The sequence below is a fragment of the Lactuca sativa genome, chromosome 2 (genome assembly GCF_002870075.4).
Source record: "Lactuca sativa cultivar Salinas chromosome 2, Lsat_Salinas_v11, whole genome shotgun sequence".
NCBI classification, from domain to species: domain Eukaryota; kingdom Viridiplantae; phylum Streptophyta; class Magnoliopsida; order Asterales; family Asteraceae; genus Lactuca; species Lactuca sativa.
This window is the reverse complement of record NC_056624.2, coordinates 123,335,606-123,407,694: the sequence shown is the minus strand read 5'-3', so window position 1 is coordinate 123,407,694 and position 72,089 is coordinate 123,335,606. Positions and strand designations below refer to the sequence as shown.

Below are 72,089 nucleotides of genomic sequence, written 5' to 3'. Positions count from 1 at the left end.
TTTTACTTTAAACAAAAATCTAACCATGGTATCAATGAAACCGTTGTAAGCATAAGAGGCAACAAAAGTTCAATCTTTAGCATTGATTCATTCGAATATGTTTGAATAATACCTATACATGACATTGTTTCCTTGAACATATAAAGATGAAATATATGGCGAAAATCCAGTCTTGTGGAATTTTGGATTCATTTGACAAAAAATCTAATGATGAATGTGAATAGGAACATATGAAAAGAGGCAAAGATATTTTAGAACTAATACACAATGATGTATATGAATCGTTGTGATTAGCCACTAGATATATTAATATACACGTTTTAGGTCAAACCTAATAATCTAATGAGTGTCAAACTATTTTCATGTTTTTCTACACCTTATTGTATCATCACGTTGTGAAGGTCTTCAATGCTAGTGTGAAGTGTTTTCCTGTGTTCAAGGAAACATATCCACATTCTCAGTGAATTAGGATCTAATCTTGTATATTTTGTATCAATCCCTTATTTGTAGGGATTTCCATATGATAGTTATTTTCTTAGTATATAAGTTATACTAAGGTTTTATGTATTGTGTCACGATAATTATACTCTCTTTATGAGAAGTATTAATCGAAAACCCTTAATCATAATAATTTTATGATTAAGATTAATGATTTCTAGTTTGTGTTCTAGCTTGTTAATCAATATACAATCCAGCAACTAGTATTCAAGTAGGTTTTCTGGAGTCCATACATCCCTAAGAGTTCAAATCTTGGAAATGACCTTGGAAATGGCCCAAAAGTGACTACAAGCTGATCAAAAAGAGATCTAAGTGATTATAAGCCAAGGTATAAGCTTTATACCTCTATCAAAACAGAAATGAGTCCTTAACTCTAGATCTTTAGCTTTACCCTCGTAATCTCCAAGTCCTTTCTTCCTTCTTCTAGCTTTAAATCACAAAAATGGCAAGAAATAGCTCTAGATCACTCAAGGGTGAATAGGGTTTCGAGATTAGGGTTTGGAGGTGATAGAGGCAGAGGTGGAGGCCAGATATGTTACTTAAAAAGGTTGTAAGCCCTAAAGATTAGGGTTTTCATCCAGGCCGTCCTACTCGTCGAGTAGTTCACTTAAAATCCGTGCATATTCTGCCTTCTACTCGACGAGTTAGGGCCACCAACTCATCGAGTCGCCCTTCTAAAATGAATAAATAATTAAGTTAAATGCATGCCAAGAACCAGGCGTTACAAAATATGAACACTATAGTTTTCCATACGATTAGAGATTAAGAATTACAACTTTCTTATGATTTATCTATGATTTTGTTAAATACATATTTGATTTTATCTTCGATGGCTTAGTTTTAGTTTATAAAAATGACATTTTTTACTTTAAACAAAAATCTAACCATGGTATCAATGAAACCGTTGTAAGCATAAGAGGCAACAAAAGTTCAATCTTTAGCATTGATTCATTCGAATATGTTTGAATAATACCTATACATGACATTGTTGCCTTGAACATATAAAGATGAAATATATGGCGAAAATCCAGTCTTGTGGAATTTTGGATTCATTTGACAAAAAATCTAATGATGAATGTGAATAGGAACATATGAAAAGAGGCAAAGATATGTTAGAACTAATACACAATGATGTATATGAATCGTTGTGATTAGCCACTAGATATATTAATATACACGTTTTAGGTCAAACCTAATAATCTGATGAGTGTCAAACTATTTTCATGTTTTTCTACACCTTATTGTATCATCACGTTGTGAAGGTCTTCAATGCTAGTGCGAAGTGTTTTCCTATGTTCAAGGAAACATATCCACATTCTCAGTGAATTAGGATCTTATCTTGTATATTTTGTATCAATCCCTTATTTGTAGGGATTTCCATATGATAGTTATTTTCTTAGTATATAAGTTATACTAAGGTTTTATGTATTGTGTCATGATAATTATACTCTCTTTATGAGAAGTATTAATCGAAAACCCTTAATCATAATAATTTTATGATTAAGATTAATGATTTCTAGTTTGTGTTCTAGCTTGTTAATCAATATACAATCCAGCAACTAGTATTCAAGTAGGTTTTCTGGAGTCCTTACATCCCTAAGAGTTCAAATCTTGGAAAGGACCTTGGAAATGGCCCAAAAGTGACAATATACAAGCTGATCAAAAAGAGATCTAAGTGATTAGAAGCCAATGTATAAGCTTTATACCTCTATCAAAACAGAAATGAGTCCTTAGCTCTAGATCTTTAGCTTTCCCCTCTAATCTCCAAGTCCTTTCTTCCTTCTTCTAGCTTTAAATCACAAAAATGGCAAGAAATAGCTCTAGATCACTCAAGGGTGAATAGGGTTTCGAGATTAGGGTTTGGAGGTGATAGAGGCAGGGGTGGAGGCCAGATATGTTACTTAAATAGGTTGTAAGCCCTAAAGATTAGGGTTTTCATCCAGGCCGTCCTACTCGTCGAGTAGTTCACTTAAAATCCGTGCATATTCTGCCTTCTACTCGACGAGTTAGGGCCACCAACTCATCGAGTCGCCCTTCCAAAATGAATAAATAATTAAGTTAAATGCATGCCAAGAACCAGGCGTTACAAAATATTAACACTATAGTTGTCCATAGGATTAGAGATTAAGAATTACAACTTTCTTATGATTTATCTATGATTTTGTTAAATACATATTTGATTTTATCTTCGATGGCTCAGTTTTAGTTTATAAAAATGACATTTTTTACTTTAAACAAAAATCTAACCATGGTATCAATGAAACCGTTGTAAGCATAAGAGGCAACAAAAGTTCAATCTTTAGCAGTGATTCATTCGAATATGTTTGAATAATACCTATACATGACATTGTTGCCTTGAACATATAAAGATGAAATATATGGCGAAAATCCAGTCTTGTGGAATTTTGGATTCATTTGACAAAAAATCTAATGATGAATGTGAATAGGAACATATGAAAAGAGGCAAAGATATGTTAGAACTAATACACAACGATGTATATGAATCGTTGTGATTAGCCACTAGATATATTAATATACACTTTTTAGGTCAAACCTAATAATCTGATGAGTGTCAAACTATTTTCATGTTTTTCTACACCTTATTGTATCATCACGTTGTGAAGGTCTTCAATGCTAGTGTGAAGTGTTTTCTTGTGTTCAAGGAAACATATCCACATTCTCAGTGAATTAGGATCTTATCTTGTATATTTTGTATCAATCCCTTATTTGTAGGGATTTCTATATGATAGTTATTTTCTTAGTATATAAGTTATACTAAGGTTTTATGTATCGTGTCACGATAATTATACTCTCTTTATGAGAAGTATTAATCGAAAACCCTTAATCATAATAATTTTATGATAAAGATTAATCATTTCTAGTTTGCGTTCTAGCTTGTTAATCAATATACAATCCAGCAACTAGTATTCAAGTAGGTTTTCTGGAGTCCTTACATCCCTAAGACTTCAAATCTCGGAAATGACCTTGGAAATGGCCCAAAAGTGACAATATACAAGCTGATCAAAAAGAGATCTAAGTGATTAGAAGCCAAGGTATAAGCTTTATACCTCTATCAAAACAGAAATGAGTCCTTAGCTCTAGATCTTTAACTTTCCCCTCGTAATCTCCAAGTCCTTTCTTCCTTCTTCTAGCTTTAAATCACAAAAATGGCAAGAAATAGCTCTAGATCACTCAAGGGTGAATAGGGTTTCGAGATTAGGGTTTGGAGGTGATAGAGGTAGGGGTGGAGGCCAGATATGTTACTTAAATAGGTTGTAAGCCCTAAAGATTAGGGTTTTCATCCAGGTCGTCCTACTCGTCGAGTAGTTCACTTAAAATCCGTGCATATTCTGCCTTCTACTCGACGAGTTAGGGCCACCAACTCATCGAGTCGCCCTTCCAAAATGAATAAATAATTAAGTTAAATGCATGCCAAGAACCAGGCGTTACAAAATATGAACACTATAGTTGTCCATAGGATTAGAGATTAAAAATTACAACTTTCTTATGATTTTATCTATGATTTTTTTAAATACATATTTGATTTTATCTTCGATGGCTCAGTTTTAGTTTATAAAAGTGACATTTTTTACTTTAAACAAAAATCTAACCATGGTATTAATGAAACCGTTGTAAGCATAAGAGGCAACAAAAGTTCAATCTTTAGCATTGATTCATTCGAATATGTTTGAATAATACCTATACATGACATTGTTGCCTTGAACATATAAAGATGAAATATATGGCGAAAATCCAATCTTGTGGAATTTTGGATTCATTTGACAAAAAATCTAATGATGAATGTGAATAGGAACATATGAAAAGAGGCAAAGATATGTTAGAACTAATACACAATGATGTATATGAATCGTTGTGATTAGCCACTAGATATATTAATATACACGTTTTAGGTCAAACCTAATAATCTGATGAGTGTCAAACTATTTTCATGTTTTTCTACACCTTATTGTATCATCACGTTGTGAAGGTCTTCAATGCTAGTGTGAAGTGTTTTCCTGTGTTCAAGGAAACATATCCACATTCTCAGTGAATTAGGATCTTATCTTGTATATTTTGTATCAATCCCTTATTTGTAGGGATTTCCATATGATAGTTATTTTCTTAGTATATAAGTTATACTAAGGTTTTATGTATTGTGTCACGATAATTATACTCTCTTTATGAGAAGTATTAATCGAAAACCCTTAATCATAATAGTTTTATGATTAAGATTAATGATTTCTAGTTTGTGTTCTAGCTTGTTAATCAATATACAATCCAGCAACTAGTATTCAAGTAGGTTTTCTGTTTTTGAAAAGCAATGGGTCATCATCTAATTCAATGTCTTCATTCACTTCCTCCTCCATTAACAAAATGACTCCTTTTGATGATAGAAATTTCACTATTTAGAAAAAGCAAAGTGCTAATGGTTGTAGAAACCATAGACTACAATATGTTGGGAATTCTTGAAAAAGGTCATCGAATGTATCAAAAAAAATATGGTGTTCTTAGCGATCTAAAAAGAAATACAGAGCTAACATGGTCCGAGGATGAAAGAAATAATATTAATCTTGATGTTTGGATTAGGGATGCTATATGTAATTCCCTTCCCTATGAGACATATCACTCGGTGAAAAACTATTCCTCAGAACAGGAGATGCTAATATGTCGACTATAAAGAATTGACGAAGTAAGAGCAACTCAAGAGAACAGTCTGAACCGAAAGTATGAAAACTTCTTCACGTACATGAATAAATCTTTCACTCAAAATTTTAATCATTTTAAATGTCATATTAATAACATGAGGATATTTAATATTATTAAACATGAAACGGTTCTTATTCTTAAGTTTCCTTACTTGATGAAAACTAGGAACATCATGTTGATGTTCTAAAAAAATGGCGAGAAAACCAAAACTATGGATTTGCAAAGCATGTTTAGAAATATTAGGAACTAAGAAGAAACCAAGGCTTAGGAAAAAGCAAATTTTAAGGAAAATCACATGGATAGATCTTATGCTCTTTTCTCTAAGAAACCAATTGTACCTGACAGTAATAGGGAACTTTGACGACATTGATGTTGATGATGAAGATTTTTGAACTTGCTTCCCATGCTACCATGATTGTCAAATAGTTCAATTAGTTTGAAGAAGCATAAAGTCTAATGATCTACGGTAGTGTCAAACTGGAGGGTCAAGATCTAACATCACATGGAAAAGAAACTTTATTGATGGTGATTCTAAAATGCTCAACACCAATAAAGGAATGATGTAAAATTCTTCAATTATGGAGGCAATGATCACTTTGGTAATGATTGTAAAGTTAAAAGGAATGATCAAAGGGAAGAATCCTATGAAATGAAGTATAAGAGACTAGTTTCTTCTTTAAAGAATAAAAAGATGGGCTCCAAAGTTATTCTCGCTGAAGAAGAAAATTGGGTGAAAGAAGTTGAATCATCTGATGACAAAGTTGAAACCAAAGATGTGTGTCTTATGGCTACCATTGATGGAATGTCCATTGTTGAAGAATCTAGCATCAATATAAGCACATTTAATGTTGAGCTTTCTCAAGCGGTAGAGAATTGTGTTGCTCAGAATTGGGACTCAATTATGGAGGCACTGATCACTTCGCTAATGATTGTAAAAGCTAAAAGGAATGATCCCAGGGAAGAATCCTATGAAATGAAGTATAAGAGATTGGTTTCATCTCTAAAGAAGCAAAATATGGACTCCAAAGTTCTTCTTGCCGAAGAAGAAAATTGGGTGAAACAAGTTGAATCATTTGATGATAAAGGTGTTTGTCTTATGGCTACCATTGTCAGAATGTCCATTGTTCAAGGATCTAGCAGCAATATAAGCACATATAGTCTTGAGCTTGCTCAAAGAGTAGAGAATTGTTTTGCTTAGAACTAGGACTCGGTGTCTCAGGTTAAAAAAAATGTCAATTGTTATGATAAAGAAAAGACTATGATTTGTGATTATTTGTGTCTTGACCTGAAAAGTTCCCACCGAGAAAAACTTGATCTTCAAAATAAAATAAAATCTTTATTTGTTGACTTAGTTAGCAGTGACAACTTCCTTTCACAAATGAGTATTGATTTAAGAAATTTAAGTCTTTCAAATCAATTACCCACTTGTGAAAGAGACAGGGTTAAAAAGGATTATCACAATATCAAAAGCATTATAGAGAATTAGGTTTTTTCACACACTCATGTAACTAAAATCATAAACGGATCAAATACCTCATCAATATGAAAAGATTATTGGTGGTCAATTACAAGAAGTCGTTTATATTTTTGAACGAATTAACACTAAGCCAAGTATTCCATCAATAGAATAATAAATTTATGAATATACATCAAATTTTGTTAAAACTGGCCAATCAAAATGTCAAGATTTGATATACAGTATTTGTTTGATTTTTGGAATATTTGTATGATTGTTTTATGTGACACAATAGATCCATATATGGACACTTAAAGTAATTGTTTCTGTCTAAATCATAGAGCTTAATTAGTCATATGAATCTGATGTGGCTAAAAGTTAATACCTATAGCCACATAAATTACTTTATGTGACCAAGGGTAGTGTTTATCGGTTGCTTAGTAAAAGAAATAAAACAACTAACTACAAGTATTTTATGGTCACACTTTAAGTTTTTATGTCTGTCTAAAAGTAAACAATGACCATGTTTAAACAAAAATCATGTCTATTAAGTTTATGGTCAGAGTTTAATTGATTATATGTGTCAAAAGTTAAGAATATAATGATAAAAAGAAAAACATTTGACAATAAGTAATTTATTATCACGGTTTACGATAAAATAAGCATACGAATCTAAGTATTTTATGGTATTATCTTTACTATATTATTAAGGATATTACTCATTTCTTGAAATTTAAGAGGTACTACACCTCCTGCATAATATATAATCAATTTATTCATACCTTTTAAAACTCCTATCACATTTTCGTTTTTCAAATTAATTGCATTAAATATTCACATTTTCGTTTGACAAATTAATGGCATTAACATTGAAATAAAAAAAAAATAAACATATTATTTTCTCCTTTGTCCTATACACTCGCATTGGCCTCAAACAAATAGCAAAAACTCTATTTTGAAAAGCGGACATCGCACATCATCCGCCTAACTCATTGTCATCATCACCATCGGCAGTGAATCACCACCCACTCTCCAACCTCGCACCACTCACTGTATTTGTATCTGATCGCCGTCGCCGCCACCTACTGTGCTCTCGCAACACTTTTTCAGTGACAGGAAGCCACCACGCTCTCTCTTTCCTGAATCATTTTCGTCTTCGATAGATGTTGGTTAACCTCCTATTTCATCTTCCTCTTCGTATGCGATCAATTTAAATATAAAATGTATTCTTACCAGTTATGTGAATGAAGTATTGGTGATTTTTATTATTAGCTTTATATTTCAACTTTTTTGTTAAATAACATATTTTATGTCAAATGATATAAGGGAGGCCTTGGTGGTGAATATGAAATCTCTCACTGTGAAAATAATGCTAGCTTTAACAAGGTTGTAACATGCTTCATATCTAACGCAACGGTAAGAATTCTTTGGTATCATATACTCCTGTTTTTTTTATAATATATATACTCAAGTAGTTATGTTTTGTAGTGTAGGTACATTGGTATTCCAACTACAAGCATGTTAGAATCATATCTCTGTTTTTTTTTTTTTTTTTTTTTGTTAAGAAGCCATATACACAGCATGTATTTTTTGAAATTATATGTCAAATTCAGAAATTTGTTTGGTTCTTTAATTTTAGCTCAAGTTTTATGTTTATACTTATGATATGATTCATAATATGTTTCATAATGTAATTTGTTTGCCTCTTTAAGTTTAACACTTATGCTCAATGACATCTCTATATTGCAGTGAAATAACACCTGAAGGTCCCTAGATTGCAAATCTTGATCATATTTTCTTTAATAGAAAGAACATAACTATTGTAAGTATCATGCTTCTTGGTTAAATCTTTTCTACATGATTAGGATTATATATTTTGTCTGACAATTCTTATTAATCAACTCTTATTTTGGTTGAATTGAAGAAGCCTGAACAAGAAACTCGCATCCTGGAGGTTTAATCTTTAATGTTTTTATGTATTCTTACACAAAATTTCTATTTTTATTGGTTATTTTACTGATTTTGTATATCTATGGTGGAATTGAAGAAGCTTGAACACTAGGTGTAGATTATTTGGTGTGCAAAAACGAGTCAACATAATAGAAGAGGGAAGCGAGGTAGCCGAAACAAAGAAAAGAATTTACAAAAAGAAGTGTCTATAAGTAGTTTTGAGGATCTGGTATAGAGGAACAAGATTATGCATATCACCAAAATCAGCTATTATTTATTTATTTTTATTAATCTTCTTTTACTTCAGGTCATTTGCTTCACTAGAAAAAAAGTAAATAATTTTCAATGTTAATGTATTTTTTGGTGTTTTCTATTTATGTGGGTCTCAAATTACTGGAATAGGAGGTTGTTAAATCCATTTTGTTCTTCATTGAGAAAGATGATTACATCATCCACTTTGTTTTTATAAACTGAGAGCTTAATTCATGCTTTTAAAAGATGTTATTTAAATGGCAGGCTTCTGACCCATTGATGAGCTTTATCACAAGACATGGCAGCTACACAGCTGCTACACAGGTAAGGGTAAAATGACCGAAATACCCTTTATAAAATGTGTGTATAGAAGCTTCGTGAAGAATATACTAAGTAAAATATAATTCTAATACAAAAAATAATTAATACATGGTGAAGATCTGGTTATTATAATCACATCAGGTCACTATAGATGGGTCTAGGAATAAGCAAGTTAGAGGTAAAAAAAGAGGGATTCATGTTAATCACACCGGGTCGGTCATCTGTTAAGTCCCATATTTCTTCTCCTTTTGAATTTCTCTTATAAACAATTTCCTTGCAATGTATTTTTTTTTTTAATTTCAATTCATCTGGTACGATAGTGTTGTAAATAGCAACTAACTTTCATTAATTTGAGCATCATAATTTTGTTGGGTGCTGATTTTGAACAGTTTAACATGATGATTGTAGAAAAAAAAAATAGGTCTAATGATGTGACACAACTTGATATAAATGTACAAAAAGGCATGTATATGTGCAACATGATTATTATTTTATCATAAAGTATACTTCATTTAACTAAATTGTTTTATCAAATGTGGTGTATTAAAAATGTTGCACAATTAATAATGTACAATCAATCATGTCTGCATGTATATTTATAAAGAATTCTAACTTTTTATTTTTATTTTTTATAAATTTAATTTTCGCTACGATGAATCTTACTGATAATTGTTTATATGTAGTAAACTATTTGTGCAAAAGAATTAATCGTCTCTACAATTTAATTTTTGAATAAAATATCTGCACCCGACGCTTGGCACGAGTAAACGGCTAGTATATATATATATATATATATATATATATATATATATATATATATATATATATATATATATATATATTAGGTTAAAAACCGTGGACACCACGGATCGAAAGAATAAAAATTATCAATAAATCATAAGATTATAATTGAACAATGATAAGATAAAATTTATTAATCTATAAAGATAGATGTTTCAAATATTATGAAAAAGTTATTATTAAAGACGTCGAGCTTTAAATTATGTTCCCAATCAAAATAATAAAGGTAAATTAGGTTGGAGATTGAAACGATTGTAATAGTTATGATTATTATTATTATTATTAAAGTAAATTTAATAAAAAAATATGGTCAAACAACCTGCTCGTCCATAACAATCATTTCTAATGATACAAACGGAGGTTTTGGTGAAGAGGGTAAAATTCAAAATAACACTTAATAATAATCCATTGATATAACTGGAAACAAAAATAACATTGTATTTATTTATCTCTATAATTTTAGCAACATTTTAAAATACAATGTTATAAGAAAACATCACAAAAATGATGTACACCAATATAAAATCAATAAACCAAATTTATGAAGAGGGGTAAATTCGGACTAACACTTAATAATAATTTAGTCATATAACTTGAAACGGAAATAGCATTTTACTTATTTATCTTTGACAATTTTTGCAACATATTAAAGTATAATGATAGACAATAAGAAAATCTTAATAAAATTTATGGGGTTCCAAACTTAATAAACTTTTTATGGGGTTTTGTTTTTATCATTGCAATAAAAAAGATAAGATTTTATTCAACAAAATAATGAATATTTATTCCAAATTCAATTGATTTTATTGGGTTCTTCCAATTTATTTTGCAGCCCATTAATTATTTCCTATATAAATTTGAAAATTTCCGATTATATGTATTACTAACTTGGTAATCAGCATTGCTAATTTGGTAATTATCTTAAAATAAGGAAAATATATTTTTTGTTCTCCTAGAAGAACGAAGTTAATATAAATTATTGTGTTATCTTATTATCTTATCATTTATTACTTTCCAAATTAGTTTTACATTTCAAATAATTTACGGAAATTGTTTCAAATAATATATGCCATTGATTATTGACTATTTTGAATTTGATTTTTGGAGTTATACATGGCGTAATATTGATTTAACTAGGTTAAAACCCGTGGAACCTACGGATGTTAATTTTAAATAGAATTTAAAATTTAATTATGTAATAAAATAATATTTCATTAATTTAGAAAACTTATGAATTATAATATTGTATTTTTTAATAACTTTGTGATTTGTAGGTATTTAATTACACAGTAAATAGTAAGTATTTTAATTACAAATGGAGATTTTTATAATCCTTACTTTGGTGCAGGATTTTCCAGTGTTTTAAAAACCGGTTTGAACCGGACGGTTGAACCGGTTGGACCGGGAACCGGAGAAGAGAACGGTTCAGTTATCACCGGTTTTACATCAATTTCTGAACCGGATTGAACCGGCCGGTTTTTAGAGAAAACCGGTTGAACCGGTCAAAATAAACCGGTTAAACTAAATAAAAATACATGGAAAAAAACCATTTTCAATAATAAACTTTGGTGGACTTTTTCAAATCTATTTAGAATAAACACATATGGTAAATGTTATGATGTTTTTTGATGCACTTGTATTCATTTAAAACTATATTTTGTTTTGGTATTATATTTTATTTTCTTTTTAATGTATGTGAATTGATGTAAAAACTTATAATTATGTTTTATTTTAATGTATTTATATTGGTCTACAACTTATTTTAATATGTATTTTTAATATTTAAACTTGTAGACATCAAATTCATGAATTATGTACGTATGTATGTGCAGAAAAATAAGAAAAAAAAAATGAAAAATCATAGAAACGATTGACCCGGCGGTTGAACTGGTTAAACCGATTGAACCAGAAACCGGTCGTCATACCGGTTCAACTAAAAAACCAGTTTTTAAAACATTGGTGTAATCCTTATAATTGTGTTAGAGTAAGTTTGGAAATTGACAAATTAACAAATATATTTATATTAGATGCCGATTTTAAAGAAATTTGAGTTTATATGATATATAATAACACAAAAGTAGTGAAGAAAGGTTTTATGGAATTGAATCTCAAACAAACAAATAAATAGCAAATATCGATAAGTTGATCGAAGACAAATCTCTTTAGGTATTTTGGTTTAGACAAATTACATCTTAAAATCATAGACAATTGCACAAAAAGATTTATTTATTCATGTTCACCGGTTTCTAAAATGATTAGGTTCATGTTCACTATTACTAATCCTTTAGCAAACAAGTCAATTCAAACAGTAATAGTTGATTAAACTAACAGATTTTCTAGTGTTCAGTTCGTATCAAGCAAGATTGGTAATAATAGTTAATCAAATTTGTTAATTTAATTAACTCATGTATGATTGGTCATCACACATGCTCACACATTAACTTACTTATTTTCTAGTTAACCTTAGGTTCATGTTCACTAATACTAGGCATACAATCTTGTTTTCACAAAACTATATGATTCAAGCAATTAAGAAGATGTTCATACAACTCAATAAACTTGATATTAAAATAAAATAATTATCATTAACACATAAGGATCTTTTAAGAAGCTCAACAAGATAAATTAAACACAAATAAAACAATCCAAATAGCAATTAATCCATAAATCAAGGTTTCATCTAACCATAAACACAAAGCAAAGGGTTTTAGCACACAAATTCGAAAGTAATTAGATATAGAATCATAATGGAAAGCTAAACATATTCACGTTAACAAAATACATGATTACAACATGAATCTGCTCTCCAATCCTTCAGATCTTCGCTCCTATCAACTCAATGACCTTTCATCCGCCTTCTAGACCCTAAAACGGCTTCTTGGTGGTTTATAATCGCAGGAATCAATCTAGGGTGTAAGATATATCATTAGGGCTAAATTTCAGCTCTATTTATAGTTTTCAACGTCAAATCGACGAGTTTGGACACCAACTCGGTGAGTTTTTCATTAAAATCCCGTATTCCCCAAGTCAGCGTCAAGAATCGCCAAGCTTTTGATCAAGTCGTCGAGTTGGAGGACCCAACTCACCGAGTTCGTTTGGAGTCAACATTTTCTCAAAACATGAAAGTCATCTGAAATTGTGTCTAGTTCTCAAAACATATTGAATCTCATCAATCGGAATTACGAGTCATGAGATATGGTCAAAACACTGACTAGGGGTCAACCTGTCCAACAACACCATTTTTGCGTCTTTTTAACTCCTTTTTCCTCCTTTTGCATTCCAGCTTCCATTCTAACTGTAATTTAACATTCCAAAGCATATTAAGTATCTTTTAGTTCTAAATAGCATAAAAACATAGTATAAAATAATAAGAAAACCTCATAAGTATATGCATAAAATAGATGTTATCATATATATATATATATATATATATATATATATATATATATATATATATGTATATCTTTCTCTTTTGTTGAACATTTAACCACCAACACTAGCATCGGAAATGTGAACCAACACCACCGGAAATGTGAACAAGCTGATGGGTTTTGGTCATAAGACATCCTATGTGCTCATACAAACCCTAATGCTTGGATCTAGGTTTCTCTATTGTACATGCTTTGAATCCAAGACTACAAACCCTAATTCTAGCATACAAGTAATCATATTAGATATTAGAATAAGTTTATAATGTTACCTTGATTGTTATGTAGCAATAACAATCCCAATTCCTCCTTGAATTGACTTTGGAAGGCTTAGAGTCACAAGTGTCACTCCTCTAATGGTTCACAAACACCATAAGCAAGAGGATGAAGAGGAGAGAGGTTAGAGGCTGCCCAAAAATGTGTGAAACCCTAGAAGGTTGCTTGTCCACGTTTTTGAGCCTTAAGGGTTCTTTATATAGTGAGGCTATTAGGGTTATCTAACAAGGAAACCCTAATTTGGTTGCTTAAGCCCTAAGCAACCCATGGAGCCCTATTCTTAAAGCCTTGGACGATTTCATATGGGCTTCCCCCATAGAATTCGTCCACCTTATAATAAAAGGCAATCCATGGCCCTAATTGCAATTATCTTATAATTACAATTCCAGTCCCTTATGTTTAATTAATCTATTTTAGTCACAAAACTAATTACTAATTAATTCTTGACTAATATTAATTAAACAATATGATTTCTCCTTTAATATATTATTCTCATAATATATTAATAAATCATATTTAATCCTTTCTCTCCATAATTCATCCTATCAAGTTGCTTTGGTGAAGGCAACCCAAAAGGACCATGCACCATCGGGTCAAGTACATACCAACATAGTTATGGACTTAGACACTAATCCAACAGTCTCCCACTTGGATAAGTCTAACAACTATTCTGCGTATGACTTCGGATCCTGATCTGCAATCGTAGCTTTCCAAAGCCGTTGTCAACTCTGATCATATCAGATACGCGTGTCCTTAGATAAGGGATCATATATTCCTCCATTCTAGATATCATATGAGATATGATTTCAAATCATTCTCTTTGTACTATATCTCGATTTCCGATTTATGACGACTGACTAATTGAACAAATCAAATTAGCCCTAGCCCGGCCGAGCATTTACGTTTGTCATCACTAAACCATCGAGGGGCCCAAAGATATCGCTTTTATTCTACTTTGAATAAAAAGAACGGATAAACTTTGATACAATGCTCGCTTGCACTCACGCACCGAATCACACACAACAATATGTTTTATAACACCAAGTTACTAGTGCGTTTACATATTATCAATGTGCAACCGATTCGCAAGATACAACTCACACATCTCGGTTTCAAGAATATAAGATGTTATCGCCTCACCAATCACTCGTGATACAATTCATGGAGTGATCCAAGTGAGCGTGGGTTTGATCCAATGCTCAAATCATATTCATAAGCACTCATGAACGTTGCAGCAAACATTTGCTTATGTCTAATACCTTATAGACAATCCACACACCAATTCATGACAGTCTTCATTCATATCTACTTCCAACATATGAACGACTGTGGCCCGTTTGAATAATTCGATTATTCTTAATAAACTCAATTATTCTGGAAGTCAAAACATGAAAAGTGAAACACAAGAATAATACTAATCCCATATGGCCTCAAACCTTTGAGTATAAATAAAACGCCTTTTATTTATCACCATATTGATTACTCATTATTTGTCATTTCGGGTAATCAACTTCTTACTTGAATTCCAACACTTGTCCCATGCTCCTAGCATGAACACAATGTTTACCTATGGTTCTTACTTTGTGAAATAGATCACATTGAATACATTTCCAATCCTTCTCATTTCACAACTCCAAATCCGTTTTTCATAAGTCAAAGAATATCAAATTCTTGCTACTTATAGAATATGCTAGATTCTAACATTCTATGCAACTTATCCTTTCGTAATGTCACTGCACCAAAGTCACAAAGACTATTGCCAATGATATTACAAAGTCCTCTATCGGAGATTGTTACAAGAAAATTCCATAGATGTGATGTCTCTCACTCAAAGTACATTATTTGAACATCCTTTTTCATAGAAGTTTCTAATCTAATCATAGATTTCTCAATATTCAATTCCCAATATGGACACACTTCCATATGTTCCATATGAAAACTCATTCTTAATAGAATCTTATCTATTCGTAATGATGTTGATATGGTCCATCCAATATGGAAAAATTTCCATATTTTCCAATACTATACTTCCAACTACTCACAAGCGACCAATCCTCGTCGAACTTGGATTTTCCTTTGATAGTTGTTTAATTATTTTAGTCAAAACCAATTCTAGTCCCTTTTCCCTCTAAATGCGCTCGACATTTGGAAAATTTTAGAATGGTCAAACATTAAAGCATTTGCAATCGATCCTATACCCGAAGCGTATGGGAAACGACGCATAATGTTTTATTTGCTATGTTCTCAAAATTCGAATTGTGAAGAGGGATGCCGTAATCATAATCGAAATTTTAAGAACACACTTTGTACCTTTGACTAAATCTTATTAACATTTCTCAACCTAAACCTTTATATTTGAAATGAAGCATAATATTCTCTCCCTTAATTATAGCAAAACAACCTTTCAACTCTTACAACTTTGTAAAGTATGACTCTTGTTTTCTATAATTAATATTGCTAACCTTGCAATACTTTCCTTAATAATCATACAATCATAACATTTATGCTCCCACTATCATGATGATTATTATAAAACATAACACTTATGCTCCCACTAGCTTCGACATGTATTCATAAACATCTTAACTTTCAGAAAACAATACTTATTGAATTTCTTAAGTTCATGTTTCTAATACTTAGTGCTTTGATTAATCCTTTATCAATGCTTCTTGAACTTATACACCTTTGCCTTCGATAGTTCATATGTGTGTCTAAACAATTAAGACTAATTGCCAAACCTCACAATTCAAATTATGGAAAGGGATGCCGTAACCATGATTGAATTTGAGAATGCAATTTTACAATCACTATCTTCTTAAAATCTCTCTTAGTGAAAGCATTTCTTCACAATCATTTTCATGAAGGAGGAAATCTTATGACACTTAGATTTGAGCGGTGTATGTGTTCCTATCCATGTGAATTTGTCAAAACTAAAGTTTACGACAAATTCAAACTCTTATGGATCGAACTTTCTTGATCTCGATTTCTTGCCTTTATGGTAGCACAGCTGCCCACCATGTCTTCCAAGTAGTTAAGCAGTTCACCCTTTCCTATCAATGTACCTTTCATTGATTAAGGTGCTTTGCCTTTTATGCGTTCAAAATGAGAACTCATAGAACTCTCATGCATAATTAACTCGATTGGATTGGCACAGAATCAAAATAATGTCATCACGATAGGTTGTAAACCTTAACTCGTGTGCTAGTGATGATTGATAAGGTTTATTTGATTTGTTCTTGAGACCTTTCAAGACCATTAAGACTCCCACTGACTCCTTGACATATAAGTTTCTCTTGTCAATAACCATTTCTTGACAAATGTTCAAGAGTTAGTGTAGTTTTTATCAAAACTCCTCATAAATTGGTCCTAGTTGATCTTTGTCTTATCTAAGACATCACAACTTACCACATTTAATGAATGTTTTAAACCTTCTTAATACTTTTCACTCATTGTCACAATCTTAACTCTAATACTTGTTTTGGAACGAAGTATGATTGACTTCTTGATTTGACCATTTCTGCAATCTTCGATTCCTCTTCTTGGACATACAATTGTACCAAGACTCACTTAGAGGATCAATTGAGATATGGTTCTTAATCATTAAGACCTATCATAAAGCATAAAAGGTACTCTCCCTTCTTCTTAGAATGGAGAAGCTTTTATCTTTCTGCCTACTTGATTCTTGTTATTCGTTCTACTATTGATTTAAACATTTTTCAATCAATTCAGAATTACACTTAATCTTATAAGTATAATCATATTTACTAAACCTCTAGTAAATCATGACGAATATCTCGTTACTCTTATGGTGGACTTTGATCACACAACTTTGTGTACTCGATCTCCTAGTCCTTCACTTGACACTTTGTCAATGAATTAGTCTAATTTCCAAATACGAAATTTCTCATTCATCGTGCAACCAAGTTGCATGATTCCAAGTTTCTGTCCAATTGAAACTTGGGCGATGAGAAACTTCCCTTATTTGGTAAATTCTCGACTTTCCATAAATAACATAATAAGAACCAAATCCATTATTGCTAATAATAGAACCATTTTAACATCAATTTTTCATACACGTCATTGTAAGGATAAATAAATAAAATTTAAAATCAAAATTTATTTTATTGCGGAAAAATTTTGTCCTTACAATGCAACTCATTTGAAAACTTATGCTAATACATCTTTCTTAGCAATCTAATTCTAACTCTAAGTAGTAGCTCAAGAATCTAATCTTCGAGAAATGCGATCGAAATCCATTCCTTTACGGTTAGATTTTGCTCACTTCTTCCCTTAAGCTCCCTTTCTTTTCTTCAATCCTACAAAACATCAATTGTAATCTTATTACATTATGTATTAAGAATCTAGAATAGCAGCTTAAAAGAGTTAGTAAATGGATTTTACCTATATTAGAGCCATACGTTTCGACTCTCCCATCTCTTAGATCTCTTAGGTAAATGGGGCAGCTTCGTCTCCAATGCCCCTTCTCTTGGCAATAAAAGCAAATCGACTCTTTTGGAACAGGACATGCAACTACTTCAGACATCGCCTTTCTCTTATGATCAAACTTTTCGATCATAGCATGTCTTTCGTTGCCATTGTCTATATCCACAGAGGTCTCGAAGGCAGATTCACCAATCAACTTTGCTTTTCTATTGCGCCAAATCATTGCAGATTCAGCAGCAATAAGCATATAGGTGAGATCTATAAGGGTCACGTCGTAGTTCATCATATAGTACTCTCTTACGAACTCACTATATGAGTTGGGAAGTGACTGAAGAACCCAATCAACAACCATTTCCTCACAGACAACGGATCCCAACATTCTTAACTTATCAATGTGTGACTTCATCCCTAGGACGTGTGCACACACGGACTTTCCTTCTTTATGTTTACTTGCCAAAAGGGCTTGAGTGATCTTGAACTTTTCAAGCCTTCGAACTTGTGGGTTAGGGAGAATAATTGGAGGAGGAGGAGGAAGTGAAGCATGATCTCTTGTTCCTCGATCGAATCGTGGAATATCATCTTCATGTGGAATGCTTGTTCCACGGGATTTGAGAAGACCATAGTTGTCGAACTTTGACATCTACAAAACGGGAGAAAAACGAATTCAAGTTAGTTGATAGATTGAGTCCTTGGTAGATCACCCAAATGAAATTCCAAGGCTAGGACCCAACACAATACGCTACAACCTAGAAAAGGGATGTCGTAATCTAGTTGCAGAATATTTAAAGGTAAGTGAATGACGATTCACTAATTTCCACCACGAAAAAGAAATTTAAGTTTTAAATCTATGAAAACTCCTAGATCCTTTGAGATACATTGAACTTTCAATGGCATGTTTATATCTCGATATGCCCCTCTTGTTTGTGACTGGGATGCCGAGGATCACAAAGCGGGTGTGAATAACCATGCAAACTACATGGTGCCCTCACATGTTACAGTCACCTATTCGATGTGCCGGTAAACCACACACGCTCCACCGAACTATGACAAACATTGAGTCACCCTTTGCTACCTTTTCTTAGACCCATTTAGTGTGTCGGTTAACCACACACGCTCCACTAACGTCTTCGCAAGGGCACAAAGTGTAATTTCATGGAATTGCATCAATTCACTTTTGCCTAAGTAACTAAGATTGGGAATTTTATGAAAACATTTAGTTACTTTAGTAATTCATTATACTTATAATGGAAGGTTTCGTCCTATCCTACCCGTTCGGCTAACGACCCTCCACTAGTCAAGAGTGCGGTGGGTAAGAGTGGATACCCATTCAATCGCCATTTTATAGGCAATTTCCTTAAACACCCCTTATAGACTAGCTTCGTGAATGAGGCCTACTAACGGTAAGACTGACTTTTACTCATACATATATATAATGTTAGACTTTTAATGTTATATATAGTATAGGGAGTATTTTACACTTTTAAAATATTAGGTGGTTCAATTTAACAATTATACTTTTAATTCACTTAAATTGTAAACCTAAACTTTTATGGATTTATTAAACCTCTTTAATTAAACACCTTAATTAGTTAATAAAACCATAAGGGTGTGATTTGAACCTTTTCAAAACTATACTAGATTTTTAAAATTTAACATTCCTAATTAAACTTTTAATCAACTTTTAAATTCCAAAACTTGAGGGCAAGTTTTGAAACATTTCAACACATTAGGGTTTAGAATTTAAATATACATCAAAATTAAACAATTAATCAAAATTTAAATTCCAAAACTTGAGGGCAAGTTTTGAAACCTTTTTTCAAAACATTAGGGTTTCAACTATTTAAATTTCAAAACAACAAAACTTTTGGGTTCAAATTTAAACTATAAAACCTAAAGGGAAAAATATGAAGCTTTTCATAACAACAAGGATCAAATAACAAATAATTCAAAATTAACATTTAATCACATAATTATCCATATTTGATTTGTTTAATGATTTCTTGCAAAACAATTTATCAATTTACTCAAAATAATTAATCAATTATCACATAAGGAAACAATTATCTTATTAATTGATAAATATCTTCAATTAGATCAAAAATATAGTCAAATATATCACATAATCGGATTAATATTGATCTAACATGATAAGGTAACTATCCATAAGCAAAAACAGCAAGAAATCCCGAAGTACCCTCCTTCTGACGAGTTGACTCATCGAGTCGGACTTGGACTCGTCGAGTCACCTTGGACTCGGCGAGTTCAGCCATGGACTCGGCGAGTCCAGCCTCCAGAATGCAAAAAATCGAATTTTTCAGTTACAACAAGCATCAATACAATAGAAACCAATCTAGGCTCTGATACCACTGATGGGTTTTGGTCATAAGACATCCTATGTGCTCATACAAACCCTAATGCTTGGATCTAGGTTTCTCTATTGTACATGCTTTGAATCCAAGACTACAAACCCTAATTCTAGCATACAAGTAATAATATTAGATATTAGAATAAGTTTATATTGTTACCTTGATTGTTTTGTAGCAATAACAATCCCAATTCCTCCTTGAATTGACTTTGGAAGGCTTAGAGTCACAAGTGTCACTCCTCTAATGGTTCACAAACACCATAAGCAAGAGGATGAAGAGGAGAGAGGTTAGAGGCTGCCCAAAAATGTGTGAAACCCTAGAAGGTTGCTTGTCCACGTTTTTGAGCCTTAAGGGTTCTTTATATAGTGAGGCTATTAGGGTTATCTAACAAGGAAACCCTAATTTGGTTGCTTAAGCCCTAAGCAACCCATGGAGCCCTTTTCTTAAAGCCTTGGACGATTTCATATGGGCTTCCTCCATAGAATTCGTCCACCTTATAATAAAAGGCAATCCATGGCCCTAATTGCAATTATCTTATAATTACAATTCCAATCCCTTATGTTTAATTAATCTCTTTTAGTCACAAAACTAATTACTAATTAATTCTTGACTAATATTAATTAAACAATATGATTTCTCCTTTAATATATTATTCTCATAATATATTAATAAATCATATTTAATCCTTTCTCTCCATAATTCATCCTATCAAGTTGCTTTGGTGAAGGCAACCCAAAAGGACCATGCACCATCGGGTCAAGTACATACCAAAATAGTTATGGACTTAGACACTAATCCAACACAAGCACCACCGGAAACCTCTTTTGACCACCTCCACTGGAAATCTCTCTTGACTACCACCTTTTTTCTCTTCCTCAATTAATAAAACCCCGAAAAATGCATTATCGAAACAATCTTAGAAAATCTTAAATCTTTCTGTGAACTCAAAAATTACATCAAACAAATCTCAAAAATTCTAAATATTTCTATAAACCCATAAAAATTTGAGATTCAAGGTAGGTACAAAAAATTGAAAAATAGTAGGATTTTAAACTGACTTTGTCATCATCACCACTAAAAATCGTGTTGTAGAAGAAGATGAACAATACCCTCGTCCCTAACAATACTTTGTCACGTATACTAAAAAAATAATGATTGTAAAAAGTGCATTTCTGAATGGAGAACTGAAAGAGGAAGTTTACCTACAACAACCTCTAGGCTTTGAAAGTTTGGAATTTCCAAACCACTGCTACAAGATGGAAAAAGCAGTATAATGTCTTAAGCAGGCACCTAGAGCGTGGTATGAGACTCTTTCTGAGTTTCTTGTCACCTCAAGATACAAAGAGGTGTGATTGATCCCACATTATTTAGACGAGCAAATGATAATCACTTGATGCTTGTTCAAATATATGTGGTTGATATCATTTTCGGATCTACAGATCAGGGTATGGTGGATGATTTTGCAAAGCTCATGACAAGCATGTTTCAAATGAGCATGAATAGAGAGATAAACTTCTTTCTAGGACTTCAGGTTAAACAGGTCCCTCAAGGGATATTCATTCATCAAGAAAAGTATACCACTGAGTTGCTGAAGAAATTTTCAATGGATAGTTTCTCCTCAACTAAGTTCACGATGGTCATTGGATATAAGATCTCAGCTGACCCTACCAGAGAGTAAGTTGACCACAAAACCTACCGATGCATGATTGGGTCGTTGATGTACCTCACTGCCAGCCGACTGGATATTGTATTTGCAATGGGTTTATGTGCTTGGTACCAAGCTGACCCTAAAGTATCTCACTTGACCGCAATCAAGCAAATCCTCAGATATCTAAAAGGAAGTAAAGCAATGGGCCTCTGGTACCCTGCGGACAACGACTTCAGTCTTCAAGCGCTCACAGATTCAAATCATTCAGGGTGCAGATTAGATCGTAAATCACTTTGGGTGGATGCCATTTCTTTGGAGGAAGATTAGTTAGCTGGTCTTCAAGGAAACAAAAATATGTTTCTTTTATCTACCGCAAAGGCGGAATATGTGTCCGCATCCAGCTGTTGTTCCCAAGTCCTTTGGTTGAAGACTCAACTTATGGACTACAGTTACAGGATGTTGTGGGTGCCTATTTACTGTTATTCAAAGAGTGCAATAGCGATTTCTCATAATCCTATTCATCACTCGAAGATGAAGCACATTGAACTACGGTACCACTTCATCAAAGACCACATCCTCAAAGGTAACATCGAACTCATTTTGTGCCCACTCATGAAGAAATAGTTGATATTTTTACTAAGGCACTCGATGCTACAAAGATAAATGGATTTTTGGAAATGCTAGGAATGATAAACCCAGACCCGCAATTCTTTTTGAATAAATAAGTACTGCATACTGCTTCATGTCTCCAAGGGTGAATGCACTACTTCTTTTCTTTTCTTTTCAAAAAAAAAATTCTTGAAGCACTTCCTTCACTACAATACTTCTCAATACAATAATATATTCTTCATATTTATTTTTCACTATACTTAGTATACTGAAATCATATAGGGTCAATATATTCTTCGAGTCTTTTATTTCTAACCTTCATGATCATGTTTGTTTTCAGCTACTGCTACCACTGTCACTTTGCATTTTACCGTAGTTGCATTGAATGAACCAGCAGTCATCACTTCATAAACGACTTAAATAATATTGTGTGCTATTTAATGTACTTTAGTAAAAATATTCTTCAAACATTTGTTTTGTCGCACATGATATTTCAATCATTTTCAAATGACTTTCCTCAGTCAAGTTCCTTTTTTGGGTAAAAACAAATGAATCATTTTTCCATAAATGCAATCTTTTAAGAAATATTTTTCCTTAACCAGTCACGTCACACAGCCGCTTCCACTTACCCATTTTTCACAACGGATAAACCACCCTCACCCCACAATCAGTCAGCGTGTGATCATGGTTCTGCAACGTATTAAATTTTCCTCTTTTCCCGAAATAATAAAATTTTGATTTTTTAAATTCTAGCTGATAATGGTAAAAACCCAAGGGTTTTTAACTTTAACAGCTGTAATTAAAGTGATATCAATAATTTCTGAAATCTGAAGGTATAAAAAATGTAACACCCATAAAATTCATGCCAATTTAAAACTTTTCAAAATATTAAAAAAAAAACAACAGTTATTACAGATTTGTTTTCAAAATAGTCCATATTAGAGTTTTCCTAGAAACAAAAACAAAACATGAGGAGTTGTATGATCATGCCTTCGCCTTGCGGCGATCCCTTGATGTACCTGAAACAATAAATTGAAAATGTAGGCCCGATAGCTTAGTGAGTTTCCCCCAAAATACTGATACACTTCACATAGCACATATACAAATAACAGCATGTATTGGCTCCACAGTTTTACAAACTAGATTACCCCCTGGGCCCACAGTGTGAGTTTGGATTGCCTTACGGGCCCACAGTTCACATCTGGATTGCCGTCGAACCCAGAGTACGAGTCTCCCTCTGCTCGTATCTGGAATGCTCCCGGGTTTGTTGGTTACCGCACAAAGCAGTTTCACCTCAACCCAACCCACATAATATGTCGACATATAACACAACTAACGCGCATACAGATAATCACATAATACTATAGGTAGTCCTACACATCAACCTAACTAGCATAGCAACTAACATGCAACACTAACTCATACTCAACATAATACCAACTGCTAGGATATCATATCCAATGGGTCGGCCTTGCTGCCTTAGAACCTTTGGTATAGGGAGGATAACTCACCTCGCAACTGTCGACTTGAAAGATAAGCTCAAACTCTCGGATCCGCCGCAAACTCCACCACCTATATTCGACACACAACCATGATCATAAATTCCCAAATGCCCCAGAAGTCCAATAGTCAACCCTTGGTCAAAGTCGAAGTCAACTGCCAAGGCCAACAGTCCATGTTGACCTCAACTCGTCGAGTACCCTCAGCTACTCACCGAGTTCCTTGCATAACTCGTCAACTCGCCAAGACACTGGAGTGACTCGTCAAGATCCTAAGGTTTGCAGCCGTAAACTCCTTGGCCAACTGTGACATCCCCATTTTCAAGGCCAGAAAAGACCGATTTTGTTTATGCTTTATAGAAATCAGAGTATCTCTTTAATAAAAAGGTTGCGGAATTTCTTCCCAGTAAAACATGATAAATATGTTATCAAAGCATTTCCGAAGAAAAGTATTTTTATTCATTTTAAAACATTTGGGATGTCAGTGTCAATAAAGAAACATAATCATAAACAGAACTTACATTCATTATCACTAATGATTTATATCTCCTTAATCTCTCAGTGTAATGTGACTTCATATCAACACCTGTGATATAAATAAACTGAGTGAGTCAGGTTGGGAAACCTGGTCAGTACATAGGGTTTTCAACCCACAATAATATAATTATTATGTTTAAACAATCAAACAATCAACCCAATTACCGATCCCCATTATCTTCTTTACTCTTAAGGATCTATCCTAAGAGTCATTTATCCTGCATTCGTTTATTCCGAAGTCCCTTGCTTCCAGGGTTATAGGACTGGCACTAAATGCATAGCTGTCAATGCTCGTTCGTAAAGCACTAATTCCATAGTTGCTATAGTTTATTCATCGGGTACTAAATCCATAGCTACCAGTGTTTATCTAATACATACTAAGTCCATAGCTACCAATTCCTAACAGGTACTAAGTCCATAGCTACCAGTGTTTGTCCAATAGGCACTAAGTCTATAGCCGTCGATGTTATTTATTAGGCATTAAGTCTATAGCTGCCAATGTTTACTCACATCATCTTTTATCTCTCATCATTCATCTACCCATGTCATAAACAACATATTTGTATATATAAAATACGTATACAGTTTAAATCATTTAAAACATGTATAAAAACGTTCATCCAGCATAGACAGCAAGTATTCAGATAATATGCACACATAGCACGTAGTTTATATAAAATATTTCATATCTATGTGTAAGATGAAAGTAACTATGCACTCACTTGATACGGTGGTGACTCGGTACTCAGACAGCACTTCGTTACTCTTAAAACAATTTCCCTCGACAAAACTTAGTATCATTACCATTAGAGTTTAGTTCAGTATTTACTGAGACTAATTTAATACTCTAGCTGTTATTATTATTATATAAGCGTTAAAAAACACTATATAACTCATAATAATAGCCCAAATAATTATTTTAAGGTCCTAATAATGTTACTATAATTATTTAGAAGCTATATTAAAAATTGCATAGGCATAGCTCACTTACAGCGGGTTCTAAAGAAAACCGGGCTTCGCTTGGAGCAGCGTTTCTGAACCGAAAGACCCTTTTTTTTCGGGACTACGGGAGCCTCAGGGCTTCCTTCGGGTGCTAGGGGTTCACCTAGGCTTAGGGGAGGGTTAAAACCCTTAGAGAGAGAAAGATTGTAGAGAGAGTGAATTTTGGAGTGAAGAATGAGGCTGCCCTCGGCCTCCTTTTATAGCCGCGAGGGCTCGCACTACGTTGGGCGTACACCGGAGACACACATCTGAAGTCTCTTGGTGCGACGTGGCTGCTTGTGGACCGAGGAAGGCTAGGACGCGGACCGTATTGTCTTCGTACGCAAGGCGTACTCGTGTGCGGGGTGCCGGATGCGAACTCTGGGCGTATGCGAAGGGCTACGTGTCATCCATCCGGAAGCGAGGCGTGATCAGCAAGCGACGGTCCAGATCATGCCACGTCATCAATCGAGCAACAAGTTTAGCAAATTCGAGTCTAAACTTTAAAAATTCGTATCTTTCGCATACGAGCTCCATTTTCGACGTTCTTTATATCCACGCGAAGGCAAGAACGTACTCTACATCTTTTGCTTAGACTCCGTCGGCTAATTTTGACTTTATTTTAAAAGTTATATTATTTAACAGGTCGGGACAAGATTGGTCCGTTAAAAATCCATAACTCCTTAAAAATCCGCTTGATCTAATATTCGGATTTCGGGTTGTACACTGCTAAGCCGAATCTTCGAAAAATCATAACTTCCTCATACGAAGTTAGATTTGGACGTTCTTTTTATGGACGCTCTTAGTTTAACGTATTCTACGACTTTCATTTAGGTCGCTAAGGTTAAAACTCGCTCGATCGTAAAGTCACTAATTACGCTTCCCGGTATTGTGCCGGTTTCGTCTCGAAACTTCGATGGGCCATAACTTATTCGTTATAACTCGGATTTTGGCGTTTCTTTATATGTACGGAAACCTTGTAACATATACTAAAACTTGGTTAAGATTATTTGTTCTAAATAATATTTTGTCGAGAATTCGTTTTCAACCCCTATTATCTCTTAATTGACTTGCCCGGATCTACGGGCGTTACAATTATCTTCCACTTAGGATGATTACGTCCCAGAATCATTAACGAAACAGGGCTTGTATAATGACTCCCTACGTTAACTCTTCCTCCTAGGTAATAATCGTAACGTCTATGTTCCTTCGAGTCTATCTCTTAGACTTATTGATTGCAAGCAGTACTCGGTCATGCACCTGCTTTCTATCTCAGGTTAGACTCCAAATTATAACCTATCATCATGTGATGCACGTTTAGACTCAGGTATCTTAGAGTCAAATTCCAGAATGGAATATACCTTCCTTCATGTTATAATGTGTTACAATCACATCTCAACATGTAATACTCTTGGCTATCAACTCCTTTAACAACGAGCGCGATACTTATATTGATCGCTTCGATTATCTCTCACTTCAATCTTCTGGCTTAAGTCAGATGCTACGTCGAACTTGGTTCTCTGAACTACATAACATACTCATCGTATTTGGACTCAATTCGATATGACCACTAGGGTCGGAATAACAAAAATCTTCTTAGTCATTACTGAAACGATAGTAATGACATACTTGAATAGAACAGTATCAATTACTAGCTTCTTGGTAACCTTGTGACTTTCCCTGATCCAAGTGTGAGTCCTGTGCTTCTGGTAGTATATGCATCTACTACCTTTCACACCTACTCATTCTCATCCCAAGTATTGTCTCATAGTTTTCCAAGTTACCATACAAGAAAATCACATAACAGTTTAACACACCAGATAACAAAACGAAGACTTTATTATTTCTTGAAACTATTACATAGATGTTCATGTTTTCCCTAGACTATGCCTCTAATAGGCTACATGATATGATTCTATCTCTTTGGCTACCTCATAACTCGATCTTCGGGTATGAATTCCTCTTCCTTGGTTCCTCGCGTTGTTTACCGCTTCGTCGAGGATCATGTGGAATGCCCTTGGCCTTGGTGGTGTGTCTGGCCTTACTGCTTCGTTTTTCTTTGGGCAATTTCTAGACAGGTGCCCCATTGCCTCCACATCTGTAGCATACCTTATCATTATGTGTACAATCCTTGGAATAGTGACCAGTCCTTCCACACTTGTAACAAGTCACTTCTTCATTGCACTTCCCACAATGTTTCTTCTTGCATTTATCACACCATCTCGCTTCACCTCTTTCTCCTCCTCCAAGCTTCGAGAATTTGATCTCCTTTTTGGACCTTGAAGATCCTTCAAACTTCCGCTTTTCTCCTACCTTATCTCTTTCTAGACCTTTTTCTCTTATCTGGGTCTCTATGTTCTTAGCTGCTATAATGGTTGCTTACAAAGTAGTTGCCATTTTGACCACTGGGCCAAAGTCTGTGGGCAGTCCGTTAGCAAACCTATCAATCTTGGAGAGTTTAGTAGGAACCAAGTAGGGAAATAGCTTCATCCTCTCAGTGAATGCGGTGGCATACTCATCAACACTCATCTTCCTTTTCTTCAGGTTCTGAAACTCGTTGTTTAGGTCTATCAGATCTATCTCTGAGCAGTACTGCATTTTCAACTGTTCCAATAACTCTTCCCATGACATCCTTAGGGCTTCTCCTCGTGGCATCGTATCTGCCAATAGCTTCCACCAGCTCAAGAGTCCAGCTTTCAGCTGTCTTACTGCGAAGACAGTCTTCTGTTTCTCGCTACAGCTGCAGCTCTCAAACACCAACTCCATCTCGGAGATCCAATCCATAATCTCAACCGACTTCGGGCTCCTAGAAAGACTTGGTGGCTTGGCACCCAAGAAATTCTTATACATTCACCCATCCTTGTCGTCTCCCTTTTCCGGGACATTCCTTCATTCTCTTTGAGTCCCAACCTGACTAACTTGGTGGCTATAGTTCCCTTCCTCCGATTGCTCAGGAATCAGCTCTGATTACTCAATGGGTATGGTAGGTTCGCCCCTATTCAACATCCGCCTCATTTCGTCCCTTTGTTCTGCTAACATAGCCCGAATCATGGCTTGTACTCCAGCCATGGTGATTGGCTCGGGTGCGGCTGCTACTTCTGGCGCACGCTCAATCACTTTTGGCTCAAGCTACGGGTTACTACTTCCCAATCCGCTTCGAGTTCTAACCATGTCGATCTATAAACCGATTCAGACGTTCGGTGTCCAGTGACGAGAATTTAGATAGGAAAGATTTTATTTATGATCGACGTATAATTCTCCCTATCACTTCGAAAAGTTATATGCCAATTCTAATATCGTAATTAAACGTTTAGAAACCTGAACACATAAAGTTTCAGATCCGGACGGCAACAGACCATAGATTCGATCGTATAACGCATATCATAAATCATTTAGCACATAAAAACATGTTAGGAATTTACCCTAAATAAGCTAGTGCTTGTGTCTATTCAAGTGTATTACCTAAATTTTATTTAGACACACTCCTCACGATCATCACTTAGCATTCTAAGTTTAAGTCTAGAAATAAATCTGTATTCCTAGTTCGCTTAAACTAATGCTTTGATACCAGTTGTGACATCCATACTTTCACGGCCCAAAAATACCGATTTTGTTTATGCTTTATAAAAATCAGAGTATCTCTTTTAATAAAAAGGTTGCGGAATTTGTTCCCAGTAAAACATGATAAATATGTTATCAAAGCATTTCCGAAGAAAAGTATTTTTATTCATTTAAAAACATTTGGGATGTCATTGTTAATACAGAAACATAAGCATAAATAGAACTTACATTCATTATCACTAGTGATTTATATCTCCTTAATCTCTCAATGTAATGTGACTTCATATCAACACCTGTGATATAAATAAACTGAGTGGGTCAGGTTGGGAAACCTGGTGAGTACTTAGGGTTTTCAACCCACAATAATATAATTATTATGTTTAAACAATCAAACAATCAACCCAATTACCCATCCCTATTATATTCTTTACTCTTAAGGATCTATCCTAAGAGTCATTTATCCTGCATTCGTTTATTCCAAAGTCCCTTGCTTCCAGGGTTATAGGACTAGCACTAAATCCATAGCTGCCAATGCTTGTTCGTAAAGCACTAATTCCATAGCTGCTATAGTTTATTCATCGGGTACTAAATCCATAGCTACCAGTGTTTATCTAATAGGTACTAAGTCAATATCTACCAATTCCTAACAGGTACTAAGTCCATAGCTACTAGTGTTTTCCCAATAGGCACTAAGTCCATAGCTTCTGATGTTATTTATTAGGCAATAAGTCTATAACTGGCAGTGTTTACTCACATCATCTTTTATCTCTCATCATTCATCTACCCATGTCATAAACAACATATTTGTATATATAAAATATGTATATAGTTTAAATCATTTAAAACATGTATAAAAACGTTCATCCAACATAGACATCAAGTATTCAAATAATATGCACACATAGCACGTAGTTTATATAAAATATTTCATATCTATGTGTAAGATGAAAGTAACTATGCACTTACTTGATACGGTGGTGACTCGGTACTCGGACAACACTTCGTTACTCTTAAAACAATTTCCCTCGAAAAAACATAGTATCATTACCATTAGGGTTTAGTTCAGTATTTACTAAGACTAATTTAATAGTCTAGCTGTTATTATTATTATATAAGCGTTAAAAAACACTATATGACTCCTAATAATAGCCCAAATAATTATTTTAAGGTCCTAGTAATGTTACTATAATTATTTAGAAGCTATATTAAAAATTGCATAGGCGTAGCTCACTTACAGCGGGTTTTAAAGAAAACCGGGCTTCGCTTAGAGCAGCGTTTCCGAACTGAAAGACCCTTTTTTTGGGACTCCGGGAGCCTCGGGGTTTCCTTCGGGTGCTAGGGGTTCACCTAGGCTTAAGGGAGGGTTAAAACCCTTAGAGAGAGAAAGATTGTAGAGAGAGAGTGAATTTTGGAGTGAAGAATGAGGTTGCCCTCGGCCTCCTTTTATAGCCACGAGGGCTCGCACTACGCTAGGCGTACACCGAAGACACACGTCCGAAGTCTCTTGGTGCGACGTGGCTGCTTGTGGACCGAGGAAGGCTAGCACGCGGAGCGTAAGGTCTTCGTACATGAGACGCACTTGTACTCGGGGCGCCGGATGCGAACGTTGGAGTTTATGCGAAGGGCTACGTGTCATCCATCCGAAGCGAGGCGCGATCAGCAAGCAACAGTCCAGATCATGCCACATCATCAATCGAGCAACAAGTTTCGCAAATTCGAGTCTAAACTTTAAAAATTCATATCTTTCGATGTTCTTTATATCCACACAAAGGCGAGAACGTACTCTACAACTTTCGTTTAGACTTCGTCTGCTAATTTTGACTTTATTTTAAAAGTTATATTATTTAATAGGCCGGGACAAGATTCGTCCGTTAAAAATCCATAACTCCTTCATCCGACGTCCGTTTTCGTCCATCTTTTTATCGTTACGCTACTTTAATGAGATCTTCGAATCTCGTTTAGGTTGTGTCGGCTAAAAACCGCTTGATCTAATATTCGGATTTCGGGTTGTACACTACTAAGCCGAAACTTCGAAAAATCATAACTTCCTCATACGAAGTCAGATTTGGGCATTCTTTTTATGGACGCTCTCGGTTTAACGTATTCTACAACTTTCGTTTAGGTCACTAAGGCTAAAACTTGCTCGATCATAAATTTACTATTTACGCTTCCCAGTATTGTGTCGGTTTCGTCTCGAAACTTCGACGGGCCATAACTGCTTCGTTATAACTCGGATTTCGGCGTTCTTTATATGTATGGAAACCTTGTAACATATACTAAAACTTGGTGAAGATTATTTATTCTATATAATTTTTTGTTGAAAAGTCGTTTTCGACCCCTATTATCTCTTAATTGACTATCCCGGATCTACGGGCGTTACACCAACTCATCAAGTTTTCCTTGCAACTCGCCAAGTTCATACGTAGCCAAAGGTTGGGAAATCCCTAGCTGACTCTCCGAGTCACTCAACTGACTCGCCAAGCTCACGAAAATCTTCATCGGACTCGCCGAGTTGACCGTGCAACTCACCGAGTCCCTTCATTCCTTCATCCATTCGAATGCTTTTTAAGCCATACTAAGGCTCCAAATTGTAGATCCAGCTTCCCAAGGCATGTTTATCACGTAAAGTTGCAAACTTTACGTGTATGCAAAGCTCTAAGGTCTTAAAATGACAAAACCAAGCTTGTAAAGAAGTCTCACAATTGAGGGAGGGTTCTTACTTGTCAAAGCTGGAACTTTATGGACCTAAAGACCCAAGAGAGCTCAGATCTGAAGTTGCAACTACAGATCTTAGCTCCACCACAAGAAAAGCTTCCTAAAATCCATTCAAATGAGACCCATGATGAAATGAGGCCAATATAACAGCTTAATACCTTCCAAAGGATGCCAACTGTGGTAGGTCTCTGATTCCTACGTGATCTTGCTTCTAGCTACTTTTTTTCCCCAAGTTTCTTACCAAAAAATCCTTCTTCAGAGCTTAAAACACACAAATGGAGCACACTCACACGAATTAGGGTTTATGGAGTATCAAAAGGCTGTGAAGGGGAGGCTGGGGAGGCCAATGATCCTTTAAATAGGGTGCAAAACCCTGGAAATTAGGGTTTCATCCTCCAGTTCCTACTCGTCGAGTCCCTACTTAGACTCAGCAAGTAGGTCACTTAAACACGTGGACGAACCCGTCGCTACTCGACGAGTCGGGCAACCAACTCGTCGAGTAGACCTTGAAATCAAGAAAATTCTTATATCAAAAGTCAATACCTGAGAATCGGGGCGTTACAAAAAAAATCCCTAATTCTTCCCAACCACTACTAGAAAACAGCCCTTTAATGACGCGCAAATAATGACACGCACTGATAGAGGACACACATTTGTGTGTGCCCTAAAATTAGTGTAAAAAAAGGAAATGCGGAGGGCGCCTTTCATAAAATGTGTGTCATCTAAGTGTGTCGTTTTATAATTTTTTAATGAAACACGCGTTTTAAGGCGGGATTTCACCCGACTATTGGATCCCAAAAATTAAAACCCCCTGTCTCTTCCAATCAGCAAGAAAAAGCCGTTGGGCCTTCGTCTTCATTAAGACAAAGAAAGACTGGGACGATGGGTATGTTCAAGCCTTAGGGGAAATCAAGATCCACCGCCACCAGTGCCGTCGTGAACAAAGATTCTTCGCCCCGATTGAACGGCCTTGCTCAAGACGGACTCTCTTTGCTGACTATGACACAATTAAATCTTGATCTTTTGGTCCCTCAACTTCCTACAGATGATCATATCCAAAACATGTTCTAGTCACAACGCTTCTGCGACTCATATCTATTGGGTGATTGTGTTGTTGTGGCTTGTGACCTTGATCTTCCAGTAGGTGACTCAAGTGCACCACCTTCCACTGGACGAAAATATCTTCTCCTTACAAGCCCTAGGTTCGATTGAATGAGAAGCAGGTCTAATTCTTCTCTTTCGGTTTAACAAAGGTATGATGTTCTTATAATCGTTCATCTACATTCTCTCCATCCACATTCTCTACCTTTTCCTTTGTTTCTTCCTCTAACACCGTTGATTTAGGGAAAAATCTCTGCCATCTTCAGTAATATGGATTTGTAATCTCTGATTTTGGAAGGGAGATAGTATTAGACAGGCTTCTCTTTTTGATTTTGATGTATCATGGGAGTCGCAATTTGAGTACCACATAAGCCACAATAATTGGGAGGAAGCTTGTAGACTCATTGCAACAGAGGTGATTGTTTCTCCTTGTACTGGACCTGTGCTATTTGGCTACACTGTCAGCGAGGATTGTACATGTCGAGTATAGGGAGTGGATGGAACACAACTTAGAATAATCAAGGAGCATATGTAAGTTGCAGACAATCTTTATTTTGATTTCTCGGTATCATGTTAACAAGCATTGTAAAATCGCTCAACTCATATGTTTAGTAAGAATCTTGATGTAACTTGTCCTATAGTTCTTAGGATGAACGAAACTATAGCTAAAAAATGTGCTACTTTATTGTACAGAGGGAAGGGAGTATGACAATGCTTGTATGATCCAAGGTCTTCTCTTCTTGTTACAGCTGGATTTGATTCTGCCATAAAAGTGCATTAGTTGCATTCTTCTTTTCCCATGGGATCGGAATTTGAGAGATGTAATGGTCTGGAAGAGTATGAAAGAAAAAAGATGTTTACTATCCAAATTCCAAATTGTACATTGTATGCATCTTGCAAGTGAATGTGAGCTTTATGTAGCCACAAACATTGGGTTCTTGTACCTTGATAAAATATATGATACCGGTGATGTAGCATGGACTCGGCTATTCTGTAGCCAAGAGGAGATTCTAATAGTTTGTATGAGCGTATTCCCAGGCCTAGGTTGTGTGGACAACTGGATTGCTCTAGGAGATGGTAAGGGGATATTTAGTGTCGTGAGAATTGCTGATATCCAGACACCTGAGCTCAATCTATCATTTACTTGGTCTGCTGAAGCTGAGAAGCAGCTTTTAGGAACATATTGGTGCAAGTCTTTGGGCAACAGGTATCGTTCAACTTATACTCCCATTTTACTAGTCTGTTACTTGTTTCAATGCTAAAGTACCTAGCAAAATGCATACTATTGTTCACCTCAATCATTACTCATATGTGCATATATGTCAAGTTATACACATATCAGGCGTGGGCATGTTTCTTTTTTTTTCTCATTAAAGGTGCAAATATACAATCTTATTTGATGAAGCTCAATCCATTACGACCACCTATTTTTGTTCTTATAACATGCCAATCTTATAACTTTCTACTCTTCATGATTCCTAGAGATGTTGGTTCCCCGAGTGTCAAGATAGTTGTGGTTGGAACTAGAATGGTTCATTCCATTCCACTAGCCAACCAAACATGATTATGAAATATGGCTTATGGAATGTAATGAATCATTCCATTACATTGTACAATAATCAGTTTTATCCATTACAGCAACTGCGAAGGTAATGAATCATTCTCAAATTATCAATTATCACCCCTTTTTTACATCTAAATTTTATTCAATAATCTTTTTTTCACAATATTACTTTCTCTTTTTCTTTCTTTCAGAAAATAGCTTATCTAAACGTGGATTTCATGTCACACGAATAAATACATACACAATGGTATATATTAAACTCGATTATATTTACTGTTTACAGTCAATAATTAATTTTTTTACTTCTTTTATTAGGAAGCTGTTTATAGAGATCTCTTTTTGATTGTCATGCAAATGCAAATCCTAGGGTATATAGTCCTATTGGAATTGGAAGTATCCCAAGGAACATTAACATACATATTCATGCTGGTAAGTTAACTCAATTTGCCTTCACATAAGCTATATACAATTTTTTTTACTTCTCATGTGTATCTTTTTAACAAGAATAGGTCCAAGGGCAACTAATGTTGAATCATCAAATCAAGCAAATGTTGATCTTCTAATGTTATTTTTTTACAGGTGGTTGGAATTGGACCTAAAGTTGGTTGCTGATATAGGAATAGTGGGTGCTCCAAATGCAGGAAAGAGCATGTTTTTAAGTGTTATTAGTGTTGACATGTAGTGTTGTTTAACATGTAATGTTAGGTAACTTGTTTGACATGTGATATTTTTTTGAAATGAATTATCGTTCTTATGTATGGTATTTGATTTTGTATTATTATAATTTCAATCTGTTGTTTAATTTGAAAATTAGTAATTCTATCAAAAATATATATTTTTAAAACATTTAAAATTATGACACGCAAATACGTGTCATCTTCATTTATGACATGGGCTTTAATGATACGCAATGCGTATCCTAAACATGCTTCGTAAGGTTACGACACACAAATGTGTGTCGTCTTCCTTTATGATAGGGCCCTCCTTGATACGCATTGCGTATCATAAATGAGCGTTGTAAATGCGTGTCATAAATGCATATCGTAAATGCGTGTCGTAAATAGACGACGTGCAAAAGCGTGTCGTCTCTCGTTAAGATAGGGCCTTCTTTGACATGCATTTGCGCGTTGTCTGAGCGTTTTATGACACGCATTGCGCGTCGTAAAAAGCTGTTTTCCTAGGAGTGAAGATAGCTTTTACGCTATCAGAACTCTCTCGATGAACTTCGTATTCTCCATCCTCTTGCTAAAACCTTTTCCTGCAAGTTCTCAAAGCTTTTTTGTAACAATGGCGAAGTCTGGTATCTCAAAGAAACAATCAAAAGCATCTGGCTCAGCCCGTCCCACCGGTTCCGAATCCACCATGAAGGATCAAACACCATCAATCGCTTCAAGCAATTTCAAAGCCATCTTCAAAGATTATCCTTCTTACAAAGAAGTTTTACTCCCCAAGCTCAAACGATGTGTTCTCTACCCTTTATCAAATGGGGTACCAAAAGAAGCTCAAAGGTGTTGGTGAATTCAATAAGAATCAATTACCAGTTGTTTGGCAATTCGTGTGCCATTTCGTGATTAAGCGTCTTTCAGGAAGGATTGGAGGGACTAACGATATGGGAATCAAGCTCTTGTAGATCATCTAGAGTATCTATATCGGCAATGCAGTTAATTATGGCCAGATATTATGGGATGATTTCCTACAATATATCTCCAAATATGCTCCAAAAGAAGGTTTGAAAGAGCTTACCTTTGCTCGATTTTGGTCTTTGTGCATCTTTTATCTTCACAAGGAGGCTCACCTAAGCTTGGGCAACAACACCAATCTATTTTAAACTCGCAATCTCAAAAGGTATACTGCTTCCAAGGATCAAACTCGTTTCGGTCCTATTCATAGACTGCTCATGTATATCTTAGAGTCCATTGGAATAACTAAGGTAGAGGTGGCTGACCATATCATGGCTACGAGTGACATTTCCCCATATCACTCTTCCCCGCCTAGACCCAGTCATCTCACCGCAACACAGGACCCCCAGACTACCACATACCAAGATACTCAACCAAAACCCAAAAGAGTCAAATCTTTTGTTGTCAAAAGGAAAAATTCTAGGAACATTGTACAAAAGGGAGTTATTCCCTCTAAGAAACAAAAGACCAAGATCACAGACTCTTCTACTATGGCTCATCAATCTCCTTCCAAGGCTTTTGATTCTTCGGTGAATGTCATTGATTACAGTTATCCTGAGCCTTCGACATTAAGAGATGTATTTAGGAGAAACCATTCACGGCCATATGCGAACCACGGCACATACCGAAGTCTCTCAACAGATTCTGGTAGTCATTCAAGTCATCGCAGACTCACCCTCTACAGCCCCAACTCACCACTCAGATACATAGAGTGTATTAATTTGTTTCATCTCACAATGGAGACATGTTCCCAGTTGGAAACCAAGTGGATCATATTGTGACGAGTCGCCCTAAGGTATCCAAGGCATCAAGGTTGCATGTATTTAATCCTGAAGAGTTGAACTCCATTCTTCTTCATGTCACACAAACACTTCATACACTAGTTACACCACATGGCACTTCTTTCTCATCCCTTGTCGGAACTGAGCCAAGGCCATACTTGATTTCATAAGTCACCTTAAAGAAGTTAGATCTAGAATATGAAGTAATGGATGAGCAGATTAAGTGCTTAATAGATTTTTTAAGGAACCTGGGGAGTATGTTGGGCGTACCTAGCTAGTACGCTGCACGTACTGACCCCGGAGTGGGTACGCTAAGCGTACCAGCTGAGTACGCCCCGCGAACTCAGCAGATGGGCCAAATAGACTTAGCATTCTCGGTTTGGGCCATGGAGGAAATTTATTCAGTTGCCCCTTGTTGGACCATTAGACCTTTGTTTTGGCCCTTTGGGAAGTACTGTGGGGCTCCTTTGGTTTTGGGTCGATAATGGTCTTTGGCCCCAATTTGGAAAATTGGGCCATATTTGGGCTTTGGACGATTATTTTGGAAATTGAGCTTTTTGAACATCTGAATTAGGCTTTGGTCTTGGGCCAATTTAGGAATGAGTATAAGGTATTATACCTTAGATTTTGACTCATTGTGTGAGTCGAGATCCAATTATTAATTGGATATTATTTGTGATTATAACACAGGGATTATTTATAGTGGGCCAACAGCCAGAGATTTATCTGTGAGATTCAGCAGTGTAAGGTGAGTTTCTTCACTATGTTTTAGCTGGTCAAAGGCACCAATGCCGACCCATGTTTTATTATGTTAGGATGCTAGATGGTTGCATGACTCTTACATATGTTGTGTGATTGTATGCTTGTCGAGCGGGGGCTCGATGTCGGGTAAGGCCCGATGACCATTATGTATGCCAGTTATCTTTGTAATTATTACATGTGATATGTGTTTATCTGTTACATGTTTATATATATATATATATATATATATATATATATATATACTGGACGGCGCCCGATGACTGAAAGATATGTATACCGAGTGGGGCTTGATGTCATGTGGGTCCCATTATGTGTTTATTTATGTATTTATGGTATGTGGTGTTTTGGGGAAATAACTAAGCTTTGTGCTTATGGTTTTCAGTTTTATGTTTCAGGTACTTCTAGTGCAAAAGGGAAGAGCTCGGTGTGATTGCAGTACACACATGTTTTGTTCCGCATTTAATGTTTACTCTGATATTGTGATGTTTTGATAAAATTGTTACATTTGGGGTCTTTTGATGATGTCTTAAACATTGTTTTATTAAATCAAAAATGAAATTTTTGGGTCTTATTTTTGGGACGTTAAATTTACACTCATTATGGTTGTCATTCTCATAATCTTACATTATGTGATATGGCTAACAGTTATGTTAAAGGAAAGAGCTTTTCTGGACTCATCCAATGCATTTATACTATCTTTGCAAATTTTACGAAGAAGTGAGAAATTTTGAAAGATAATGTTAAATCTTGGAGTCTTAAGTCATTATATCAAACTCATTGGGAAAGTCATGTTGAGAATGTAAAGTGTAACACCCGTTTTCTAGGATGAATCGCATCAGGGTTTCAAGGAGTTAAAAGGTCGGAAGTTGGAAGAAAAGAAGCCTCACGATGTGAGATATAGAGGCACACGACGTGAGATGGGTTGTATGAAAACTTTTGTCCGGGACTGGTCTCACGACGTGAGACATAGAGGCTCATGACGTTAGAGTTGTTGCAGACCAAGCCCATGATATTTTAGGGTTTCCTTCGTATTTAAGCATCTCTAAACCCATTTTAGCGTTTCTTATCAGCCCCAAAACCTACTTTCACCTTAGAAAAACCTTAGTCTTCATCCTTGCTTGATCTTTGGTCATTTTGGAGCTTTTCTTTGCATGGAAGAAGGAAAAAGGAAGAAGAAGAAGAAGAAGAAGAAGAAGAAGAAGAAGAAGAAGAAGAAGGTGGTGATATTTTGAAGAAGCTTGCAAGGAATCGTCATCCTCACATTGCTGTTGGACGTTTGTAAGTGTCAAAGCTTCCTCCTTTATTGTTATATGTGGCTAGATTTAAGTTTTGTCCCACTTTTCTTCTTGGTTGTGCAAGTTTTATGGATGAAACCATAAATTTGGCAACTTTATGAGTTATTATGGTATTAAAAATGATATGGAGTTCAGATCTAGTGAATGGTTGAATTTTGGAACCTTGCATGAAAGTTGGATGTCTTTTCTTCAACTTTTGACCCAAATAAGATCTAGACATGTATTGGAAATATTAAAAGCATCGACTTTCCAATGCATTTATGGAGTTATAAGACCTTCTGGAAAGTTAGAGTTCAAGACTTAATGGATTAAGGACTTAAAAGTTTGACTTTTCACTTTAGACTGTACTCACGACATGATACATGGGGTCTCACAATGTGATGGTTGAATGACTTCGTTTTCATATTAGCTTCTTGGAGCTCACGACATGAGAGGAGGGTTCTTACGATGTGAGGTCAGTTATGGTGACTTTTCATGTCTGAGTTAACTGAGTTAAGTCGAGATGAGTTGGAATCGGATTAAGTGAGATCTCACAACGTAACCAAGGACTCGTCTCAACGTGAGGGTGGATAAGTTGACATTGGGTTGTTGACATTGACCGTTGACTTTTGGATTGGGTTGATTTGGTCAAATTCTTGTTTTAGAAGGTAGACTTAGGGTTTACCTTATGAGGATTGACATGAGATGTTAAGCACCCATTATTTGACAGGAGAGCTATTAGCAGTGGTCGGCACGATTTTGAGCTGAGTGTTAGTTGCCTTTGTTATTCAGGTGAGTTTGCTCACTATATTGTAGGACACTAGGATTGTATGTGCTTGTAGTCTTTGTGACTCCTGCTATATGTATGTCTGCCTATGTGCCCATTTGCTATATGTATATGGGGTGAAATAGATACCAGGGTGAAATAGACCCGATATAGCCTTGTACTAACATATGAGTTGAAATAGACTTGGGTGTAAAATAGACCCGGTGCGGCCTTGGGCCGACACATGAGTTGAAATAGACTCGAGGGTGAAATAGACCTAACATAACCTTGATTTGTCAGATATATATGCTATGCGGTATTTTGGGGAACTCACTAAGCTTCAGGTTTACAATTTATGTTTAAATGTTTTTCTGGTACTCTCGGTTCGAGAGGGAATGGTCCGGCTTGATTGCAGCGCATCCATCCATGTTTCCACACTATATGATTTTTGGAAATTGTACTCTGATAACTATTTTTACTGTTATACTTTTGAATGATACAAATGATTAAATGGTGTTTATGGTTTGAACTAAAAATGAAAATTTTACCTTATAATTTTTGGGAAATTACAAGTTGGTATCAGAGCCTTGGTTTGAGGGACTCTGTTATACTCTCGGGTGTGTCTGAACTCAAACTGAGGGCTTGGTAATTTTTTTTCATAAAATAAATATTTTATTAAAGGACTTTAGGGCTTTCTAATAAAAGAAAGGGGTGTGGTGTGTGCAATCAGCCGAGCTCGGGTAAGTGATTCCTATAATACTCATACATGTTTGTTATGTTATATGTTATGAGAATTTCATGCTAGATTTGGGCTAGGCATCTGCTTAGGATTTTATGCTAGGAGAGATACGTTTATATACCTTATTGGTTGAGTTTTTGAGTTGCATGCTAGTATGGACTTTCAGATGATTGGATGGATATGCCTGTTATGTGATGCCTTGTAGCCTAAGAGGATTGAATGATATGTTAGAATTGGAATATATATTGATAGTAGTAATTGCTATGTGTATGCTTTGAAAATTATATATGATTAGGATCATATAGCCCTAGAATGACAAATTTTTCCTTATTTCCTATTCCTCGTTGTTTGTGGTCCTAGGCTAGAGTCTTTTATTCGACAATCTAATTGATCTTGTATTGTGTATAATTTGCATGCATAAGGCAACAGATGGTGAGAGTGGAAGTTCCTAGCATGGGTTGTAGTAAGTGAACTTTGAATGTTCTTTGTTTGTCATGTGGCTTGGAGTGTTACTGCATGAATGTTTCTTGCTTTGTGATTTGTGGAACACTTAGTGATTTGAGTTAACTATTAAGTGAATATGTTAAGTCACATGTTACAAAGGTTAAATAATCTCAGAGTGATGGATTTCACTCTATTGCGTATCTTTTATTTGAGTCTAACCGTTGTAGGGATGAGTATTTCACTCGAATGATTATCTAAGATTTGTTGCATGTGATTGTATTCATGAAGTAGTTAATTGACATTATTGGGAGTTCTTCAGCAGCTGATGGCAGGGTGAAGTCGGGAGCCTAGGAAAGCCTAGGAAGTGCTTTAGTGGGTTGGTTGCGCTGCTTAGCGGGTATTTGGAGTATCACTTTGAGAAGGTGACTTGGAGGATTCGAGATGATTCTTGAGGAAAGTATGGATAGGTGTGGAAGGTAGTAATGGGCCTGTACTACTGAAAAAACAAGATCCATACTCGACTCGAGGAGAGTCATGGAGAATCTAGGGCATCGGTGGGATGAGGATTATTTAGGTACGTTTTGATCATGTGTATGATTGCTTTTCAGAATGGTGATGAGCATGCATGGAGAAGGTTCCGGTTTTGGTTCAGGCTCAGGTGTAGGCTCTAGTGATGAGCCAATTGGTGAACGGATGTATGAGTCCTTCACGTCATCCGTTGACATAGTTGTATATCAACTCTTAAGCATTGTGGGAGGACTACCATGGTTCTGAGTTCGCATTGGATTAAGGAGATGGAGGGTGTCTTCCGCACTATTCCCTATCCCATATGAGCCAAGGTTTGGTTTGCCTTGGATCTCTTGCATCATGCAAAAAGGATTTGTTGGGAATAGAATGCATAATCTATTATGCTTACTGAGTTAGAGGCTATACCTTGGGAGATTTTGTGACCCGGTTTAGGGCGAAGGTTGCGCTAGCTATCATAATGCAGCCGTTAGCAAGGGAGTTTGTGAATATGTCAGGGTGTAAGACCCTGAATGATTTGATTGCTAGAGCCCATGAGCGGGAGATTGATTTGGAGCACCTCAGGAAGAGGAAGGCAAAACAGATTCAGACTGTAGTAGGCCAGGCGAAGAGGCACATGACTCAGTATTCGCATTTGGGAGGCCAGTAGGGCCAGGGCATTGTACCAAGTATAGGAGGACCCATGTGGGAGGCTGTTGGGAGACATGGAAGAGGATGTTTTATTTGCGGACAGATGGGTCATTTCAATAAGGAGTGCCCTCAAGAGTCAATTTCGATATGTTTTCACTGCATCCAAGTGGGCCACAAGAAGGCCGACTGTCCAAAATTGATGGGGGAGTAGTAAGGGCACCTGCTCTAGCCACTTTACAGAGTATTGATGGTTGCGAGGTTAGAGTGGAGGTTCCTATGGTGAGGAGCAGAGCTTTGCAGTCCTAGGCCGAGGAGATCTAAGTTCCACTAGTTGACGTTGCAGGTATGAGCTGTATTCCTTCCTACATGCTCTTATAAAATGTGTTTATGATTATATGTTTGTGTGTGAGATGCTATGGGAGGTCTATCTAAGTATCCACCTAGAAATTGATTATTCTTCAAGATGGTCTTGAGAATTTTCTTATGCTATTTTGCATATCGTGGGCCATGTTTAGAAAAGGATTGAGTATCCCACTTAGGAGACCAGCAGCCAGTCCGATCTTTAGTGGTATCAGCAAGAACTCAAGGACTCCATAAGGTAGGCATGTTAGGTTTGAATGAAGAATATGTAAAGGTTCTTCATGGTTTCGAGGCAACGAGGAAAGGGTTTGATCGTAGGTATAAGATCAGTAGTCATCAAGTTTAAGGAATATTGCAACTTGAGCCGGTGAAAATCTGTCACGATTGATAGGTATAAAGGATTGTTCAGAACGTAAGTGTCAAATGAGTATTTGCCAACTCGTGTCTTAAGGTTGTGAGATGGATTGAGAATCCATCAACTTTTGGTGGATTGGGAGAGCGCAGTCGAATCCAAGTGGGGGATAATTGTTTGGTCTAAAGGTTGCACAAGAATGGGTATTCGATTTTCTTTGTGCATCAGTAATGACGCATGGTAGGTGTGTGTATGGATCCAGGTTGAGGGTGGTGTTAGAGCCTCTCTGCCTGTCCGTGTTTGATGAAGGCTTTAGGGTTCCAAGCATAACCTGAACACCTGATTGGGTTATAGTCGAATGCGAGTTTGACTCATGATGGTTATGGTTGGTATATTAGATGGTCGGTAAGATCATTGGTGGGTCCATGGCATGATGGAAGTGTTGTAAGACTACGGGGTAGCCATAGCATTCACTAGGTTGATAGGCAGTTGTGGAAGTGTTGTAAGTCTGCGATGGGATCGTAGCATTCACCAGCAGTATGAGGTAGGTCATTGTGTGAGTGGTCGGTTGGACTGAGGAAAGATCAACGCATGCCTATGTCGAGGAAAATAGTATGAATGGAGGACCACTCTTTGAGTAGTATGAGGATTGTTGGATTTGAGGCAATATGGGGCCCGTTCGATTGTGTAGTGTGGGTGAGATCCGGTAGGGTTGGCTTGAGCAACGTATCGGGTTGCGTTTAGAGTGAGATTATTCTGAGGTCATTGGTTGGTAACAGTATAGTGGGCAGGCTTGAGTAGCCATTATTAGTTGGACCCTTATTCAGAGTCTTACAGAGGGACCAGATGTGAGTCTGTCAACCTTTGCGGTGGGTTGGGGACTTTACATTTCAGTTCAGTGAAAGGTCACCCTAGAATCAGAGGATTTTGGATAGAATGCAAGTGTAAATCTTAGGATTTTGGGATGGAGTCATGTTCCCGGTTGATGCAAGGGAGTTGAGACTTGTGTTGGGAGTCACCCTTGATCTCAATTGAAGAATTCAACAATGATGAATGGTTGTTTATGTTATCCTTGGTTGGAATAGGAGGGTTGTTGGAGCCATTACAATAGGCGAGCTAGGACAGCTCTTGCCAGATAGACACTCGTTTACGAGTCGTGTGGTGCGACTGTGTGAGGCTATCAACCTCATCAACCAGTTGGAATTTTGGTATATTGGTTAATAGGTAGGTAAGTACAAGACTAAGGAGGTCTCGGTTGCCTTAGAATTATAAATAAGGGACAACAAGATGAGCCCGAGATGGTACTAGAGTTGGAGACTCAAGCAGGGAGTCGCCTGGTTATCGAGCAAAGGGTTTTTGGTGGTAATGAATGGCCAGGGATTCTGTTTCCCAGTGGAAACAACCAGGTATTCCAGGGCTAAAAGGGTTTATGCTTAATTTGGATTGCGTAGTGGAGATGAATTGGCAGTGATTCAAAATGGTCTGTCTGTCGGGGAGAGTTGTAACACCCATTTTACAGGATGAATCGAATTAGGCTTTCAAGGAGTCAAAATGTTGGATGTTGGAAGAAAGTAAGCCTCACGACGTGAGATAGGTTGTATGAGAACTTTTGTTTAGGACTGGTCTCGCGACGTGAGACATAGAGGCTCACAACGTGAGAGCTGCTGCAACCCAAGCCCATGATCTTTTAGGGTTTCATTCGTATTTAAGCATCTCTAAAACCATTTTAACATTTCTTAGCAACCCAAAAACCCTTCTTCACCTCAGACGAACCCTATTCTTCATCCTTTCTTGATCGTTGGTCATTTTGGACCTTTTCTTTGTTTCAAAAACCCTAGTCTTCCTCCTTTATTGTTATATGTGTCTAAATTTAAGTTTTGTCCCACTTTTCTTCTTGGTTGTGCAAGTTTTATGAATGGAAACCATAAAGTTGGCAACTTTATGAGTTATTAGGGTCTTAAGAGTGATATGGAGTTCAGATCTAGTGAATGGTTGAGTTTTGGAACCTTGCATGAAAGTTGGATGTCTTTTCTTCAACTTTTGACCCATATTAGATCTAGACATGTAATGGACATATATGTCATAAAAGCATCAACTTTCCAGTACATTATGGAGTTATAAGACCTTTTGGAAAGTTAGAGCTCAAGCCTTAATGGACTAAGGACATAAAAGTTGGACTTTTGGCTTTAGACTATTCTCACGACGTGAGACATGAAGTTTCACGATGTGAGGGTTGAATGACCCCGTTTTCATATTAGCTTCTTGGAGCTCATGATGTGAGAGGAGGCTTCTCATGACGTGAGGTCAACTCTAATGACTTTTCATTTTTGAGTTCACTAAGTTGATTCGGATGAGATAGAATCAAACCTAGTGAGATCTCACGACGTTACCAAGGACCATTCACGACGTGAGGATATATAAGTTGACATTGGGCTGCTGACTTTGACTTTGACCGTTAACTTTTGGCCTGGGTTAACTTTTGATTAAATTCTGGATTTAGAAGGTAGACTTAGGGTTTACCTTGTGTGGATTGATAGGAGGTGTTAAGCACCCATCATTTGACAGGAGAGCAGTTAGCAATGGTCGACACGGTTAGAGCTCAAGCCTTAATGGACTAAGGACTTAAAAGTTGGACTTTTGGCTTTAGACTGTTCTCACGACGTGAGACATGGAGTTTCACGATGTGAGGGTTGAATGACCCCGTTTTCATATTAGCTTCTTGGAGCTCACGACGTGAGAGGAGGCTTCTCACGACGTGAGGTCAACTCCGATGACTTTTCATTTCTGAGTTCACTAAGTTGAGTCAGGATAAGATAGAAACGAACCGAGTGAGATCTCACGGCGTTACCAAGGACCGGTCACGATGTGAGGATGGATAAGTTGACATTGGGCTGCTGACTTTGACTTTGACCGTTAACTTTTGGCCTGGGTTGAATTTTGATTAAATTCTAGTTTTAGAAGGTAGACTTAGGGTTTACCTTGTGTGGATCGATCGGGGAATTTTATATGGAGTTGAATTCATTTGAGACATTGGAAACCAGTTAATTTAGCAAACCTATGGATGTTTGAAGTATTTGAAAGAATTTGATTATGTCATAAATGCAAGCATTGCATACAAAATATTGTTAACTATTCCAATAGTGGCGACATTTACAGAAAGAAGTTTTTTCGAAATTGAAGTTTTTGAAATCTTACTTACGCTCCACAATGACCCAAGAAAGAGTTAGCTGTTTGACGATGATATCTATCAAGAAAGAAATCTTAGAGAGTATAGACTATGAAGAGTTAATCAACCAATTTGCTATAAAAAATGTTAGGAGAGTTTCATCGGTCGTCGGTTAACTATTACGATATGTCATTTACTCATTAAAATATTATGATTTTGCTATGTTTATTGCTTTAAAGTTTATCATCGTTTTAGAAAAACTTTAGTTTATATAATTTAATTCGTTATACGTTAGGGCCTAAGACAATATTTAAAATGAATTCTTTGGACCAACCATGGAGATGTTAGCATAGCAATCGGTAAAACCTTTTATCATCGTTCATAATAATAACTGTGAACAATTTTAAAAAGTTCATTAATAAATAAATCATAGAAAATAATTGATTAATTAAATTAAATGTGTACAAATACAAAAATCAATTACCATTTCAAATCGTTATCCAATAGCATTAAAACACACGGCATTTCAAAAGTGTAAAATGGCAAAATCACTAAAAATGGAGTAACAATGAAACGAAGTTAGAAAAGTGTTGTTTGACGACAAAGAAATGCTCCAAAAAGTCACCACCCCTCCTTTCGCTCTCTTTCTTCACTTTTAGGCTGTTTCTCCCTTTTCATTTGGAGAGAGAAAGAATGCTAACGAATCGAACTACTCTGAGAACAGATAGGGAACTGTAGGGGAGACCAATTTAAACTCTCTCTCTCTCTCTCTCTCTCTCTCTCTCTCTCTCTCTCTTCGTCTTTCGTGCTTATCTGTGTTTCCTAATATTCAATCACCGGAAAACATAATCAACACAAAACCCTAAATCGAGGAAGCCAACGACACAGTTCAAGCCCACAGAAACGACAGGTAATCTTGCAATTTGTGATCTTTTGAATTCTCCACATCGGTCTGTCGATGGCAGCATAGTGTCTTGTGATTTTGTGATCAATTCTTCCACCATCTTGATCGAAAGAGGATCGTCTTTTTTGATTTTTACTAAAAAGATTGAATCTTTAGATTGATCTCCCATTTGGGGTTTCTTGGTTGAATGTTTGTCTGTTTTTCACACTTTTGATTTTCTGATTTACGTATTCTAACCTGATTCGTGGACTTGTGGTTCCAATATCACATTGCTGAAGAAACTTAAAATCCAATTTCGTTTTGTTAGTGTTAGTGTATTCGCTTAATGTTAGATCACACTTCTTATTTGATAGATAATCTACAATTCCTCATTAATATATAACATGTTCAATGTTATAAACATCTACCATTGATGTCCCATGTTTCTGTTTCTGGTGAAGTTTCTTTTCAACTCAAGTAACTACGCTTTCCCTAAAAATGGAAACTTTGTGGATATTTCTTTAAAAAAATGGTCTTTTTCTGCAAATAGGCCACGTCAGCATATTGATAAGTGTGTGGGATTTCAAATTTAAGGAAGAAAAATAGGATGCGGAGGTGGTTGTGTTGCACTTGTCAAGTTGAAGAGTCTTATTCATCAAATCACAATGATCCCATAAAGAATCCCACTGATTACACAGATGGTATGTAATATGTTGTCATAATTTTTATTTGGTATTTGAGTTAAAGAAAAACAATTGTTGGAATTGTAAATTGACAACTTTTATATGAATCAATTGTATATGATCTTTATAATGTTATTTATATATACCATGTAATATAGGGCATCAAAAGGGTCAAAAAGAATCTCCTATAAAACCTGAAGTGCAAAAAACAGCTCCACCAATAGAAGTTCCTGAACTTTCATTAGAAGAACTTAAAGAAAAAACCGATGATTTTGGATCAAAGGCATTAATTGGTGAAGGTTCATATGGAAGAGTTTATTTTGCAACTTTAAATAATGGAAAAACTGTTGCTGTTAAAAAACTTGATGTTTCTACTGAGGCTGAATCAAATAATGAGTTTTTGTCTCAGGTATGCCAACAATACTAAAAATTATTGCATCAAAATGGTTATTTTTTTTTGAGTATTTATTTAATAATCTTGTTATGTTTTTTTCTTTAATTTCAAGGTTTCCATGTTCTCAATGTTGAAGCATGAGAATCTTATAGAGTTGCTCGGTTATTGTGTTGAAGGAAATGTGCGTGTTTTGGCTTATGAATTTGCAACCATGGGATCTTTACATGACATTTTGCATGGTATGTAAACAATTTTGGTTCATGGAATTGGAATTTGAGATTCCATTCCGTGGTTTTTTTGGTTAGTTTTGTCAAAATCCATGGATTTCAACAATCCTAAGGAGGGTGGAAGGAATTCATATCCATTCTTCCATTTTTGTTAAAGGACTATAATATATGCAAGAAATAATTAAGTCTCAAAAACCGGTAATTGTATTCATTTTGACCCTTTTACCCACAAGTCATCCCACTTTCAAAAGCTTAGATTTTAAATTTCATTACAAATTTGGTTCTGAATTTACACTTTTGGCCTATATTTCAAAATTTGGTTATGAGTTCTTCCTAAATTTAGTTTTTTTACATCTTTTTTTTTCAAAATTTTGTTTTGAATATGTTTTTGTTGCTTTATAAAATCATATTTTATACAAAAAAAAAAAACATATTTTAACATAAAAAACCTTCTTTTTTCTATATAATTTTTTTGTATGAGAAATACTTATTCATAAAAATTATTAACAAATGCATGACATATAATGACTCCTTCAAATTCCAATTCATCCATATTCCAATTCCTCCTACTAATTAGTAATTCCATTTCTCCCAAAAACATTCTAAAAACCAAAAAGCCAAACACACCCTTAAGTTTGCAAGTTTTTATCAGTTCTACCCTTTTGCGGATTTTAGTTTCATCAAAACTTGATATTCCACCTTTCTTTTTCAATTTCCCCCTCTGGTTTATCAAAGCCCTTACGTTTGGCATAAATGTTTGCTTTTACCGTTTTACCCTTTTTCTACTTCATAAAACCCCTTAAGTTTCGTATTCTAGTTCATCAAAAGTCCTTAACTTTGTCAAAAAAAAAAAAATTTCACCAGATAAATTTCCAAAAAGGGTAAAATCGAAAAAAAAAAGTTGCAAATTTGAGGCATTAACGGACCTAAAGTTACAAAACCCAAGGTTTTTTATGGCATTTCCCCTCTCTAATCATCTAAGTCAATAACTTATGAAAAATCTAGTCATATAGTGGCAATTTCGTAAATATATAAATGTTGAAAATGACAATATGACATGAAGGTAGGAAAGGGGTGCAAGGAGCACAACCAGGGCCAGTGATTGATTGGATGCAACGGGTAAAGATTGCAGTTGATGCAGCAAAAGGGCTTGAATATTTACATGAAAAGGCTCAACCTTGTATAATTCATAGAGATATAAGGTCAAGCAATGTGCTTTTATTTGAAGATTTAAAAGCCAAAATTGCAGACTTTAATCTTTCAAATCAATCACCAGACATGGCTGCTCGATTGCATTCTACTCGTGTATTGGGCACCTTTGGCTATCATGCACCAGAGTAATTAATTAATTAATCACTTTTAACTTTTCTTTATTTATTTTTTTGTTATTATGAAATAGGGTTAAGTTATAAGTTATAAGTTTATAACATTGTTTTTGTGTGAAAGAAAGTGTTTTTAGTTTCTTCAAGTTTGCAAGAAACCGGTTTTACTGATATAAAATGGAAACAAACTTAGTATGGCATGTTGTTTTATGATTTTACATTTTTGGCCCAGGGTTTGGATTTTGGTCCAAACTTTTGTTTTTACAAATTCACCTCAAAATTATTTTTTCTTTACGGTTTACTTTTTGTGGTATAGAAAAGGAATTTACAACATTTTTTGTATGACATTTCAAATTTTTTGTTACAACTTTTTATGACATTATATCTTTTTGCACAATTTTTTTTTACATTTGCATATAAAAATTAAAAAAATGTTGTTGAAAAGTTGATTTGTAAAGAAAAACTAATTTTGGGGTGAATTTGTAAAACAACTCAGAATTTGGGCCAAAAGTGTAAAATTGAAAAAGAAGATTTTGTACCTTATATAGAAAGTATAACCAAAAAAAGAAGTTCATTTCCTTTTTATTTCGTAAAATCAGTTTGTTGGCAACTTGAAGACACCGAACTATTATTTTTTTTTTATCATTTAGCCACTGAACTATTTATTTATTTATTTATTTATTTTTCGATTTGGTTACATACCAATTCCTATAATATTCATCAAGAAAGTAACAGTTTTGTGGTTAAATACTTAATTTGATAAAATGTTAAAACTACATTGTGCTTTTCTGTATTTTAATCTTTTTAAAAACCATATAAGTGGGAAAATTAGTTTTTCAATCGGTCTAAAAAGTAAAATGCTTTAAATTTAATCACTACAAAAATCAGTTATAGTGGCTAAATCAATAAAATCATGAAAGCATGTTGTGTTTTTCTTTATTTTTCCCTTTTTTTCATTTCAATTACATACAAGTAAATGAAAAAAAAAAAAAAAAAAAAAAAAAAAAAAAACACTTAATGTTGTAACATTTATCGGTAAATTGAAAGAACCCAAAAAGATAATTCCTCAACGCATATGTATTTTATCTTTTAGTAAATAGTTATTTTTCAACTTAATGTTTTAAAATTAAAATTAAATACTTGTGTAGATACGCGATGACTGGGCAATTAACACAGAAGAGTGATGTGTATAGCTTTGGTGTTGTTCTTCTTGAGCTTTTAACTGGCCGGAAGCCTGTTGATCACACAATGCCACGTGGACAACAAAGCCTTGTCACTTGGGTGGGTTTTTGTTTAATTCCTATTTTGCCCCTCAAGTTGGCAAACAATGTCTTACACTACTAGTGATATATGTGATCATTTATTACTTTCTGCTTAAATAGGCTACTCCAAGGCTAAGCGAAGACAAGGTTAAACAATGTGTAGATCCAAAGCTCAAGGGAGAATATCCTCCAAAGGCAGTTGCAAAGGTCTCTCTCTCTCTCTCTCTCTCTCTCTCTCTCTCTCTCTCTCTTCAAATATACATATATATATATATATATATATATATATATATATATATATATATATATATATATTGAGAATCATAGATATTTTGTGAATGTAAGGTTGTGTTTGGCGCATCACAGCTAGCTGATAAGCTAAGTTTATTTTTCGAGTTGTTTTTAAATTGTCATGTTTAACAAGCCAAAAGTAGCTGATAAGTTAGCTTTTGAAAAATCTATTTAGGCTATGTTTGGCGTGCTAGCTGAAAAGCTAGCTGCTAGTTGAAAAATAAAAAGCTAGCTGATAGCTGAAAAGCTAGCTGATAAAAATGACGTTTGGTAAAACTAGCTGAAAGATATAAAATGATGACATTTAAAAGAATTTGTTTCTATAGTTAATTAAGGGGTATATTTGGAAAATTTTAAAAAGCTCATAAAAAGCTAGTTTAAGTAGCTTTTTAAAAAACTAGCTTGTAAGCTACTTTTTGGTATGCCAAAAATGATAAACTTAAAAAAAACTCGAAAAATAAGCTAAGCTGTGGCGCGCCAAACATTGCCTTAGGCTATTTTTGGCGCATCACAACTAGCTGATAAGCTGACTTATTTTTCGAGCTTTTTTATGTTGTGTTTGGCAAGCCAAAAAGTAGCTTATAAGCTAGCATTTTGAAAAGCTACTTAGACTAGCTTTTTAGGAGTTTTTTTTTTTAAATTTTCCTAGTATACCTCTTAATTAATTATAGAAACAAATGCTCTTAAATGTCCTTTTATGTAATTTTATATATTTCAGCTAGTTTTACCAAAAATCATTTTTTATCGGTTAGCTTTTCAGCTATAAGCTAGCTTTTTTATTTAACCGCTAGCTTTTCAGCTAACACGCCAAACATAGCCTTAGACTAGCTTATAAGCTGGCAGCTAGCTTTTTAGCTACCAACTAGTTTTCCAGCTATCAGCTAGCTTTTCATCTAGTCTGCCAAACACAGCCTAAGAATGATTCTAGAGCGTCAAATCTAAAGAATCCATGGTTTTGATAAAAATCTTAATCAATTCTTATCTATAATTAAATCCCTTTAATCTAGGAAAGTTTTAAATACTCAAGAATCAATCAGAATCATTGATTTTTTTAAACTGATGCTCCAAAATTGTTCTTACATTCACACATGACGTATCATTCTCATATGAACTTAGTTATGTATGTATGTATGCATGTATTGATAGATACACATCATGTAATGTGACTGAGTCAATGGTTTTATTTATTTTGATGATGCAGTTAGCAGCTGTGGCTGCATTATGTGTGCAATATGAATCCGAGTTTAGGCCAAACATGAGCATTGTTGTGAAGGCTCTTCAACCACTTTTAAAGGCTTCTCCACCAACAGCACCTGAGATTTTAACAGAATGAAAATCTTGATTCATGAAAAATTCTCAACTTCAATGGGAAAACAAACATTGGTTGGTGGTGTGTTCATCTGTAGATTCTACCTTTTGCCACCTTTATATATATACACATATACATACATAACATATATATACGTATAGGGTTTTATCCGTTTGATTCTTGCATTTGAGAAGTATTGTTGAGCCGTTTTTTTTGTTTGATGGAATTTTATGAATAATGTGAGAGTTTTGAATTTGGTTTTGTTGTGATTTGTTATATTATTGAGGTTTTCTGCGATCTTGTATTGATTTTGGTTTTGTTTATTGTTATGAGATGAAAGAGTTGGTGTTTTTAGTTGGGTTTTTGGCACTGTAGCGCAACAAAGTTTGATAGCATTTACACATTTAGTCATTCAAGTTTTTTTTGTGCACAATAGACCATCAAAGTTAAGTTTTACCTGTTAAATAGAGTAACCATCCAATATAATTCCGGTTTCACCGGTAAACCATAGTACACGTTTTTTTTTTTTTTTTTTTTTACAAAATTAGAAATCAAAACTTCATCCACGTGGCTTTTATTTTTCCATTTCATGTTTTATGTTTGAGGTCTCTCTCTCTCTCTCTCTCTCTCTCTCTCTCTCTCTCTCTCTTAGGGATCCATCAACATTATCTTCTTCTGTATTCATTTTCCTCATTTCTGCAGGCCATCTTCACCCTTCAAAATAATCTCTCCCCTTGTATGTATTTTCCTCTCAAAATTCTAGGGCTCCAACAAAACATGAATCATAACAAGGAAGGATTTGAGTTCTTTTTAGACCCATCGATTTAAACCTACAATCGATTGAAGAAAGAGGAATGAAAACACAAAAACACGAGCAACCAATCAAGGCCATAACCTTGTTCATATTCAGTTTCATATTTATGACTGCTCACTCTTGTATCTCTATGAAAAAATCCAACAATAGTCCCCCTCCATCCCACTCGATCTTCACGAAGACCATTGCTACTATTTCCATCAAGACGACTACTATGGTTTCGGTGAGAAATACTTCAAATCCATGGAATACCCTAAATTAAATCGATCAATTTCAGGTTAGAAACTGTGGCTTCCATGGCTGTTTTCTAGTATATGAAATCAATTCGGAAGAAATCTACAAACTAAGCTCGATTTTTAGAAGAAATCAATTTTGGCTTTTCCTTGAAACACATGAACACATAAACACACCTTGTTCATATTCTGAACTAGTAGGAAGGAGGATGAGAGGCATCAATTTTTGAAATTGATTCCATTTAGTTGTAAAAGGTCTGATTTTGAAGGTCAGCGATAGTGATAGGTGCGAGATAGTGATAGGTGTGATAGGCTGAAGAACAGAACCAGACATGAACGATGGTGTGTTTTCCAGATTTTTTAAAGGTGTGTTTCTTGGCTTTGATAGATGATTTTTTTCTCAATGTACTTGTCGTTGGGATATTTTTCTGCTGAGGGATCTAAGAATCATGAACATCTCCGATAGGCGGATTGGGGAGTTTTTGATGGTAAAATTACTAGTAGAATAAAACGATTACAATATAAATTTCTAGGTTTAAAACATTGATTAGAACCTGATTTATATGAGGAGGTGAAGAAGATGTGGACATGAACAACAAGGATAAGGATGTAATAGATGGTGAAGAAGATGAGAGTGTGAACAACGAATGTTTCGCAATTGATTTGTTCTATAACAAAACTGATATAAAGAAATGCCACATCAAAAAAAAGATATAAAAAAAATATAATTTAAAATGTCACGTCATAAAAGTAACCGGCTTCTTCTTTATCAGGTTATATAATGATGTATCTAATAGGTAAAATTTAACTTTAATGGTCTTTTATGCAAAAAAAAAACCTTAAGTGACTAAAAATGTAAATGTATCAAACTTTGTTTGCTACAGTGTCAAAAACCCTTTTTAGTTTATCTATGTTTTTAAGCCTTTTTTTTGGTTCATCAAGACACAATTTGACAATTTGCACTCTTTCCCATGAATATTACATGGTTGTATCTCTTTGATTCGTCAAATATGAAAATAGTCAATTATTCTAATGATTGGTGACAAGGAAATGTTAAAATTTTTATTTGGACGATATTTAGAACGGAATGTTCAAGAATGGATTTTTTTTTTTGTGGGTGTCATGATAAACTGCAAATATATTTACATTTGGGTCGCTTGTGTAACTTTTTTATTTCTCTCGGGGTCAAGAAAAGTGGTTGAATGAGAAAATGATATTTGTCTTTTGTCACTTTTTTAGATTAGAAAACTATTGAAAATAAATGATTATTATTTTCTATAGTAAATTACAATCGTATGCATATGTTAAAACACAAGTTCATATTTTCAAAGATTAATTTGGATTATCTGTTGTTTATTTAAATTTACACAATTCATCTCTCTTGACATAAAAAATCTTTTGTCCTTAATAAATTATTTTTTAATTTTCTTTTATTCATTGATCATTTTAAATTAAAAAAAAAAAAAATGAAGAATACTCCACCAAAATCACCCCCTTTCCTTTTCCAAAATTCCTTTATTCTTTTCTCAGCACCTCCTACAACCATCACTAGTCATCATTCAAACCTCAAAAAACGAACCATAAACCTGTAAATCAGAGAAGATGGAGATTGAGATCCGAGAAGCAAGTTTAAATCGTACCCAAATCTTCTCCATCAATAAAGGAGACAAAGAGAGGATCGCATTTGAGGCGGTGTTTGAGATGGTTTTTAGGGGATGATTTGGTGGCAGTTTTAGGCGATTTTGGTGAATGTAAGGTTCACACATGGTTGTTAGTATTCAACACCAGGTTTGATGGTTAGGTGTTGGCATTTGAAGGCAATGATTTTCGAGGGTGGTTGCAACAACAATTACTGTTTTTGGTGGTGTAGAGGTTGGGTTTCGTGATGGGCGACCAATGCTCCTGTGGTTCACATAGAAGGTGGCGATGTTCAGGAAAAAGAAATGGTTGATGATTCTGTATGAATGTGTGAATACAGGAGGCTACAAAAAGAAAAGTGACCGAAATTTGACGTTAAGAGGTGTGCTCCAGTGGCGATTGGCCGAAAATGGTGGATCAGTGGTTTTTCAAGAGTTAACAAAAGAGGGAGTAAGAAAAATGAGTAAAGGAAGGGGTTATGGGGATGTTGGGGTTTTTTTCTTTTATTTTTAAATTAATACTCCCTCTGTCCCATACTAATAGTATATGTTTCCCTTTTGATTTGTCCCAAAATAATAGTCTACTTTTAAAAATAAACATTTTTTTTTACCAAAATACACCTCTTTATTAGTTAACCTATCATGAAATTATATGCAACAAAATGGTACGATTATGATTTCATTTATTAAAGTTAATGGTAATTAATGTTTCCTTAATTTGTATGTTTTTTGTCTGTGGACAATAATTTTGAGACGGATGAAGTAATAATTATAACATATAAATTAACTGGAAAAGAAATACAAAATAACATAAGGGTGTTTGGGATTACTTTTTAATGTTAAAAATCCTTTTTGTAAAATGACTTTTTGACCAATGACTTTTTCCAAAAGAAAACCTTAAAAATGTATTTGTATTTGCTTTTAGGTAAAAGTCATCTTTTTATGTTAAAAAGTCCCAAAAGTCAAAAAAAAAATATGATTTTGTGACTTTTAAAACACTAACTTTTCCTTTTACATAAAAAGTAATTTTAAAAGATTTTTTTCTTTACCCAAACATCTTTTAACTATTTTTTAACTTTTTGAAAAAAGTTAAAAGACAAAAGTTGTTTTAAAAGCAATCCCAAACATGCTCATAATATTCATTTTATGTCTCCTAAGGGATAGAGTGTGCAAATTTACACTAATGAGGTATGAAGCCACAGTTGTCAAAATTGCAATCCTGATCGTATGATCGTACGAGGTAGGGGTGAGCGTGGTGCGGTTCGGTGCGATTATTAGTCAAAACCTCACCATTAACTGCAAATGCGGTTAATCCATTTTCAAAACCGCTTGGTGCGGTTATTTTTGCGGTGCGGTTTTGTTTTTTCTGTGTTGCGGTTATTAACCGCATGTATTTGGTGTAGTTATTTTATGTGATTTTTAACCACAGTTTAGAGCTCAAACGGCTTTAAGAGTTCAAACATATTACGTGTAATAAAAAAAACATAAGGTATAATATAATTAACTTAAATCACAAACAATTATTATCTTAAAAAGTCAAATCAATAGTAATTAATAATAAATTTCTTAAAATTGTCTAATCTCACTATTTTTCAAAATTAAACATAACAAAAAACCAACACTTTTGTCTTCTAGTATTTTATTCATCTTTCACTCATGAAACTTGTCTTATTTTTAATATTTAATATATTAATAATTAATAAAAAAAATTGTATATAATATATGCGGTGCGGTGCGGTTTTTTTTTGGCGTTTTTGAAAACTAATAACCGCACCGCACCACAAGTTTGCGGTTTTTGAAAAACAGAAAACTTCACCATCGGTTTTTATTGCGGTTGCGGTTAATTTTAGTTGTGGTGCAGTTTTTGCTCGCCCCTAATCCCATGTATAAAAAATGAGTCGGATCGTCAACGAATCGTATTTGGGGTAGGATCCTAAGATCGGGATCCGATCCGATCCTACCTTCCCTTTTTTTTTAGGAAAATGATTTTTTTACCATTTTATGTCTTTTACCCTTTACCAATTTATCGTTTATCATTTTGTGTTGTGACTTATGATTAATATTTTGAAGTTTTTATAACTTTTGAACAAAAAAATGAATGTATGGAATATTTTTCATGTTTTAAAATTATAAATTTAAATAATGTTTTATTTTGTGGAATCTTAAAATTTCGATCCCGATCTTGCAAACCCAAAAAACGATCCTACCTAGGATCCCGATCTTAACAACCTTGGATGAAGCATGTAATTTTAATCAAACAAGGACGGTCCGAGTTAATTTTTGAAAATAGAAACTAAACATGCATTTTGACTTATGCACGAGGGACGGTTGCTATAAAAATTCTAAAAAGATTAACAATCTTATTTGATATCTATCAATTTTAACATGAAAAAAATTTGTTGGAACAAGAAAGAACAACTAATAGGTAAATGATTAGTGTCTTAATACATTCGAAAGATCATAGTTTTTTACTCAACACATTAAGTCATTATATCAAAATTTATTTTTAGCCATAAATAATTATGAATAGGGAAAATGACTTGAGAGGGTAAGTTACCTTTTGAAATGTACATATTTCGTCCTTATTCTTTTTTTTTTTTTTTTTTTTTGTAAATTAAGCCCTTATATTCGATTTTTTGTAATTGTTCAATCCTTTTGACCTGGTATAGCCGGTATACTGGTCATATAACATTTTGATATTATTTTCTTGAAATGAATTGAATATGTGTCATCATACGTGGATAAAACGACAATTAGGGCTCATTTAATAAGCCATTCCTCCATTCACTCAGTCGATAATCCCTCAAAGTTCTTGATTCACAATTACAATCAACAATGGCAGAAGATGCGGATACGATCGTTGATGTACACTATCAAGGGTTGTTTACACCTACCCCGTTGATTTATTTTGATGGAGTAAAAGCTTCGGTACCTCAGACGGTTGTGAAGAAGATGAACTTCGGTGATTTCATCCCCTTTCTTGAAAAGCTTACTAACGGAAGATATAGAGATGTGTATTACTGTCCACATGAAGTGAGGTTGTCGGAGGGATTACATGCTATTCAGAATGACTGCGATTCTAACGAGTTTCTTGGAGATATGAATGAAAAGAAGAGATTAGATGTGTATGTGGATCATCATCATGAACCTTTGTTTGATTGGATTCAGGAGGAAGAAGCAGAACTTGAAGATGAAGATTTGGTTTCTATTGATGATGTCGACTCCATTTTAGAAGATGGTCTGAAAGCTCAACATGTAGAGGAAGATGAAGTTATATCACTCAAAAGGAATTTCAATGATCCATTCCTCAACAAACTTTTTCCAATACAGAATGATGACTTGGTTGAAGAAGATCATAATGCAATACGACCTATCTACCCAAGACATGATCATACTCAAGAATGGAATCAGATGAAGCCTCGATTAGGTATGAAATACTCTACTACTGCTGAACTTAAATACTCTCTTAGTTGCTATGCAGTAGCAAATGGTTATGATCTGTGGTATGAAAAGAATGGCAAGACTAGGTTGCTAGTTAGGTGTTGTAAAGGAAAGCATCCCACATGCCCTTTTAGATTGTATGCTTCCTGGATGAAAGAGGAACACACTTTTCAGATTAAGTCTCTTATAACAGAGCACAAGTGTTCTAGGGCATTCAAACTTGGTTCAATTGTAACATATAAGTGGATAGGAAAACAATTTGTGAATGATGTTTTGGAGAGTCCTAAACTAAGTTTGAGGAAAATGAAAGCACTAGTATCTAAGAGATAAAACATTAATGTGAGTGTTGGGCAGTGTAGGAATGCAAAAAATTTAACATTGTCTGAAGTTGAGGGAAGTTTGAAAGAACATTATGCCAAATTATGGGATTATGCAGCTGAAATCAGAAGGGCTAATCCAGGTTCACATGTTGAGGTGTTCTTGGAGCCACAACCTGATAATACTGTGGTGTTTGATAATTTTATGTTAGCTTTAAAGGTGTTGTAGATGGGTGGTTAGATGGATGCAGAAAGGTAATTAGGGTTGATGGTTGCTTTCTTAAGGGTGTTTGTAGAGGGGAGCTCATATCAGCAGTGGGTAGAGATGTTAATAATAACATCTATCCCTTAACTTGGGCAGTAGTCAATGTTGAGAACAAAAGGACATGGAAATGGTTTTTGGACAACCTGATGGAAGACATTGGAGGGGGGAATGGTCATGGCATTACAATCCTCTCAGATGGCCACAAGGTAATCATTCTATTTTGTTCAATTAACTTTAACTGTTTTGGTCATTTAATTAACGAATCATTTTATTGTTTGAATCAGGGATTATTTGAAGCTGTGAAGGAAAGACTTCCTGATGTGGAGCATAGATTATGTGCTAGACATATTCTAGCTAATTTCCACAAAAAATTTAAAGGAGAACAATACTTTAAACCATTTTGGAGGGCTATGAATGCAACAACTATATCTAAGTTTGAAGCAACAATGAATGAGATTAAGTCCTTGGAAAGTAGGGCTTATGACTATCTCATAGAAAGGGATCCAAGGTGTTGGTCAAAGGCTTTTTTTAGAGAGGGTATGGATTGTGATGCAGTAGAGAATGGAGTTTCTGAAAGTTTCAATTGTGTTGTACTTGATGCTAGAAGGAAACCATTGATAACAATGTTGGAGGACATAAGATGTTGGGCAATGCAGAGGTTATGGATGCAGAAGCAAAATGGTTTGAGTTGGGATTTGGACATATGCCCAAGTATCAGAAGGGAAACAAAGGATTTGAAAGAATCGCAAAGGTTAGTAACTATTTCATTATTTATACATAGGTTTTATAATGGTAACTGACTATCTTCTTGTATATTGACAGATTTTGGGTACCTTATGTGAGTGGCTACAAAGAATTTGAAGTGTTCTCAGGAAATGAGAGGTATGTTGTTGATCTGAATCAGAGGGCATGTGGATGCAGAAGCTGGCAACTCACAGGCATTCCATGTGTACATGCCATATCAGCAATTTCATCATTGAACCTAGATGTGGAGGCTTTTGTATCCAACTCCTATACTAAAGCCTCTTTCCTTAGTAGCTATGAGTATAACATCCATCCACTCAATGACAGTTCTGAGTGGCCACATGTTGAAGGACTTCATACTATTTTCCTCCATTAAAGAGGAGGTTACCTGGCAGGCCATGTGTCAAAAGGAAAAGAGATCAGGCAGAAAGAGAGATAAGTGGGCACACAAGGCATACTGTGTCAAGGGCAGGCATTCCTCTAAGATGTACCATTTGCCACCAAATTGGCCACAACAAAGCCACATGCCCAAGTAAGCCAACTCCAGCTCCAACCACAGCATGTCCAAGTCATTCAACTCTAGATTCAAGCTGTAACGCCCCAAAAAATACGAGCCAAAAATTTCATTTTTAAAACAAGTACATGGCAAAACATTAAAAATAAAAGGCTCGACGATGATATCATTTCACAAAAGATACTGCATGTCTAGAAACATTTTTATAAAACATTAAAGTGTCAGAGTACAAATTCCCAGGAGGATCTCATGATGCGGAAAGCAAAGCGTGTGTGTGATGTACCGCTACCGTGCCGGCTCCTTCCCCTTCGAAGAAGAGGTACCTGAAACCAAAACTAAAAACCGTAAGCACGAAGCTTAGTGAGTTCCCCCACTGTACCGCATACCATATAATCACATAACATACACATATTGTCAGACATATTTGGGTGCCCGACCTACCCCATCGGTCCTCTCGACCGGACATTGCCTAGCATACCTGGGTGTTGGCCTCCCCTTTGGTCCTCTCGACCGGATACTGCCTAGCATATCTGGGTGCTGGCCTCCCCTTCGGTCCTCTCGACTAGATACTGCCTGGCATATCTAGGTGCTGGCCCCCCCTTCGGTCCTCTCGACCGGATACTGGGGAACTATTTCTCCCCTATACTACAACCACATAACATGTATCACAATATCAGAATCTATCTAGCATGGTTGGGTATGACTACCCCTTCGACCCTACCGACCGGATATCTTGGGGACTATCTCCCCCTACTGTCACTAGCACATAAACATAACACAGGTAGTAGTAATCCCTAGATGAATATCACAAATACAATCATCTACATACAACTCCTACTGGTGGGCCGGCATTGTGGCCGTAGACCCACCGCTACTGGAAGGTAACTCACCTCGACGTAGCTGCTGATCTGTGTGGGAATTAACTGCCTGTTGCTGCTGCTCTGGAAATCCTCCGGCTATAATTACCACAAAACACTCAATCAATCACTGCTAACTGTCCCTTGGGGTAAAATGACCATTTTACCCCTGACCAAGTCATAAGCCAAGGTCAGAGTCAACTTTCAGTTGACCCGACTCGCCGAGTTGGCTCTCCAACTCGCCGAGTCCATATTCAATCAATTGACCTGTATCCCGTCTCTACTCGTCGAGTTAGGCGTTGACTCGACGAGTTCTCCTTCTAAACTGATGTCCAAGTTCTTCATCCTACTCGCTGAGTTGTATGAACAACTCACCGAGTTCATCTTCATCCGATGAACACTTTATGCTGTGACTCGCCGAGTTGTATGAACAACTCGTCGAGTCTGTTCTTGATCTAAGAAGATTGCCTTGAACTCGCCGAGTCAGGGCATTGACTCGCCGAGTTCCTTCATGGGTGAGTTCGACTTCCAACTCACCGATTCCACTCAGGACTCACTAATCTACTCGACACAATGAAAAGGGGACAAACTTGGAGACTCGCGAACCGACTCGCCGAGTCGTTACCATGCAATTACTATACGGTTGATTCTGCTTGAATCCAGCTCATGCCATACATAGATACGTGATCCTGGGGCTTGATTAACACGTAAAGTTTCCAACTTTACGTGTAAATAGACAACCATGAGGGTTTTAAGGTCCAAAATGCACCAAAAGGGGTAAATCTAGGGCTTTCATGCAATATGGTTCCAAAAAGACAGTAGATCTGAGCTCCTGGAGCTCAACCATGCCTAGATCTAAAGGTCAATCAGCTTATTACAAACCCTCAAACATACACAAGCTTGGAAATGGTTCAAAGAGGACTTTAATGGAGCTATAAGGGACAATAACCATGAAAACAAGGGGGAAAACAAGTTATACCTTAGGAAACACACTGAGATAGCTCAAAGATGCCTGACCTCCTCTTCTTCTTCTTGATCTACTCTTCTTCCCACTCCAAAACTTCAAGAGGACACACCAAAAGCTTCAAACTCACAAGGAAACAAAGCTTGAACGAGATATAGGGATATGAGGGTGAATGGGCGCGAGATTGGGGCGGAATGAGAGTTTAAATAGGGTGCAAACCCCTGGAACTTAGGGTTTCATCCAACAGCGGTGACTCGCCGAGTCCAGAATACGGACTCGCCGAGTCGCCAACTTAAAACGTGTCCTAGGTCCCGACTCTACTCGGCGATTCGGGCCTCCAACTCGCCGAGTACAAGGCTAAGAATGCAAACACTTATACAAATTTCGACATACCAGGAATCAGGTGCTACAAATCTCCCCCACTTATTTTAGACTTCGTCCTCGAAGTCTGCTGCTCGATCCCGAAACAGCTCGGGGTAATGCTCCTTCATTTCTTCCACCGGCTCCCAAGTCCACTATGAACCCTTTCGGTGCTGCCATTGCACCTTCACTAATTCCACCTTCTTGTTCCTCAGATCCTTCGACATCCGGTCGAGGATCGCGACTGGGCGCTCAATGTAATTCAGGCTGTCATCAACCTGAATATCCTCTAATGGCACCACCGCTGAATCATCCACGAGACACTTCTGCAGCTGAGAGACATGGAAGGTGTTGTGGATCTGGCTAAGCTCGACTGGCAGATCCAGCCTATATGCTACCTTGCCCACCCGGGCTATAACCCTGAACGGTCCAATGAATCTCGGGCCCAACTTGCCCCGCTTCCTGAATCGAATGACGCCTTTCCAAGGCGATACCTTCAGGAGAACCATATCCCCGACCTGAAACTCCAAGTCGGATCTACGCTTGTCGGCGTAACTTTTCTGCCGACTCTGAGCAGTCTGAAGCCTGCTCCGAACCTACTGGATCCTCTCGGTCGTCTTGAGCACCACCTCGGTGCTCCCCATGACTCTTTGGCCAACTTCACCCCAGCATATCAGGGTCCTGCACCTCCGACCGTACAACAACTCGAATGGAGGACGGTCAATACTCGCGTGGTAGCTGTTGTTGTATGGGAACTCAGCCAAGGGAAGATAGGTATCCCAGCTACCACCTAAATCTAGAACGCATGCCCGCAACATATCCTCCAAAGTCTGGATGGTCCGCTCGCTCTGACCATCCGTCTGCGGGTGAAAAGCGGTGCTAAAATGCAGACGAGTGCCCAACTCCTCATGAAACCTCTTCCAAAACCTGGAAGTGAACCGCACATCTCGATCTGATATCACCGACACTGGCACCCCGTGTCGCGCTACTATCTCCCTGATGTAGATATCAGCCAACTTTTCGGCCGAGATGCTCTCCTGGATCGGAATAAAGTGGGCGCTCTTGGTCAATCGATCCACGATGACGCAAATCGAATCTACTCCATGTGCAGTCCTGGGAAGCTTCGTGATAAAATCCATCATGATATCTTCCCATTTCCACAGCGGAATATCCAACGGCTGCATCTTACCATGCGGTCTCTGATGTTCGGCCTTAACCTTCCTGCAGGTCAAGCACCGCTCGACATACCACGCCACATCCCGCTTCATGCAGGGCCACCAATAATCTATGCGAAGATCCCGATACATCTTCGTCGCCCTTGGATGAATAGAGAATTGGGATTTGTGCGCCTCCTCCATCAAGATCTGGCGCACGCCTCCATGATACGGCACCCACAACCTACGGTGTAGTGTCAATAACCCCCGACTATCATAATCGAAAGAGGTGACTTGACCCACTATTCGCTCACTCTTCCGATGCTCTTCCTTCATAGCCTCCTGTTGAGCCTCCCGAATCTGCTCCAACAGGGGAGTCACCACGGTCATCCTCATGCAAATATCCCTGATCGGTGCCCCCTTGCGGCTAAGCGCATCGGCCACCACATTGGCCTTTCCTGGGTGGTAAAGGATCTCACAATCATAATCCTTCACCATGTCTAACCACCGACGTTGCCTTATGTTCAGATTCGGCTGATCCATGAGGTACCTCAAGCTCTTGTGGTCCGTGTAAATGGTACACCGAACCCCATAGAGGTAATGTCGCCAAATCTTGAGAGCGAAAACCACTACCCCCAATTCCAAATCATGCGTCAGGTAGTTCGCCTCGTGAGGCTTCAGCTATCTCGAGGCATAAGCAATGACATGCCCCCTCTGCATCAATACTGCACCTAGGCCTGAGATCGACGCATCACAATATACCACAAAATCCTCCACGCCCTCGGGCAGGGCTAAGATTGGCGCCTCACACAATCTCTGCCTCAGAATCTCGAACGCTGCCTGCTGCTCAGGCCCCCATCGAAAGACCACGACTTTCCTAGTCAACCGTGTCAGGGGTACGTCTATCTTGGAGAAATCCCGAATGAATCTCCGATAGTAGCCTGCCAATCCTAGGAAACTCCGAATCTCGGATGGAGACTTCGGAACCTCCCACATCATCACGGCCTCCACCTTGGCCAGGTCTACTGATATCCCATTCTGGTTGACGAGGTGTCCAAGGAACTACACCTCACGCAACCAAACCTCACATTTGGAGAACTTGGCGTACAAGCTCTCCCTCCTCAGGGTCTCCAAAACCTCTCTCAGATGCTCCTCGTGCTCCTCCTGTGTCTTGGAATAAACCAAGATGTCGTCAATGAAAACTATCAGAGACCGATCCAGCATCGGCCTGCAGATGCGGTTCATGAGGTCCATGAATGCGGCAGGAGCATTGGTGAGCCCAAACGGCATCACCACAAACTCATAATGGCCATAACGCGTCCGAAACGTGGTCTTCTGTATATCCTCCTCTCTAACCCTCATCTGATGATAGCCTGAACGCAAGTCGATCTTGGAGAACCAAGATGCTCCCTACAACTGATCAAAGAGGTCATCAATCCTCGGGAGTGGGTAACGGTTCTTCACCGTTACCTTATTCAGCTTCTGGTAATCTATACACATCCAGTGTGACCCATCCTTCTTCTTCACAAATAGGATCGAGGCTCCCCAGGGTGAACTGCTCGGTCTAATGAATCCCTTTTCTAGCAGCTCCTGCAGCTGCGTAGACAACTCCTGCATCTCAGGAGGAGCCAACCGATATGGTGCCTTGGATATCGGAGCCGCACCAGGAACGAGGTCAATCCTGAACTCCACCTGTCGCTCCGGAGTTATCCTAGGAAGCTCCTCTGGGAAAACATCTGCGAAATCTCGCACCACCGGAACCTCGCTCACTGTCGCCTTACCCGCCTCCCGGGTATCCATCACATACGCGACATATCCTGCGCATCCCTGCTGAAGGTAGCGTCTAGCCCTCGCTGCTGAACATACTGCAGGTCCACACTGCGGCCTCTTGCCATGAATCACTAACTCTCCCCCACCTGGGGTCCTGACTCACACTAGCTGTCGGGCGCAATCTATCACCACCCCATTAGGGCTCAACCAACCCATGCCTATAATCACTTTGTTCCCACGCAATGGTATGGGAACCAGATCCACCAAATAGCGCTCCTCGAATAACCTCAGAACACAATCTCTGAACACTGATGACGCTCGCATTGATCGATCGTTGGCAATCTCCACCTCCAAAGGGTAATCCAACGTGCCTGAACACTCAGTGAACTTCTTGCTAAGCGCAAGGGAAACAAACGATCGGGTAGCACCCGAGTCGAATAACACCTGGACTGGGCTACCGTTCACATGGAATGATCCTAATACATATATATATATATATATATATATATATATATATATATATATATATATATATATACATATACCAAGCACATATCAATATCATAACATCATATAAATAAACGAGAAGGAAAGAATCAAACCCGTCACCACATCGGGTGCTGCGCGTGCCTCCTCGGCGGTCAGCTGAAATGCCCGACTCCTCACCACTGGAGCCTCTGCCTTGCCCTGTCGGCCGTCTGTGATCCGCAGGGTCGCTGGAGCTGGCGCCTTCACTGGCGCTGTAACTGTCAACTGGGAGCAATTGGCCTTCTTGTGGCCCCTCTGGTTGCAGTGGAAACACAGCAACTCAGACGTCTGAATAACTGCTGCCGGAGCAGTGCAATCCCTGCTATAGTGCCCAGACTTGCCGTACTTGTAGCAGCCTGATGATCCCAACCTGCACGCCCCCTCGTGCGTCTTGCCGCATTTCCTGCAGCGGCCCCGTCCCTGTTGGCCTTTCGGCCCCACATCTGATCCCTTAGGCTTCTTCCCCGAAGCCCCTCTTGACTGACCCTCTTCTGCCTTCCGTTTCTGGATGTGCTCCAAATCTATCTCCCTCTCCCTCGCCCTGGCAATCATAGAGTCCAAGGTGGGACAGGCTGAAAAACTAACGTGCTCCCGAATATCAGCTCGGAGCATGTCATGATAGCGAGTCCTCCTCATGTCCTCATCACCCGCATATTGGGGCACCAACAATGCCCTCTCTTAGAACTTGGTGGTGATCTCCGCCACAGTCTCCGTCGTTTGCCTCATGTCCAAAAACTCCTTGGCCAGCTGCTGAAGCTCGACAGCCGACACAAACTCTGCCCTGAATCTGGTCACAAAATCCGACCAGGTCATAGCCTCGATCGTTGAGGCTCCCAACAAGTGACCCACTGACTCCCACCAGTCTCAAGCTCGGTCTCATAGACACCCTGCTGCATACCTCACCTTCGACCCCTCGTGGCAGAAGCTAGTCAACTGTGCGGACTCAATGTCTGCAATCCATCGTCTGGCGGCAATGGGGTCTTTCACCCCGTGGAAATCCGGCGCACCACTGCCCCTGAAGTTCTTAAAGGACAGTGTGCGAGATCCTGACTGGCCAGATGCCATGTCGCTCCTGAACGCCCGAAGGCGATCTTCCATCAACTCGATGATCCCTTCCTTGATCGACCCGAAGATAATGGGGGTCGACTCAAGGATACCCCTGGTGATCTCTGACGCGATGAACTCGTGTAGTCCCTTATCCACTAGCTCGGAACCTGATCCCAAACCTGACCCCTCTCCTGAACCGCCATCTATCGGCCTCGATCGTAGTACCACCATTCTGCAATACATAATAACAATCATTAGTGATACTGATACTTCCTGAGGGATCACAACTACTTACAAGTTCCCTGGTCTTATCTTGGCCTTCCTTGGTTCGGGTATGGATCCTCTGCTTTCAGTAGTACGGGCCCATACTACCTTCCACATCTATCCGTACGTTCTTCAAGGATTGCCTCGACTCCACCAGATTCCTTCCACTACTGCTGACTACCGCTATACTCATCCTAGGCTTGCCCTAGGAAATATCAGGCTCCACCCTACCAGGTCCTCAGTTGCTGAAGGCCTCCTAGTAATGCCAATTAACCATTACCTGAATACCATCACATGGGGTGAGGCTCGGATAATCCTTCGAGTAACAGACGCATCCCTACAACGGTTAGACTCAAACGAGAGCTGCACAATAGGGCCAAATCCAGCACTCTAAGATTATTCAACCCTGATCACATGTGACGTAACGTATTCATCTAATGGTTAACTCCCACCACTCGGAGTCCCACAAAGCACAAAGCAAGCAACATTCGAACTAAGGGAACAATCTCAAGCATATCTACTCTCATAGAGAGAAACTGATCTAGCATACAGAGCTAAACTCATACTATCAGGCATAACCTAACAGGCTATCCTACTGCTATCTACTCAATTCTAGCATGCAATTTTTATACACTGAAGCACATAAAGTAGGCACATAAGGCATCACTACTAGATCCTTAGTCCTATTCTAGCATGCTGTTCTACTGAAACTGATAAACACAACATAAGCTTGTATGGGTACTTTGGGGAATACTTACTTGAGCTCGGCCGGTTGCGCACATCACACACTTTGTTCTTTCTCAAACCCTTTTCTAAATTCTTAGAAAACATTTCTTTTTGAAAAATCTTTTACTCCCTCGATTTGAGTTCAGATACCCCCGAAGGTGAGTCCGAATCCTTCAACCCAGGGCTCTGATACCAACTTGTAACGCCACAAAAAATACGAGCCAAAAATTTCATTTTTAAAACAAGTACATGGCAAAACATTAAAAATAAAAGGCTCGACGATGATATCATTTCACAAAAGATACTGCATGTCTAGAAACATTTTCATAAAACATTAAAGTGTCAGAGTACAAATTCCCAGGAGGATCTCATGATGCGGAAAGCAAAGCGTGTGTGTGATGTACCGCTACCGCGCTGGCTCCTTCCCCTTCGAAGAAGAGGTACCTGAAACCAAAACTGAAAACCGTAAGCACGAAGCTTAGTGAGTTCCCCCACTGTACCGCATACCATATAATCACATAACATACATATATTGTCAGACATATTTGGGTGCCCGACCTACCCCTTCGGTCCTCTCGACCGGACATTGCCTAGCATACCTGGGTGCTGGCCTCCCCTTTGGTCCTCTCGACCGGATACTGCCTAGCATATCTGGGTGCTGGCCTCCCCTTCAGTCCTCTCGACCAGATACTGCCTGGCATATCTAGGTGCTGGCCTCCCCTTCGGTCCTCTCGACCAGATACTGGGGAACTATTTCTCCCCTCTACTACTACCACATAACATGTATCACAATATCAGAATCTATCTAGCATGGCTGGGTATGACTACCCCTTCGGCCCTACCGACCGGATATCTTGGGGACTATCTCCCCCTACTGTCACTAGCATATAAACATAACACAAGTGGTAGTAATCCCTAGATGAATATCACAAATACAATCATCTACATACAACTCCTACTGGTGGGCCGGCATTGTGGCCGTAGACCCACCGCTCCTGGAAGGTAACTCACCTCGACGTAGCTGCTGATCTGTGTGGGAATTAACTTCCTGCTGTTTCTGCTCCGGAAATCCTCCGGCTATAATTCCCACAAAGCACTCAATCAATCACTGCTAACTGCCCCTTGGGGTAAAATGACCATTTTACCCCTGACCAAGTCATAAGCCAAGGTCAGAGTCAACTTTCAGTTGACCCGACTCGCCGAGTTGGCTCTCCAACTCGCAGAGTCCATATTCAATCGATTGACCTGTATCCCGTCTCTACTCGTCGAGTTGGCGTTGACTCGACGAGTTCTCCTTCTAAACTGATGTCCAAGTTCTTCATCCTACTCGCCGAGTTGTATGAACAACTTGCCGAGTTCATCTTCATCCGATGAACACTTTATGTTGTGACTCGCCGAGTTGTATGAACAAATCGTCGAGTCTGTTCTTGATCTAAGAAGATTGCCCTGAACTCGCCGAGTCAGGGCATTGACTCGCCGAGTTCCTTCATGGGTGAGTTCGGCTTCCAACTCACCGAGTCCACTCAGGACTCACTAATCTACTCGACACAATGAAAAGGGGACAAACTCGGAGACTCGCAAACCGACTCGCCGAGTCGTTACCATGCAATTACTATACGGTTGATTCTGCTTGAATCCAGCTTATGCCATACATAGATCCGTGATCCTGGGGCTTGATTAACACGTAAAGTTTCCAACTTTACGTGTAAATAGACAACCATGAGGGTTTTAAGGTCCAAAATGCACCAAAAGGGGTAAATCTAGGGCTTTCATGCAATATGGTTCCAAAAAGACAGTAGATCTGAGCTCCTGGAGCTCAACCATGCCTAGATCTAAAGGTCAATCAGCTTATTACAAACCCTCAAACATACACAAGCTTGGAAATGGTTCAAAGAGGACTTTAATGGAGCTATAAGGGACAATAACCATGAAAACAAGGGGGAAAACGAGTTATACCTTAGGAAACACATTGAGATAGCTCAAAGATGCCTGACCTCCTCTTCTTCTTCTTGATCTACTCTTCTTCCCACTCCAAAACTTCAAGAGGACACACCAAAAGATTCAAACTCACAAGGAAACAAAGCTTGAACGAGATATAGGGCTATGAGGGTGAATGGGGGCGAGATTGGGGTGGAATGAGAGTTTAAATAGGGTGCAAACCCCTGGAACTTAGGGTTTCATCCAACAGCGGTGACTCGCCGAGTCCAGAATACGGACTCGCCGAGTCACCAACTTAAAACGTGTCCCGGGTCCCGACTCTACACGGCGAGTCGGGCCTACAACTCGCCGAGTACAAGGCTAAGAATGCAAACACTTATACAAATTTCCACATACCAGGAATCTGGTGATACAGAAGCATAGCAGGGCCAAGTCATGTGAAGAAGGCTCCTGTGAAGAAGGTTCCTATGAAGAAGGCTCCTATGAAGAAGGCTCTTGTGAAGAAGGGTCCTGTGAAGAGAAGTCCTATGAAGAAGGTTCCTTTGAATGATGCTGGTAGGGTGAGAAAGTTTTCAGAAAGAATCATAGAAATTGGTATTCAAAAAAATGTTAAAGTCAAGGATGGAACTGGATGCAGCCAAGACAAACCTATGACCTTAGAGTAATTAGGTTTTGATGTAGTGGGGTAATGCATGTGACATATATATTTTGATGTAGTGGGGTAATATTTTGAACTTAATTACTATATTACCCCTACTAGTTGTTTACTTTTTATGTACTTGTCGAATCTTTTGAACTAAATTACTGTATTACCCCTGCTGGTGGGCTTATCTTTTGTAATTATTAAATGGCTTGATGTCTTTTTTCATCCACTTTTATTTGTCTTTACATCCAATTCTCTATAAAAGAATCTTTCCTGTAATTTGTCTTGGTTTTACCTCCATTTGACTGAGTTAATTACATCAACATCTATATATAATAACAATAAACTTTACCATTACATAAACATAAAGTACATCAACATCCATTACATAAACAAGAATTACACAACAAGTCTATTACATCAAAATCCCATAAAAACCACCAGAAGCATATCTTCAACCCCAAAACATAACCTTAACAATGACCAGCAAAATTAGTATCTGAATCATAACCTTCAATTGTTTCACTTCTTCTCTAACAGATGCCACATCCTCTAAAACTTGTTTAAGATAATCTGCAAAATCTGAAAGAGTATCTTCTTCAATGGCCTTCATATTCTCAGGTTCTTCATCAATCCATTCCCAAAATTTACACTTTTTCCCTGGTTTCTGTAGTAATAATATCAACAACATAGCAGGAAAGAAGAAGCAAATTGATTCGATTTGACAAATAAAATCAATTTAGGTATTTACCAATGAGTTAAGGCACACTCGGAATTTCTTTCCAGGGTTATCTTTGGTCTTGGAGGTACGAATTCTTGAAGGGAGTTCACAATCACAGAGGACGTCCTTATCTACTCTCTGATTGCTTGAACCTGTGGAGATTCTTGAGCCACTTGACATCTTCTTTCTTCTTCTACGAAATCCCCACTTCTATGTGTTCGAGTTTGAAGCTTCCTGAATTTGGATGTTAACATTCGTTTATAAGGAGTGACTAAGCTAATTAATTTTTATGCAGTTGTTGTTAGGGCCACGTGTGCTTCCACATCAGCAGAACCGATAGAAGCCAGTCAAAAGGATCTATTGTGTACATATTAATAAAATATAAGGGCTTAATTTACAAAAAAAAAAAAAAAAAAAAAAAAAAAAAAAAGAATAAGGACGAAATGTGTACATTTCAAAAAGTAACTTACCCTTTCAAGTCATTTTCCCTTATGAATATTAACATTGGTTCCAATACGTGCAGTTATTGCTTGACAGAGGAAGAAGAAATCAATCATATTTTGTTAAAATGTCCATTCACGAACACTAT

The 72,089-nt window shown here is 37.0% G+C and overlaps 2 protein-coding genes across 4 annotated transcripts; one reads left to right on the top strand and one right to left on the bottom strand.

The window, feature by feature from the left end:
- Window positions 1-46,781: 46,781 nt before the first annotated feature.
- Window positions 46,782-52,860, top strand: LOC111888162 (PTI1-like tyrosine-protein kinase 1). 3 transcript variants are annotated; one of them, XM_023884305.3, is made up of 8 exons: window positions 46,782-47,102; window positions 47,626-47,776; window positions 47,917-48,167; window positions 48,265-48,391; window positions 49,443-49,581; window positions 50,850-50,982; window positions 51,084-51,170; window positions 52,456-52,860. In XM_023884305.3, the coding sequence occupies exons 2-8, from the start codon at window positions 47,683-47,685 to the stop codon at window positions 52,585-52,587; spliced, it is 963 nt and encodes a 320-aa protein (XP_023740073.1). In that variant the 5' UTR covers window positions 46,782-47,102; window positions 47,626-47,682; the 3' UTR covers window positions 52,588-52,860. The 3 variants fall into 3 exon arrangements, with proteins under 3 accessions (XP_023740073.1, XP_023740066.1, XP_023740060.1); XM_023884298.3 differs by having other exon boundaries at window positions 46,785-47,102; window positions 47,670-47,776; window positions 49,443-49,716; XM_023884292.3 differs by having other exon boundaries at window positions 46,786-47,102; window positions 49,443-49,716.
- An 18,161-nt stretch (window positions 52,861-71,021) lies between these two features.
- Window positions 71,022-71,680, bottom strand: LOC111888476 (uncharacterized). Its single transcript, XM_023884648.2, has 4 exons — window positions 71,531-71,680; window positions 71,291-71,446; window positions 71,132-71,191; window positions 71,022-71,084 (listed from the first exon to the last, which is right to left on the bottom strand). Exons 1-4 carry the CDS (start codon window positions 71,678-71,680, stop codon window positions 71,022-71,024), a joined length of 429 nt encoding a protein of 142 aa, XP_023740416.2.
- Window positions 71,681-72,089: the final 409 nt, after the last annotated feature.

Excerpts from the sequence above, each read along its gene's own strand:
- LOC111888162 (XM_023884298.3), top strand. The coding sequence starts at position 47,683 with ATGCGGAGGTGGTTGTGTTGCACTTGTCAAGTTGAAGAGTCTTATTCA. Across the intron at positions 48,168-48,264 it reads ATAATGAGTTTTTGTCTCAG|GTTTCCATGTTCTCAATGTT; the intron begins GTATGCCAACAA and ends TTTAATTTCAAG. Across the intron at positions 48,392-49,442 it reads TTTACATGACATTTTGCATG|GTAGGAAAGGGGTGCAAGGA; the intron begins GTATGTAAACAA and ends TATGACATGAAG.
- LOC111888476 (XM_023884648.2), bottom strand. The coding sequence starts at position 71,680 with ATGTCAAGTGGCTCAAGAATCTCCACAGGTTCAAGCAATCAGAGAGTA. Across the intron at positions 71,192-71,290 it reads AAGAAGTGAAACAATTGAAG|ACTTGTTGTGTAATTCTTGT; the intron begins GTTATGATTCAG and ends TTGATGTAATAG. Across the intron at positions 71,085-71,131 it reads TACTTTATGTTTATGTAATG|TCAAATGGAGGTAAAACCAA; the intron begins GTAAAGTTTATT and ends TAATTAACTCAG.